This window comes from Pocillopora damicornis, chromosome 1, assembly GCF_964200805.1.
Source record: "Pocillopora damicornis chromosome 1, jaPocDami1.2, whole genome shotgun sequence".
In the NCBI taxonomy this organism is placed as follows: domain Eukaryota; kingdom Metazoa; phylum Cnidaria; class Anthozoa; order Scleractinia; family Pocilloporidae; genus Pocillopora; species Pocillopora damicornis.
The window spans coordinates 20,439,199-20,500,146 of record NC_142670.1 but is presented as its reverse complement, the minus strand read 5'-3'; the positions used below and the strand labels follow the sequence as shown (position 1 = coordinate 20,500,146).

Here is a 60,948-nt window from a genome sequence, read left to right as displayed (position 1 = left end):
CCAGGAAGGCTAACCTTAAAAATTAGTTGTAAACATTTCTTGAACCTGTCGTTGTATGTTTTGAATGTTTGACTCAATTTTACCTTACTAACCTACAGTGCATAAATAGAACCTAGTATCAGTTAATATTCATGTAACTAAAACATTTACATGAAATTTTGCAGATGTATGGCACATTTCTTCCTCTGATCCACCTAACATTTTAATATGTGAAAGGACTGGTATTGGCTATAAACGTTTAGTCAAATTAAAGTTTTGTACATAGCCAATGCATCAGATTTATGCAATAAAATATTGTATCCTTCTTAAAACTAGTTTATCAGAGTAAGAATGAGTTATCAGGCATCAGTGAATGAGATATCATCAGTTATGGCTTCACAATGATAGTTTCCAAGTTCGAAAAGAGTCATTGCCCACTAAAATCCTCAGTTCCTTTACCCTGACAGCCGAACCTCATCAAACCATTGCCAACAGGAGCGATTAGCAGATTAATGATACAGAAAAGAGAGCCTGTTCCCACATACACCCTCCTCAATCCGTGGCCAGTTAGCTAATAAATTGGACATGGCATTTCAAAAATGGCACAAACACGCCACAAGTTTTCTATTCCCCTGAATAATTATTTTGTAATAGTGTTTATAAGTTGTGGAAAATGGTTGGGTTGAAATGTAATACAAAGACTTGTCAGTAGATAGTCAAATGAAAACGTTTTACATATCAATAAAATTTATTGTTGCATTTCATGTTAATATGTTGCAACAACTCCACTTTCCAGTAAATTCAATTATTTTCAAACATGAGAAAAACCATCTAAAACTTTTCAACCTATTTAATGTAGCCAATAACACATCAACTGCAAAATGAAATCCAGTTATTATCTTGAGCCTTCTACAAATGGTCGAATCCTAGGTCTCTCTTCGTGATAGAGTTTTAATTACGATATTCTAGTTCTAGCTTATCTTCCTTTAAAATAAAACTTTCGCAATGTCAGACAAATTTCGTTTTCAGTAGCTAGAGTTGCAAAATCATGGACAGTTGACTTCCATAAGATATAGATTTTTCTACAAACAAAATAAGAGTTTGTGGGCAGCTAAGAGTGATCGACTAGCGATTTTTTTTTTAATTGGTTTCCAATTTTTATTCATTTCAAAGTGAACTGAATCCCCAGAAACGTCATGAGTGGCACGTGTCAAGGCTCGTTTTGTTCTCGTTTTTAGCTATTATCCATATGCTGATTGCAAGCTTCCCACACAGTTGTGCTCTAATTATCGAGGAAAGCTGCTGTGTTTTCAGTAATGTTTGTTATTAACTATGAAATTCTTTCTACCCGAACGGAAACGACGAATCACATATAGTTTTACCACTACAGCTATAATAACTAATACTACTATTAGTCCGACTTGAACCACTATTACAGGTAAAAGGACATCCATGACCTCAGTGTTAGAAGGTGTCTTAATATCAGTTAACGTTCAATTATGACAAACTACACTCGCATCTTCAGAGTGCCAGCAATGATGAGATGGACAGTGTGGGCAGTCCAGCAAAGATTCTTCGTTCCCCTCGCAATAGACATGGCTTCTTTGGATGGGACCGGAGCCTTGTCCGTATGCTGCGCCTCGAGGTGCAGAGGTCGCACCTTTGAAACCGAGCTGACGGCAGACGACCTTTGCATCATTGGTGTCCCAGGTGTGATCACAGATAGTGCCCCATTGGCCTCCAACTAAAACTTCAACGCGGCCATAATTGTGGGATCCACCCGCTAGCCGAATGATGGAAGAGCCATATGTACACTTCACGCTGGCGTCTCGTCCATGCGTGCAGTCATGCTTTCCCCATCCTCGATGCCTGCAGTCGTGGAGATTTTTCTCACTCCCTGAGCAAGCCAAATCGTCAAGCCAAATTGGTCCGCTTCCTTGGCCATGATAAGCGCTTCTGTAAGCTTGCAAGGCTTGTTTGAAGCCAAGCTGTCTGCATATCACGTGAGCATCGTTCAGGTCCCAAGCATCATCGCAGATGGTCCCCCATTTGCCATCGTAGAAAACCTCTACTCTTCCAGTTGATGGGCTGGTGCTATTTATACGTACGCTACCATCAGTAATTGCTGGCAAAAAAAATTCAATTTTTTTTTTGAGGTGAATACAGACTAAATAAACTTAAAATATTAACTGTCTCCCTTTCTGGCTGTCTTTTTATTATCATTACAATTATTGTATTATTTAATTTTTTACACCTTTTCCTCAAGGGGAAATCATTTGCAATAATGTGAGAACTTTCCCTATGGCCATTTTACGCGTAATTTATCTTTTTTTGACAAATTCAATGGCATTGCGCCAGTCGATAAAGTCCGGGTATTAAATTTGGATGTAAAAGAGTATAATAGAATGGGGTGATAACGCTATCAGTTCGATTGCACAAAAAAAGAAGTTCCTGAGTACACAAAACTTTGATTCATTACCGAGATCCGAAATGAAATTCCTCTAAATAGTATCCATAAATTTTTGCTATTATAACAATCTTGTCTTTCTGGCAACAAAATATTCCCTGATGAAGCTTGGTTTGTGAGTCAAAGAAAATTTGCGATTGACTTTCTGATTAAACAAGAAATTGTTGTGTGGAAACAACAACATAGTCTACATAATGAGGCGCTGAGGTCTTTCTGAAGGGTCTCCTTCTAAGTCAATCCCATGAAATTGCTTAGTTACTGCGAAGGAAATAGTATAATTGAGAGTAAAAAAAGAGTAAAAGAAATCACAACTTTTCCTTACCTCGATAACGAGCCCGAAATCCTGCAAATTCTTTCGAGATATCTGACGTAAACCTCACATAAAGGTTGTTGGACGTGCTTGTCAAAGATTGCTTGGGCAAAGTGTTTCCAAATAAAGTACCAATCAAAGGAGAAGAACGTGATACACCATCGTACACAGTGACGATATCGACCTTATCCTCAGTTTTTAAGCGAATAAAAACAAGTTCAATATGTCCATTTGAGGTTATATTCCATGTACAGTCCATGTCACTTTTGTAGGTTTCCACATGACCAGGTACAGGGGCATCATTGGACTCGATATAGCCAGTTGAATCTGACTGCCATACAGTTAAATTGGTACAAGAAGATATTACGGTGGCGTTCGGTGCTGTGGAGTTAATAAATGAAAACAAGTTTAGGATATAAGACTTCGCCGCTTACATTTCAATATATTCAATACAAAAATTAAGTTTATCAGTGTGAGAATAGTTCAATCTTTCTATCAGTAAAGAGTAACTGTAAAAGTTTTACTGTTTATGCCGATGACACGCAACTAATCTGCTGAGAAACAGAGACCAAACTCGTCGATAACAAAAGTGTGAAAGTTAAGTTTGAAAAAAACAACAACAACAGCAAACAAAAAATAAAAACAAAAGGTAGTAGGGGCGTTTAATTACTTTGCAGAAACTTACCACCACAGGTTTTACCGGTTCCTGCTAAGCCTGGAGCACATCGACATCTATAGGTACCAGGAATATTCTCGCAGCGAGCTTTGACATGGCATGTGTAGGTTCCCAAGCGGCATTCATCCATATCTGTTTCGTATTAAAAGAATAAGAAAACGGCTTTTCACTGAGATATACAGATATAGATATGAGTTTTCTGATTTATTCCAAAGATCAGTCACTTCGATTCTATCCCTTTATGTCAAACACTGAAGTTAACTTTCGAGGGGGTAAGAAAGGTAAATGAAATGAACGTACCCTTTTTAAAACATGAAATTCTAAGGCAGCATATTTTATAATTTATTATCATCGAATGTATCTATTTATTGTTAAAATTAACAAACCTTCGCAGTCCTTGTTGGCATCCAAACGGTATGAAAGGTGAATGAAACAAACGCACTCTCTTTTTAAATATGAAATTGTAAGACAGCATATTTTATAAGTACTTATTAATTATTATATCTATTTATTGTTAAAATTAACAAACCTTCACAGTCCTTGTTGGCATCCAAACGGAAACCCTTATTACACTTGCAGGTGTATGAGCCATCACTGTTAATGCAATGAGAATCTGCTGGACAGTGATAATTATAGTCGATACATTCATCATAATCTGAAAAAAAGATTGTTAAAAAGCATATAGGTGGTTATTTGGTAAGTTATTTTGCTGATCACATCTCGTCAAACAAAGGAAAATTTTATGTACTCGAAATTGTTTTTACAGCTATTCAAAACGAAACAAAGCATCTAGCGTAATTTTCTCCCGCTCTTTTGTTAACTACTACAATACACTATACCATCCAATCTTCATTTGAACGTTCAAATAAAAACCGCCAGATCTGCCATATGCACACTCATTTTACTAACCTTTCTTGCAGGTAAATCTGTGACAATCAGTGCAGTTCACGTCATTCCATTCGTAGTGATGGTTTTTGAGGAAGCCAAGAGTATGAACACAGTCTTCATTGCCATAGTTGTTTGGTTGGCCCTTCGCCCAGTTCTTAAATTTAAATGTGCTCCCATCGCTCCACACGAACTTCCCTTCTGAGTTGATATCAGTGAGCCCTAGCCAAGAGTGCTCTCCGCCATGCAGACTCTGGACATAAACGTTTTCTTCCTGACTGTGTATGCTTGGAAGGTTAGCTCCCTGCGTGGCGCATTTTCCTTGGCTGCTGCCCCACGAATCACATGCAGCCACTTGTCTATAGCAATACCCTCTGAAATAATTCCAGTCGTCGTCACAAATGCTGTCTGTGAAATAAACACAATGGGCTAGTTTTTTCGTTTATTCATTTACTTTTTTAACTTTGTAAAGTTTTATTGCTCGGAACACCCGAAACTTCAATCAGCACGGGGAGAGCAACTCACGAGAAGTTTAAAGCAGGTAATAAATCTCACCTCCCATCACAGCATATGAGACGTTCAAAGGGTCAAACCGTTGCACGTAGAGCTCTTTGACACAAATTCGAAATCCAGACGTTGTGATAGACTTAGAAGCAAAAAGGAAACAAACTGTTTGGTTAGCGAATCAATGTAATTATTCTAAAGATTCGTGATTCAAGATTAAGAACTATAAATAAAAAATATTCCCAGTAAATGCAAGATTAACGCCTCAAAACCTTAGCAAACGTTTAGGCAAAGTATCGTCTGGTTTTCTAAAAGAATATCAGATTATATCGGGACAAAGACTAGGAAAGTAAACCATGCCGACGCGTTAATATCTGCTTTCCTATTGTGGAAGATAATGATGATGGAAAAAGCCGCGGCTTAACAAACCGTTTTCCAGGAAATGTTGTTACCTCAATCCAGCTTACGATTCCATTGCATTCCGCAGCAGCATTTCCTCCACCAGTAGAATGCTTGGGAGTGACCAGCACCGTTGGTGGGTAGGTATAAGCCGATCGAGAGTAGGTCACATCCTTTATATGGATCAGTGTAAGTAAATATGATCAGTCAATAAGTTAATCAAGAGATTAACCAACTATTCACCAATGGAATATTTCAATTACCAAGGTAATCACTGAGATAGCTTTAATTGATGTAAATTTAATGAAATCAAAACAATTAGTCAAAGGCGAATTTGTGTGTCTTGGCTCTTTGCATATATCATGGCCCTCATGTGGATCATGTCTATACATCACAGGTGCATATCATAAAAGTGCTTCGCTGAATGTCGCAAAAACTGAACAGCTCCTTGTCCGGTAAAAAACCCTGAGGAGCTTATAAAATGTCCAAACAACATCCTGCGAAAAGTCAAGAGTACTGGGTAACTCATGATTGGCTCGAATTTTGTATCCAATTAGCTAATCAGAAAGGGGTAAATTTGTTAATAAATCACTTGTAAAAAAAAGAAAAAGAAAAGTGAGAGGAAGAAGAACAAAAACTGCAACTGGGGATTACTATAGTTGAAACTTGATACAATTTTTTTCTATCAGTGCTAAACTCATCCAAAAACAAACTACATTGTTACTCTTTTGAAGAGACGCAACACCTACCTTACAGAAAGCGTAGTTGTATTTTATTGATGGCAAACCAGAGTTGGGAAAGCTGACAACGCTGCTCTCTTTGAAAACTGGCCTTGGTGTTTTGCCAAATGCCAACCAATTCTAAGACAAATGTATAATTAATAAGTTGCGAGAAAAGAGAATGGTGTTCAGCAGCATGTCAAACTAAAGTTTTTAAATAGGCTGGTCTTAAACTAGTGTCCGACTTGCAGGGGAATGGCAGGTTGCGTTATTTCATAAATTGTTCTCTCTAAGTTTTGCATTGCCAAGTATAAACAAGAAATTCAAAATTCAAATTCATTCACCGATAAAAAATTTTTTTAGTCTAAATTTTTTTTACTTCCCATTGCAAAGTGCCATGATTGCATGGAAATGATATCCTTTCGTTATTATTATCTCTCCTTGTCATTACGTGTGCCATCGGATGTTAGTAAGAGTCATACTTAAGGGCGGTAGCTGGATGAGGGTTTCAATTTCAGTAAATTTTACAGAATTCACGGGAACTTGACAAAACCTACCACTGAAATATCATCATGAACTCCTGCAAAGTTTTGAAGCTCCCTGAGGCAGATCTTAAAAGAATTTGTAGAAACATCCTCAAGCCACACTGAGGTAGCATCGTGCATGAGACTTGATCTGTAATGGACAGCTGTTGCAAAGATCGACGGTGGCTCAGAATACTTCCCCTAAATTTATGGAAAAGAATACATTTTTGAATTAGAGGGAAAACCAATAATGCACAATATAAACTCGTTCACTCGACCTCCTTGAAGCCAATTTCTGTCATCGGAATACATGGCTTCTTGGATTAACGAAGTGAATGGAGACTATGAAAAGCTTATTCTTTAGGAAGTGCAGTAAACTAGTCGACATCACGCGCTTGAAATCTATAAAAATGTGCCCTCCACTGGTTTTTATTGAAAATATTGCTTCCAAGATGTGCTGAGTACCTATCAGATAATCCAATAGCTTGAGGTAGAATTCTTTTTTTTTTGTCAATATTGAACTGAAAAAAAAATGAGATAGTGAATTATCACAAGGAAAGACTGTTTTGAAACCGGACATTTTTGTCCATAACTAAGACATAAGGAGAGTCTTATGCGACTCCATATAATCTCATACAAAAATTACAGAGTAGTGCATACATTTGCAAAAGTGACTGTTCTGCAGCTAGTTCCAGTCCACCAAGTTAAGAACATCTCCTCTCCTGCTATTCCTCCAGGTGGCGCTCCCTGATAGGCCACCCAGTCTATTAAAGCGAAGCTGTCTGCGGGGTAGTCATTCCTTCCGGCTCGCGTAACGCAGGCCGTGAACTGAGTGGTGTTAATGCTCTCGACCCAAGGCGTGGTAGCTTCGTGTACCAACGTGTCATCAGAATAGTTGAAGTGGTTAACAGTGAGTTGTACGTATATTTTCATATGAGGATAGAATATGAACGGTTTAAACTTGATTACATCACACTGATCTTCGGCCCACGAAGGTGTATTTTGGAATTCGTGTCTTCCTTTCTGCATTGGGAAACCTAAAATGGAATTTTGATGGATCTGCTAAGTTTAAGAAGTGAAGCATGTAACAGCAGCATGTTTGTTTGCAGTTCTAAGTAACAGACTTTTTTGTTTGTTCATCATGATAGAAAAATTAGGCCATCAAACAAACAAAATATACAACGAAAGTACAAAACAAAACAACAACAAACTCGAAAACAACAACAGGGCAACCTTGCAAACGGAGATGGAATTTACTCTCTACGAATGGGGTAAATTTAAACTGTGATAGCAAAAAATTAACCCTATGACGTTCTTATAGTCTTGCCCTTAGTGCCATTTTAGCACAAAATTGCATTGCACACAGCAAATTCTATTTGGTTTTTAGGTCGTTATGAAAGAAACTTCGAATTCAAACAGAAATTAGTTGTTTAGTGTGAAGTGGTGGAAATTTCACATGGGAAGAAAACTGATATTAACACAAAAAGCATGTAAAGAAATATGTCGGGAAGAACATGGTATATTTCGGATGACTTCAACTAACAGACGAACAGGTAATCTTAGTAATGCTCATTACCTCTGCAGCTCCCAGGGTGATAGTTCGTGTAATTTCCACGTGTTTCGCAAATTTTTTTCTTGAGGAAACACATGTTCTTGAAAGTTCGACCATTTGAAGCACAGACCTGTTCCTCGTATGATGGGCAATCATCTTTGCAGATGCAAGCATACTTCCAGGGAGTATAAGCGTAACAGAAGCTTTCGTATGTGCAGTTAATATCTCTACATGGATCAAGATCTGAAAATAGAGAACAATGACAAATTAACTCATATATTTTCAAGCATAAAGGGATATAAATAGAAAGCAAGAAAAATTACAGGGTAACAATATGAGGCAGTCAAGAATTGTGGATAAAAGGATGTGTGGAATGCAGAGTTTGACTACACGATCGAAAAAAGGGAAGAACAATTGCAAGAGCAGATAAAAAGAAAGAAATTTTAAAAAGGTAAAACAAAACTAACAATACTTATGATTGACAAAATAATTTCAGGTACAAAAAAATTGAAAATAATATAAAATCAATGGTATTTCATGCAACAGAAATGCTCGTCCTCTCCGATAACGAGGCACATGATAATACTAAGATCCTGCACTCAGATGAATTTTTTGTTAGACATAAACTGACAACTGAGAACTACAGAGTAGGCCCTTGCATCTCACTATTCGCATCTTTAAAAAAATGAATAAATGAATATCGTTCGGAAAATAATTGGTTGCTCATCAAGAAACCGTTTTTCTTTATTACCTCCAATAACGAAGTAGTCTATTTCCACATCGCTTCTTTGGCGACCATATGCTGTGTGGTCTTTCATACAAATTCGGAAGTGAGTCTTAGTCACCTCCTAAGACAGAGGAAAATAAAATGAACGCAAAATGATGAAGCGCATTCGTTGAAAACTACAGAAGAGTTTTAAAATGTCAACAATTATTAGTTACAGTCGAAAGTTCGAGAGAGAGGAAAAGAATTTTGACAACTAAAAAAAAAAGAAAAAAAAGGAAGTTTGATGAAAGGAAAGAAGGGGAAGGAAAAGAAAGCAAAAAACAATGGAAACAATCAAACGAACAGACCAAACAATTAAAAATGAAACAAAAAAGGCAAGTGCGCAATTATGAAGATGCAAATTCCTCGTCAATTCGGTGTAGCTAACCATCTATTTACAAGCCGTATTGTAGAAATTGTTAACCGTAACTCTTGCATTCTGTCGGAATTTCATTTACATCTGTGATAATCAGTTGATAAATAAGTGATTCAAACCCTACCTCCATCCAGGTAAGTAGAGGTTCTTTGTCCTTATTGTCACATCCGTCATTCGATTTGTTACCTTTGGCAGCATTGTAGACAGTTGCAAGCACAACAGGTGGTTTAAAGAATGGCTCGTCATATTTAATCGTCTGTTAAATTTAGATCAAAGAATGAAATAATTATAACCTATCAAATGAGATTCTCGCAAGCGTTATTAAACTTGTAGATGTGACATTTTGATGTAGAGTCAATTGAAACAAAGCTGGTTTTATTTCAGTTGGAGTTTCAGGCCCGATAGTAAAAAAACTAATAACCTCGGCCTTGTTTAATTGTCATTCGAAACAATATTTCGAGGAAAAAAAAAACAACTTGCAACCGGTTCAGTTTAAATCCTCACGAATGACACTGACTTTTTTCTTCTTTACGCTGACATACATGTAGAACCTTTATCTGAACCTGATCTCCGTGAAGAACCTTCTCTTTGCTTCTTATCATATTTTTAAATATGAATAAACCCAGCCGTAAGCTCAAAATAAATCATAAACATAATAAATACAAACCTTGCATAGGGCATATTTGTTTTGGGCTGAGGGCAACTCCTTTGCGGAAAATAGGATGCTCTTTGATTCTTTACCTTTCCAAGTTGAAGGATATTTCTCGTATGCCATCCAGTTCTTAACATGACAAAAATGAAATGAGTAAAAAAAAAGTAAGGTGAGAGTCTGAACCTTTTAACATTTACAGTAATTTGTCAAGATGAAATAATATTTAATAATAATAATAATAATAATAATAATATAATATAAGCTTTGTAGGTGACTACACAAGAGAATACAAAGGATGGAGGACGTAATTTGAACTGAGCATTTTTTATCTGAGGACGAGACAGTTTAATTCGGCAAACGGAGAAAAAAAAAGGAAAAGCATAACAAGCCAAAACAAATCTGTTCAAAGGAGGGAAAAACCTGACGCTTCATAGAAAAGAATTATAAACACATCGTCACTTAAGTGCCGCTCTCGCTAAGAGCGGTCCTCTCGACTTCCCGTCGGAGAAAGCTTTTCTTTTATTTTTAATAACTGTTTTATTTTTTCCAAATCAGGGCTGAAAAACCCAAAGCCACTCCAATATTTGCTTACCATGAATTAAGTAAACATTTTAAAAGCTAGAATTCTCGTTAAAATGAAAAATTCTTCAGTCCATTGTAATCACTTTCGATTCTAATTCGTTACATTAACTAATTTTGGTTCCAACGCGAAACAGGTCGTATGACAAAACGAAAAGTTTGCACAATCACGTCGCGCAATCCATCAAGCCGGGTTTGTCCAATTGATTTTGATGGTCGCAGGGAAATGTCGAGTTTGTCGTTCAAAACCGTTGTGGTCCATAAGAGCGTGACATCATTAATGACGGAAACAAATTTTTAGAAAGGAGGGCGAGTTCATCGGGTTGCGTGTGCTAAATCTCGGGAGAAACTGCAGGAATTGTTTTAGAGTGTATGCGTTTTGTTTTGTAAATATAAACTCTGTGACCTATTTTAACTTGTTTTTGTGTCCTTTTAAGCAACGCGATATGTCTGTTATGACCAGAGTGCCAAAGTTTGTTCTTTAATTTTGATCTTCTCCACACTGTGCGTAGTTCATGACCTGATATTTCAACGTAAATTATCGGGAAGGCGCCTTTTGATCACTTTCGTTTACTTTGAAAGTCACGCAAACGCGCAAGCGTTACGACCGATGACGTTTACGCAACGTTTTAGGACAACTCGGCATCTATTCTCCATTCAGCTGCTATGAAAACCTAAAATCCTCAACGTAGAAGATAAACGAACGAAGTTTGAAAGGTCAAAAGGAGATATTGGTCAATTTTCAGAATCATGCAAATAATCTTTGACACGAATGCAATTGAGCAAACACATCGATTTGCGATGTTTTTCAGAAGTTGGTGGATGGAAGCTAGAGATATACCCGCAGGTTTGAGGCAATCCGTGACCTCATTGATGTATAAACTATGCAATGATATGTTTTTTTCAGCCCGATTAACGCCTGTGTTATGAGAATTCTTTCGTACAAAGTAGTGAATTTTTGATATGCAAATTAAGGTCGCAGAGAAGGGTCTCCTCTGATCCCGCTGGTAAGAAAAATATTTCAGATGAAGTTTCTATATTTTGTCTGTGAACTAACTGGATGCATCTTGTAACTTGTAGCGAGATAGAATTCTGTGAGCTACATTGTTACAGTCGCTGCGCGCTGGACAAAATCTTTGAAATTTACACTTTTGATCGTTGTCCACAGGAGTGGTCTTGCCAAAAATCATTTTTGGCTTGTACGATGCAAAAAAAGCATTGGAGAACAACTAAGCTATTTTGAAACATGTGTCCTAAACCCTTTTCATGGGCAAAAAATTAAAAAAAAAGTTTTCTACGACGGGAAATCGAGAGGACCGCTCTTAGCGAGAGCGGCACAAATTTATAAAATGCAGTTCGTTTCGAGAAATAAAATATCAAAAATAAAGTAAACTAAGAAAAAAGAGTAAATAACAGCGACATCACCGAGACACTGGAGCAAACAAACAAAATGGAGACACAAGGACTAGAGCATCTAACGAATTTGTGGCTAACCTCAAATATGAATATAAAATCAAAGTGTGACAATTATTAAAAATAGAAAAAATAAAAAAGGCTACACGACGAAACAAAGTCCAAAAAGTATTAAAGGCAAAACGACCACATAGAAAGAATAACGGCTCACCACTTTGAGTCCCTCATGAAGTCCATCGAATACCCTTGACTCTTGCAAACAAACTTCAAATTCGCTCGGCGAAACCTTTTCAATCCAAACCAGCATTGCGTCGTATTTCCGGCCTTTCTTGGTGTGGTGTGGAGTGACGTGAACTGTAGGAGTTGTTTTGAAGACCTGAATTCAACAAAAAAAAAATTAAATGTCACTCGTCGCAAAATAGCATTATCTAAGAAAAAATGGTTTCTGGAGAATCTTCCAGGCCAAAAGATGGATGCAAAACTAAATTGACTAGAGTAAGGTAAATCAAGGGTCACTCTATTGAATCATTTATACATGAGGCACTTCGATTAGGAAAACTGCACATAATCAAAAATCTAAAAAAAAATTAACAACAACAAAAGATGGCAAAGCAGACGGCTTTTTACACAAAGCCCATTTAGATTCCCAACAAACAAATTCAATTAGCTGCAGGCATCGAGATTTGAATAAAGGGGTCATATGAAACCCAGCATTTTTACCAATTGGTCACGCAGTCTCTGAAAACTCAAACAATCTTACATTCTTAAATGCCACCCGGTTGCACTGTGATCCTGTAGTAAATTTGCTGAACAACGTTGCACCATGTTCAGCTCCTGTCTGTGGACCTTGAAATGCAAACCAGTCGATGGTGAAGTTATCTCCTGCTCCTCGGCCCCCTTCAACAACACAGGCTTTGAAACGAACATTGCTCACTTCTTCTACCCATACAAATATAGAATCGTAGACACTGGACGATCCATTTCCACGGTTCACTGATGCGAATACGCTCACTGGTGTTCCCTTCTTAAAACTTTTGCTAAATGAAGCTTGCTGGCAAAGATAATCGTCATTTGCTTGAGTGAAGTGAATTTTTCCTCTCTCGATGACTAAAATAAATTATAGAATTCAGCTTAGTTAACCCCATGATGCCGTTTATGATAAATGTAAGGGTATTTGGGATACATCTTTAAGGCATACAGTCGCAATTAATAATCTGAACGTAAGAACTCAAATTATACAAGCAAATTGCCAAAGGAGCCTGAGAGACAAAGGGACATGAAGGAGCCGTGACAAGTAGAATTAGCCGTTTAACTTGCGATTTATCGGCTTATGCGGTGGCGCGAGTTTTAGGAACCAATCAACCAAAGCGATGAAGTAAGACAATAGAGTTCCTGTTTCCTTTCAACGTCATTAACTGACAATAAAAATCATAATTTTTGGGGTTCCAATGCGGGCATAACAAGGTAGAGGTCACTTTTGCAGATCAAAATCCAACTTTTTGGAGCTGTTTTTTCATTACTTCACTATTTCGGAAATGTTACTTCATTTTGGAGATATAATAAAACGTGCGCTCGGAGAGGAATGAGTGCCTCGCTCACAGAAATGAAGAGGAAAGCTAACGAAGAAGGAGGCGATGGTTTGCAAGATATATTCGAAATTCCTTAATATTTTATAATCTGTTTTTGCAATGAACTATTCGTTTGCTTCAACCTAATTTCACAAAGTTATTCATTCCAGGAGAGATGGTTTATTATTTTTGCGAGTATCGGTTATATATTTATTGTTCAAGATACTGGGAGTTGTGCAACCATTTAGAAAAAGATGAGTATTGATCCAAAATGTCATAAATATCAAATGAGTAAGTTTTTGTATCTGCATTACTTGTATTTGAAGCCACTGAGTGCCGTGTAAATTTGATAAAACTGAAATGTTGGGACTGTCGATTAGCCGGCAAACACCGTAAAAAAATTTATCTAATCTTCAGAAATAAAAGTTAATTTTTAAAGGAACGATTCAGCTTTATCTGCTTCGACACTAGCTTCGCAACTTCCGATCCTTAATACTACTGAAGTTTTACAAGGCATAAAACTGGGCGGTGAAAGATGAAAATAAAATCAACAACATTAAAAAAACTTACCATTTCCTTCGACACCGATGAGTATAAAGAAAGTTACTAGCACCAACAATAGCTGCCTCGCAAAAGGCACCATGGCTGCAATGTATAACGTCGCGTGAACGCCACTCCTTTGGAATGGAGACTTCTTCAAAAACAAATCAATTTACGATTTGGTAAAGTGATAGCATATCTCCCATAGCAAGTGCGCGCGCAATATGGGAAGTCTTAGGATTATCTGTTTCAGCGCAATGTGGGTAGATTGCGCTTTAACGAGGTCACCAGAACAATTGAAAATAGGAATATCTACTTATTTTTCTATTGGCGTCAAACGGGATTTCTCTCTTATTCGGAGTAAAGATGTTTTCCATTAAGGGTGGTTCTGAGATGTAGTACTAAAACCGGATCATTTTGAGTGACTCAAATTCGTGCAATTCTCCGAAAGAAAATAATCCCATTCTGCACAAAAATTCAACATCGTCGCACTGCAGGCAACTAATAGAAGGCCATTTCCTTCCACAAAAACGACTTTACTACGATACTTTCCATATTTGTAAAAAGTCTCTGCGTCATAAGTTACTCCCATTTTCATATCACAGTGTATTACGCAAGTGTCTTCAAGTGCGCCTAAAAAAAAGGTTTCTGAGTTTGACCCTAACGAGGAATTTTGAATGGTGCGGCACGTCTGTACAAACCAAACAAGAAATGATCGAAATGACTGTTCCTCTCTGATGTATGCAATTTTCGCTGTTGTAGGAAAGAAGGTAAAATCCCCAAACAGCACAGTGTAAAAACTGAGAGACAAATATTGTATTTATCTCTATGTATGTGCGTTTTTTTCTGGTTCGTGACATCTCGGAAGAATAGGTAGGATTCAAACATTTGATCTTCCGATCGATACTTCGAATCTTCTACTACTGAGCTGTTATAAAATCATAACTATTAGACTATTCTAGTCGGCTAGATATTTGCTGTCGACTTGGTGCTTTTGTGCGATGGCCCGACGTGGAATGGAAGATGGCATCTTTAGTGATTGTTATGTAACAAAGGATGATAAGTGATTGATAACAGGCCGATATATCAGCCCTTAATTGAGGTCACATTCTTGATTACAACCTCATTATTGTCGGTAATTCAGACAACAAAGAAATGTAGCGCTATAAAATAAACGTTCCCCATTTTAAATTCCAACGTATATGGAACCCTTCAAATCTATCAAAAGGACGCTGTTATTAACTTTGTAGTGTCTTATTCCGGCTCGAGGTTGACGTGTTTGCCGTGCTACTGCATTCAAAAATATTAATAATTCTGCAAGTTGATAGAAAGAAGGTTCAGGCTTGTACTTAAAGCCAAGCAAGTTTAGGAACAAAGATATTCCTCATGATATACATTTCATTCGTGACTTTAGGAACCCCGTTTAATTTTTGAAATTGAAATTAATACTTCGACAGCACGGCAATAAACGAGAAAATAAATGCAAAGATGCTTGCAATACTTTGACTAGCTCGGTCTCTTACACAGGATTAGACGAAGGAAAAGTCCCACTATTTTATATGCACGGGCCAAGAGCAAATCTCATGTTTGTTTAAGTATACAAATTCTCAAAGGAGTCGAAAGAATATAGGTGGAGTTGATCAGGAGTTTCATTATCGTCAATCGTTTAACGGATTTGAATCAACTGATGAAAAGCCAAAATTGAAGACTTTTTGCTGATACTACTAGAATATCAACATTTATCAGACGTGATATCAAAGTCATCTTGGATTGCTTTCAAAGATCCATTCATAAGTGTTTGATGACTTACGCTCAGACGAGGTCAAGAGTCAAGAAAACGGAAAAAAAAGAGTAAAATTAATTAGTTTTGACAAATGCTTTTTTTTTTTACTTCAGGGAATATCATAAGTGACGCTTGCTCCAGTGGGTGGCGTAATCGCAAATTGAATGGGGCACGTGAGTTCGATATCCTGAAATCATGTTATACCTTTAAACAAAATTTGTATATAAAGAAGAAGTAATGTATCGGGGGAGGGGATAGAAGTTCAAAGACGGAGGGAAAGGGGGAGTGGGCCCCTATGCGAAATAATAGAGGGGGAAGGGAGCTTGGGCACTGAGATGTTTATCAGTGCGTTCAACCAAACCGATTTATTTTGTTCACAAAAAAATGTTATTCCAGAATATCCTTTCATAAAATTGTCATTTCCAATTATTGTTTTGCATGCCGCGTGGTTTGCACAATATAATCTCACTGTGGTTAAACCATGTACGCAGAGTTGCATGAGGCAATTATTTATAACTTCAGACCGCTTTGTTCCTCTGGTCTGACAAATTTATTCACTATATATACGTTTCTCTTTTAATATATTGTAGAATTTTATTCAATGACAGGATACTAAAGTATGAATCTACACGTTTTTCTATGAATGTGACCGTTTCTCAGTAATTCACATTTAAACCCAAAATAAGAATAGTACCATAAGAAGTTTGTAATGAAAAATAATTGATTTCGACATTCGAAATGATAGCGTTCTACTAACACTTGTTTTGTTTTGAATCTTTAAAGTCCCATAGAACAGCGATTGCAAGTATAATTAACGATGGTATATGCTCTAGCCATTTACTACTCGGATTTTAAATCGTTGGTTTAACCAAAGCTTTTGCCTTCAAGAATTAAGCACAGAATTCTGTGTACAAATCGAAAGGAACTGAGATATCATTGCTTTAGTGTGTGTGTTTTATGGGAGCTGTCTTCTAATTATGGCAAACAGCACTTGCATCCTCATGATGACCGCAGTTGTGATACCAACGATACCTACGGCGATACCACCCCCAGTAGTAGTAATAGTAGTAGTAGCTCCTATTCTCATACGGACAGTCCAGCAATGATTCCTCTTTACCTTCGCAGGAAATATGGTATCGATGAATAGGACCCGCGCCTTGCCCGTAAGCCGCACCACGAGGTGCGGAGGTTGCACCCTTAAAGCCCAACTCACGGCAAACGACATTGGCATCATTCAAATTCCAGGTGTGGTCACACACGGTGCCCCATTTGCCTCCCTCGTAAATTTCAACACGGCCATAGTGATGGGATCCTCCCGCTAACCGAACAACAGATGAACCATGGGTGCACTTCACACCAGCGTCCCGTTTATGAGTGCAGTCGTGCTTCCCCCATCCTCGATGTCTGCATTCATGGAGATAGGACTCACTTCCTGAACAAGACAAGTCGTCGAGCCATATTGGTCCGCTTCCTTCGCCATGTTGAGCGCCCTTATAAACTTGTATGGCTCTTTTGTAGCCAAGCTGTTTACATATTACGTTAGCATCATTCAAGTCCCAGGCATCGTCGCAGATGGTCCCCCATTTGCCATCGTAGAAAACTTCCACTCTGCCAGTTGACCGGCTGGTGCTGTTTATGCGCACGCTTCCATCGGTAATAGCTGACAATAAAGCAAGTGATATTTTGTTCTCGGGTAACAAAGTAAAGAAAATTCAAGCATGAGTGCGTCAAAATTAAAATAAAATAATCCTTCGTAACTGTGCGTTTTATCGGTTTCTGTGTCTAACTGTTCTGGCATGGAAAATGCGAATTATTGACAACAACGTTAATAAAATTCCGCTAAAGAAATCATCACATTTACCGACTCAGTCAGCTTTAAAAACTCTCTACGGTGGCTGATTTAAATAATTAACTCGGTTTGTGAAACCAAATTATCTTGTTATACCCCACCAACGCAGCACCACAGTTTTCGTAAAAAAACCTGTTACCTTTACATAATATACTTTACGTGTGTTTCTTACTCAAAACCACCCTACCTCGATAACGTGCGCGAAATCCCCCAAATTCCTTAGAGCCATCAGAAGTAAATTTCACGAGAAGTTCGTTGGACGTGCTTGTCAAAGATTGCTTGGGGAGAGTATTTCCAAACAGAGTACCAATTACTGGAGCAGATCGTGACAGGCCATTATACACGGTAACGATGTCGACTTTATCCTCGGTATCCAAACGTATAAATACAAGTTCAATATGTCCATTGGTGGTTATGTTCCACGTGCAATCCATTTTGCTTTTATAGGTTACTGAAACTCCAGGCTCATTTGACTCAATATATCCCATTGAATCGGACTGGACAACAGTCACATTTGCACAGGAGGGTATTACCGTGGCGTTCGGTGCTGTGAAATTTAAAACAATAAGCTTCTCTCCCATAACTCCAGTCTAAACTGCATCAAAATTCACTTTTCTTTTTAATCTTGTTTGTCGTGATTATGCAAAAAAATAATTTTAAAGAATACCGTATACGAATTACAGTGAAAGAAAAACTGTGTAGCTGATACAACGTGTTAAACAATTTATCACTACTGAACATTGAAAATGGCCCAACATGAAGTGTAAAATGTCACTTAAAGGAAGAAGGGAAATAAACCTTGGTGCGCTCTATACTTACCGCCACAAGTCTTTCCGGTTCCAGCCAACCCTGGAAAACATCTACATTTGTAGGTGCCAGGAATATTCTCGCAGACAGCTTGGGCATCGCACGTAAACGTTCCCAATCGACACTCATTCATATCTGTTTCCAGATGAGAAAGATAATAGCAAATTAGCTACAATGACTGTATAGTCCAATAGCGAGAACTTGCTCTTGCCAGTATAAATGGTGCCTGGTATTTACTCAGTTTTGTGTGTTTCAACAGAAAATAAGGAATGGGGCATTTAATGTAACACCATCATTTGTCAGATCTCAGCGGTATCGAGTTCTGTTTATAGGTTGAAACATACGATTAACGAGTGTTCACCAAAGAGAAGCGTTCTGAGTTTGTTTACGAGGCTCTTAAGTGGTTAATTGTTGATTGAATTGCGAAAAAAGGAAGAAAGAAACGAATGAAACTCAGTGATATCTAAATGAATAACGTTAGAATACCCTTTTAACGAGAATTAAACCAACCTTCGCAGTTCTTGTTTGCATCCAAACGGAATCCTTTATTGCACTTACAGGTGTAAGAGCCTTCATTGTTGATGCAATGGGAATCATGCGGGCAGTGATAATTGAAGTCTCTACATTCATCATAATCTGCAGGGGAAGAAAAATTTTGATGGAATTTTCGAAAGACAATTAAAAATATAAAGCAGCCCAAACTAAAGCTAGCCAACTTAAGAGAAGATGCGTTAACCAACATCGTGCATGGAGATGATAGCTTCATGTGTAAATTATGCTTACTAAGCGATGAGCTAACTTTAACCAACAGAAAGAACACTTTACTCCTACACTGCACTTCTTAACGAGAAATAGACATTTACAAAGTATTGTAGAACATCCTGGAAGTTTAGAAACCAACTATTCTGGTAGAATTTCATCAAAATTACGTAATTTGATGAAGATTCTAGAAATTTCCATGCTGTGTCATCAGAAGTTCAATTATGCGTGTCAACATGACTAAGCATTCTACAAATTTCCAGAAACTGCTCTTTACATTCCCTATCCATAACACTAAGCCGACTGTGATATGTGTACCTTCAGAAAATTTTAGGTGTGCTCTCCCATTAGCCTGATATCCCATTAGCAATAGAAATGATTGTTATCTTCACCAACCTTTCTTGCAGGTAAATCTGTGACAATCAGTACAGTTCACGTCATTCCACTCGTAATGATGGTTTTTGAGGAAGCCAAGAGTATGAACACAATCTTCATTGCCATAGTTGTTTGGTTGGCCCTTCGCCCAGTTCTTAAATTTAAATGTGCTCCCATCGCTCCACACGAACTTCCCTTCTGAGTTGATATCAGTGAGCCCTAGCCAAGAGTGCTCTCCGCCATGCAGACTCTGGACATAAACGTTTTCTTCCTGGCTGTGTATGCTTGGAAGGTTAGCTCCCTGCGTGGCGCATTTTCCCTGGCTGCTGCCCCACGAATCACATGCAGCCACTTGTCTATAGCAATACCCTCTGAAATAATTCCAGTCGTCGTCGCAAATGCTTTCTATAAATTAAATGATAACACACTTTCGTTTATTGTATCCAGATTTTCAGCATCTATTATACTTGTTCCTTTATCTAAGCAATCATTTCGAACGCAAATTTGCATAAAATAATTTGTGAGGTAAACAATAAGTAATCTGTGAAACGGGAATGAAATTTTAAGTTATAGTCCATAGATAGGGCATAAACTTTTATAAATGTATCCCCTCTCATTTCAGAATAATTTATTTTTGTTGCTGTTGTTCTATCATCGATGCATGCCATCTCTTCACCTCTCCGTCTATCCTGGCTTATTTTTCTGAACATGCAGGAAACACAACTTTATATCTAAGGTCATCAGAGGCACAAAGACACTGAGCGAACATTGGACTATAAAATCATATTTTACTTACCTCCCATCACTGCGTATGACACATTTAGTGGGTCAAAGCGTTGTACATACAGTTCTTTGACACAGATTCGAAATCCAGAAGTAGTGATAGACTAGGAAGGGAAAAAGTTATTAAAGATACACTAAATACAAATTCTCATACTCAAACCCCAAATAGGAGTAACGGAAATAAACAGAGAACAACCAAACAAAAATGAAAAAGAACATAGATGCAACAAAGAAAAAGAACAAAGAAGCTTTATAAGGGTATTTGATACTTCACAACACCAAGTTAGCATCCGTGAAACATAAAATTTCATCGGTACGTAAGTTTCCTGTAATAGTCCATAGCTTTTGAGGACCGTTAGGTTTTAAACATCATCCTTATGCGCCTCAACCAATAAGCACGAAAAAAATTGTTTCTTTACGAATACCTCAGCTGTCTATTAATTAAATGAAAGATGACTAATGATTAAGACAAAATTTAGAAATAAAGTAACAAATATGAGATATAAACTATTACAAGAGTGTAGAAGCAGCGTCAACGAGGAGAAAAACAAAAACAAAGAAGGATTCCATTTTCACTTGCTTACCTCGATCCAGCTCACGATTCCATTACACTCTGCTGCAGCATTGCCTCCACTGGTAGAATGTCTGGCAGTTACCAATATTGTTGGTGGGTAGGTGTAAGCCGACTGAAGGTAACTCACATCCTTTTGATAGAAGTAATAATTGATTAATCGATTAGCCTCTTTTACTGCCTTAAGGATAGGCGATCCCAAGTGCAGATTGTCTCAGCTAGGCATATTCTTGGTTAAGAAAGTTCCCCAGCGAGGTTTGAGATAAATACACGATTAAAATTAATTGAAAATTGATTCTGTATCAACAAAAGGCTTCCAGAACGAAATATAACTTTATTTGAATTAGGGTATACATCACTCACCTTACAGAAAGCGTAGTTGTAATTTATTGATGGCAAACCAACATTCGGAAACATGACTTCGCTGCTCTCTTTAACCATCGGTCTAGGTGTTTTGCCAATTGCAAGCCAGTTCTGATCCAAAAGATAAAGAGACGAAGAATCAGTTATCGTTTTTACTTGGTATCTATCAAATTTTCTCTCTGATATCAAATTCACATTCATTAGGCATTCATTTTATTCATTTTTACTGATACTATGTAAAGTCGTGTATTTTATGAGTCAATGTTGAAAATTTAAGATTCTTAGAGATGAAAATAGAGCTGGTAATGAGCGTACCGGATTGCTGTGGAGGGTGAGAAATTTCATGAAACGACAGCGAATAAACGACACATCCAAAAATAAAGATGGCATCGAATTAGACCCAGATTGGCACGAATCGAGTGCTTTCGGTTTTCCATATGTTTTAGACAACTTTAAATTTGAATTTGACAATTCCTACCACTGATATATCATCATGAACTCCAGCGAAGTTTTGAAGCTCCCTAAGACAAATCTGAAAAGAACTCGTGGAGACATCCTCAAGCCACACGGTGCTAGCATCGTGCCTGAGGCTTGATCTGTAATGGACAGCTGTGGTGAAGATTTGTGGTGGCTCAGAATACTTCCCCTAAGGAAAAAAAAGAAAATCCTACGGTTTAGGTCAGATTGATATAAAGGAGAAGAAACGAACCAAAAAAGTTATTGATTTAGCTCCAGTCTTAGCGGTTTTTAGCGTAAAGATATCTAAAGGTTTTGGGGACGGGGCAATATAAAAACAAGAAAAAGAAACATTTTAGCTATCTGGTAATAGCCACCGCGATGACCCTTAAACTGATTAAAGAAGAGAGAAGAGGAAAGGAAGAAAAAAGAAGTGTTGTGAAATGGAAAGGGTCAACCCATGAACTATTAGCTTGATCTCAAATGTGAATACAGCAGAGAACGTACTTTTGGAAAAGAAACGGTTCGGCAAGTGGTCCCAGTCCACCAAGTTAAGAACATCTCCTCGCCTGCTACTCCTCCAGGTGGGGCTCCCTGGTAGGCCATCCAGTCAATTAAAGCAAAGCTGTCTGCAGGGTAGTCATTCCTTCCAGCTCGCGTAACGCAGGCTGTGAACTGAGTAGTGTTGATGCTCTCGACCCAAGGTGTGGTGGCCTCGTGTACCAAAGTATCATCAGAATAGTTGAAGTGATTGACAGTCAGTTGTACGTAAATTTTCATTTGAGGATAGAAAATGAAGGGTTTAAAATCAATCACTTCACACTGATCCTCTGCCCACGAGGGTGTGTTCTGGAACTCGTGTCTGCCTTTCTGCATCGGAAAACCTACAATCATGATAAAAACCATCTTTGATTAAGTCCAGGTAAAAGTGGCGTCTTTATTTGAAAGTTAATTTGTGGGAAGGGGAAAACTCGAGGGTCTCAAACAGGTAACCAACTGAAGTATCCAATATGTTCTCCATGATTGCTTGGAAAGATATGTTTTTGCCAATTAGTGGTTAGAACAAGGTTACTACATAACTTTAGCAATTAAAGCAGAGATAAGGGCAAGATGATGGCTAAAAAGTAAGTCAGTTGAACTCTGCAAACCACTCATTGCGTATTTTGCTTACCTCTGCAGCTTCCTGGATGGTAGTTGGTGTAGTTTCCACGTGTTTTACAAATCTCTTTTTTGAGGAAACACATGTTTTTGAACGTGCGACCGTTGGAAGCACAGACTTGTTCCTCGTATGATGGGCAGTTATCCTTGCAGATACAATCAAATCTCCAGGGGGTATAAGCAAAGCAAAAGCTTTCGTAGGTACAGTTAACATTTCTGCACGGATCAAGGTCTGAAAACGAAAGAAATATTATAAATGATTGCTAAATTACATTTAATAATAAGGAGTGGACGTCAAAGAAAACATGAAATAATTTTCATACTTACCCCCAATAACCAAATAGTCTATGGACACGTCACTCCTTTGACTATCGTATCCTGCCCAGTCTTTCATACAAATTTGAAAATGTTTCGCGGTCACTTCCTACAACATGATGGTGCAAGAGTTCCAGAAACCAAAAGACAACGAAAGGAAAACAGCAAAAAAAATGCAACAAAAAGGGAGGAAAGCACACAAAAGGAAAAGGAAATAAAGAAAAGATTTGGCAAAAAAGAAAATGAGCAAGGGAAGAATGGGAAGAAAAGAAACTCACACAAAATCGAGAGAAGAAAATTACCTTAAACACACCAGGAAAGCAGAAAAATAAGGAGAATGATGTGATTAAGAAGTGGGCGACATGAGCCAAGAAACAGAAGTCACTAACTCCAATCGAACATTTGCATTACGCATCTTTTCAACCATTATGGTAGGCGAATTTATGAGTGATGTGCAAAGGATATTACATTTCAAGTTAAAGTCACCTCCATCCAGGTGATTAAAGGTTCCTTATACTTTGGGCTACAGCCATCGTGCGACTTATTTCCTTTGGCAGCATTGAAAACAGTCGTGAGAACCACAGGCGGCGTAAAAAATGGCTCGTCAAATTTGATAGTCTGTCAATAAATAAAAGAATATACATAATTAGAGTAACTGATTTAAGTTTGAATCCTGTGAAAAAAGGCATAGTGTTGTGTTAAGCTAATTTAGATCAAGTGAACAGAAAAAAGATTATGGCCTCCGTCATTCCTGGCTCTCGCACTAAGGCAGGAGTTTCTTAGACAAGAACCTACTGCGCCTATGTCACTACAATATTAACTAATAATTTTGAAGAAAGTAGACTTACCCTACAGAGAGCATACTTTTTTTGTGCTGCAGGTAACTCCTTTGATGAAAATATGATGCTTTTCGACTCTTTACACCTCCAGGAAGAAGGATAATTCTCGAAAGCCATCCAGTCCTTGAACAAGAAAAAAGGAACAATTTTCATTAAGTTTTGGCGAGCTAAACACTAAATTTTGGGCACATCCATATTAAATTGATTTGAGTACGAGCACCACAACATCAACACAATTAAATGAGCGACAGACTGAAAAGATGATAATCATAATATTAATGCTTGAGAAAATATATGAAATTATACTGATTATAACGATGATAACAATAAGTAATTTGAAATAGAGAAAACAACGGAGGAGGAACTGCATATGGATGAGCAAGGAGACAAACCAATTTATACCTATTTGTATGCACAAATTTTGTACATCTCCGGAAAAAAATGAAAAAACAACACAGAAAAAGATAACGGTTGTACAAGCAATCACTTACCACCCTGAGTTTTTCATGAGATCCATCAAATACCCTGGATTCACGAAGGCAGACCTCAAATTCACTTGGAGAAATATTCTCGATCCAAACTAGCATAGCGTCATGCTTCTGGTCCTTTATTCTGTGCTCAACAGTGACGTGAACTTTTGGAATTGTTTTAAAGCCCTGAATTATAGGGAATTAAGTGTTGAAGAAACGTTACATATTATTTGTTTCTTACTTCATATGTCTAAGTCAACTCTCTACACCAATTACCCCTAAAGTCTTCGAAAAATTAGGTAAAAAATATCTTACCTTTGGAAAAGTCACCCGGTTGCATTGCGATCCTGTAGTAAATCTACTAAACATTGTTTCACCTTGTTGAACTCCTGTCTGTGGACCTTGAAATGCAAACCAGTCGATAGTGAAATTATCTCCATTTCCTCGACCTCCTTCAACAACACAGGCCTTGAAACGATCGAATCTTATATCCTCCACCCATACAAAAATGGAATCGTATACACTGGACGATCCATTTCCACGGTTGACTGAAGCAAATACCCGTACGGGTATACCCTTGGTGAAACTTTTGGTAAATGTGGCATATTGGCAAAGGTAATCGTCGTCGGCTTGACTAAAGTGAATCTTTCCTCTCTGCACTCCTAAGTAGAAATTATGGTCTTAGATTATCTAAAATAGTACTACATATCTGCGAATTAAGAATGCCTTTCCAATTTTTTTTTTCGGTTGAACAAGAACCGAATTAATCACATATGTCAAAAAGCCAAATGAACAACAAAATTACAAGAAGGATGAGAAATGCCATACACTTCATCACGCTTAGGGGGCCAAGCTTGCTAGTTATTGTTCAGAGGGTGGCTTTTTCTTTTAACCAAAAATAGCAAATATTCTAGATGTGTAAAAAAGGTCTACTGAGAATATTTCAGGATATTTTCTTGGAGTTTTTAGTATCCGCTACGCTGTCATTAGATTATGATTTCATCACTGTAAAAGGGGTTAGAGGCACTTGCACCTATTCACTGTAAATATTCAACAAAATTGAATTTTTTATACGTTTTTGTAATTGTCTTCCTTGGCAAGTCTCAGAAATTATGAACGATCGTTCACCTATTTTTCCTTCAATATTTTTTCCCAGACCCCTCAACCATTTCTTTCTATGCCAACCTAATTACAGAAGTTTCTTCGTTGTAGGCTAAATAATCAAAATATTGCGATTGCATTTTTCAAGCTCATCTAGATGCGAAACTTTATTTGGTGGTGCACGGTATTCCCTTTAACAAGATTTTATGTATCACGTTGCGCTTGGGTGTGTCATTATAAAAGAATTCACGAAGCTCTGAATTTAGATTAATGCTTTACTAAATAACGCTAATGAAAGGTATATAATAGCCTGACTTGAAAAAAGTGAGAGGTAAAACTTGAAAGATTCAGAGAAACCAACCTTTTCCTTGGACGCCACCAAAGATGAAGAAACAAACCAACAACAATGCTCCCTGCCTTGCAGACAGCATCATCTCTTCACTGTGTCATCGACGTGTACGCCCCTGTTGGAGTGGAGACGTCTCCAAGAGGCAAATGAATTTACGGTAGATGTAACACGACTGCGTAATCATCATTTACGTAAAGTATCTGAATCGCGTGTTTCAGCACATTATTGCATAAGATTCCTTTGACGAGGTCACTTGAACAATAGCAATTGCGACATGGTAAAATCTACTTATTCCCAATGCCATTGGCAAATAGAGCAAGAATTTTTGCCAAACAGTTAATTTCTCGAGAACACGCAAAAGCTGTGCAGCATTTGTATTGCCCGTCGGGAATTTTGGCAGCTATTACAGCATTTCTTTTACTTTGCTAGGGGCGAAGGAAAAAATATTCTATGTCCATTTTTTTAAAACATTGCCTTATCTTGAGGGGAAGAAACACCACTGATCAAAACGTGGATTCTCCTTTCACGGGAATCACATATTTCTGATTGTGATATTCTTAGCTCCTCTTAATTCAGGCAATTTTCCAAAATCAGAAATTCAGACATGCAAAAACAACTTTATGTTCTTCTATTATGAATAAAACCTTGAAAATAATCTACAAGAAACGAAATAATATACGTGATAGAGTTTGTTAAAATAATTTTAGCTCATTACCTACACGAAAGAAGGCGAAACTTTTAACGTCAAGAATGGCTTTGTGAGAATTTTCTTTGCTCGTTGTGTTCAGCTAAAAAGAGGTCAAACTTGTTGACCCCACCTCCAGTGTTCAAAACGCGTTATGCAACGGTGGTTAGCCCCTCTAAAACAATCGTTTATTTTATCGCATTCTTGACAACATTCCTTCCATTCACGTTTCTCTCTCCCCCAAAAATGTATATCTTCTAATCTCAAATGTTAATTATACCCATTTCAATTGCATTGAGAAATGACAAAAGAAAATTAGCTTTTTGTGGAGATATGATTATAAAACAAAAAAGGATCTTTCACTTCCGTTACTAAGGAATACTCAGACTAAGTAATTCCATCTGTTTGAAACAAGGTTCAAGTTACGACCTTGCGATTAGTACTTCGAATCCTCTACCAAAGAGGTACATCGTAAAAGGAACTCGGTCAAAATGAGTTAATGACTTCAGTATCCTTATGAGACAAAAATCGGTAAATGCGCGGTAAAACACGTATGAAGTAATCCTGTATAAAACAAGTGATATCGATAATGTCCCTGACGTGATGATTGGTAATTAATCGATCCATATAAAGCCAGTGTAATATTACTTAAGTAAGGTCAAATTCTTGATTCAAATCTTTTATTTAATTAAGCTCTTTGATAACGAATAAAACATTGATCTAGCTAATTGAATTCCACCTTAAGCAGCATTAAACGTAAGGTTTAACAAGATTTCGTCTTAAGCACTTTCAGCGGTGTGCAGCCTTTTGCACAGGAAGGAAATTAGGGCTAAAGTGAAAGCAAGATTTCGCAAAATATCAGTTTTGATTTTAAAAGTATGGAAATGAATGAAGGAATCACAGGAATATCTTCAGGCAACACTCTGGGTTCCATTTACGATTTGATCTTCCAACTAAAAATTTTTAGTTCATTTTGCGTGTTGTAAAAAACCTGTTAAACCAGTCGGCTGCGCGGGCTAAGCTTCCCAATCCACTTTGCTTTTCTCACCTTATGAGAAATGAGCAGAAACACTTGGCAGAAAAAAGCAGTAAAAATACGGCTCAACTCGTTAGAATACTCAACGATACTACACATTAAAACGTCTCATAAGGTGTATACGTCGAAAGGTTTTCGCTATGCTCATTAAGTAAAGATCCACTAGGTAAGACATCTAAGCTGACATTGCACGAAATTCAACTTCCATTGAGAAAAAGGCAGCCAGGGATTACTTGAGCTTAAACGAGGTTAGAAATCAAGACGACAGATTTAACTTAATCTGATCAGTAGGAAAAAATTGAAATCGATAAATAAAAGCAGTAGTAAGGTACACTTTGATTTAGTTTGGAAGAATCTCCTTTAGAAATCTACTTTTGTTAAAAGAAAGCTATCTATTTCTAAATTTTGTAATCTAGAGATAACTGCTCCACCGGATTCTGGCTGCGAAGGTCATTTCAGTGGCGTTACACAATCAAAACGGAATAACAAACCGTATGTTGATATCTAACTCCTGTCTCCAAGGGGATAGAAATTCAGCCCCATGCCTGAGTGGGTGGGGATGGGGCTAAGGGAGAGGTGGGTGGGGATGGGGCTAAGGGAGAGGTGGGTGGGGATGGGGCTAAGGGAGAGGTGGGTGGGGTGCTCAAAGATCAAAATATCTTCCCTAAGTCCAATTTTTAAGCATTGAATAGGAAACGTGTGTGTCTGTGTGTGAGTGTTTGGGGAAGAGCTCTCGTTAGTAAAACAGAACATTTAACCTGTTTCCATATTATTGGCTCTTTTTATTCGAGGGGGGTGGTAGCGGGAAAACCCCATTATTGCTATGTTAAGTCGTTAACCAGTGTCTCTTCTAATTCAATGGCTGATTATTATAACTCTGGAGCGTTACATGCATAATAACTTTGAGTCCGAAACAACACTTACAGCAACCTTTCTTAAATTAATCGAGATATACAGGTTGGTTATGGATAAATTCACACAGACCTACACGAACAATGAACAGATTGATATATGAAAGGGTGCACACTACAAAATCTGCAATATAGTGTCAAATCCTTTGACAGAATGATGATAAGTAAGCAATGGAAGCAATGATTTTACCCCTGACACCTAAAAAAAAATGTCAGGCATAGTAAATGTCATAGTAACGCGTACAGAAACAATTTGATTATTATCAAAGTTATACAAATTAGGTATGATTGAATACACGAACTGAAAAAAATTGAAACGACCAGCAACTGTGTTCTCACCTAGACGACAAGGCGAAGCCTACAGTTAACATTACTTTATTCCTACCCAACGACTTATTTCAAAGACTCTTCCTTACATGCGAAACCAAATGAAATACTTATATTTATGTAAATTAGCTTTTCTGGTTCCAAAAATATATGTAAAAACTATAAAATTTCAGTCACAACTGAAGTCAAGAAAACATGCACACTATTCTGAAAGAGGTCTGGCAACAACTCCCTCTTGATTGTCAAATTCGTCTGGCTGCACATATCAACTCGTTGTTGCCTGCACTAGACCTGTTTGGGGACTTAATATCAATTACTTTCATTTTAAGATCAACTACACTGTATTAGCTACACAATAAATATATGTTTCTAACATTTACATATTTCTTATAAATATTTCTATATTTTCATATATTCTTAGTGCATTATAGCATGGCAGGGGATCTGTTTCTTTCCGCAGTCACATCGCTGTTCTTATTTGAATTAATGTAGTACCATTTTTGTGTTAAGAGCCTGTCCACGAGAGCACCAGACAGTCGTGCTACATGCCATCTCACCGATTTCAATAAAACAATTATTGCTCTAGGCGGTCGCTTAACCAAATAAACCTACATTTTTTAGCTCTTTATACAAGATGACTAATGAAGAAAGGTAAAAAATATGAAAAACTTTCGATATTTTTTGTAAGAATGGAAAATTTCACGTTTAGAGAGATGCTTGTAGGCGAAAAATCGATGGGAAAATCGTAGCGTTTCTTTCTTCTGTCGTTTATTAATTTGGAGATTTGCTAAAATCAACAAATATGGCTTTGGTACGACACAAAACATTTATCAGTCTATAATTTGATTGTTTATCGTCATCAATGCTCATTTTAGGAGATTTTAAAGTCACACGCTGCACGTTAGTTGATATTATTACATGTTCCACTACGCTACAACTTCGGCTTTTACAGACGAGAAATTCAGCGCTCTCGCTTGAGAGCAAATATCAATAGTTCTATCAAACTAAAACTGTGCTTCTATCCCGAAAATAAAATTAAAACAGAGTTGTCATTGTCACTTACCGCCATAAAACATTTCCATCCAGAACTCCGCTAAGCTAACATCTGTTGCGTGACCCAAAGACTCCGTGGGAATTATTTAAGCGCGTTGTTCACGCTGTCTGCTAGATAACAATTTCAGAATAATCTGCAGATCTCTATGATTATTTGCTTGCTTCGATCTTAAAATATCTTCATTTTTTCTCAAGCATTCTATTACTACATATAAATCTACATCTCTCTAGATCAAGTGTTACCGGCGTTTAATTGCATGACTTATGAAATTTATTTATTATTATGAGCCAGCAGTAGCAGTACCTGTACCCTCTTCTGCAGTCTTCGTCTAAATTTTGCAAGGTGCCTCCTTATCTTCTGCCTTGTTCAGTCAGTTTCGACCTCTGAAACTAGATCATCCACATCGCCCTCTTTGTCCTCATTCATATTGACCCCGTCAATAAAAAAATTTTTGTTACGGCAGATAACCGGCTGAAGTATCGAGCGATTTGCTGCTCTATCAACCGGTCAGTCTTAGACAACATTTCTGGCCGATGCGTCTCTTAAACTCGATATTTGGAAAGTCACATTAGAGGCAGTTGCCTTATTTGTTTCCTCCCCTGTCCAGCACACGTCTAAGAGATAATTCTTTGCTTTCTCATGTACGAATAGTAAATACATGCGTGACATTTTTCGAACGTTACATGTACGAGTACGTGATCCGTTTGAGGATCACAGATTTAGTGTAAATATTTGACCCCTCAGCATCACGTAATTTCTCTAGTTTACAGAGGTCTTAAAACGCTTCTTTGCATGGATTTGCATTCTGCGGGTAGAAGACTAAAAGCGAATTTCTAGGGCGTAATTGCCTTTGATTTCTCAATTGAAGTTGTCGCAAACAGTTTTTGGGGATCAAGAAACAACAAAAAACTTATCAGGACCAAGTTTCATGTTCTAATGAGAATAAATAGCAAATAAAAACATGTTCTCTTGAGAAATACAGTTATAGATAACAGATGCTCTTTAAAACAAATAGTGATAGAAAAGGTTTCTGTTCTGCTCAATTTTGACTTTTCATAGCTTACTTCCAAATCTGAGGGAACGCGTTGAGGGAATAAAAAAAACATACACGTGTGATAATTCACGGAAGAGTACATTTCAAGGTTGCTGAATGTCTCTTTTGAATAAGCAGCACGCCAGTGAAAGCTAGTTTCGAGGCATTGACTGAACGACAAGTCAGAGACGCCAATAGGAAACAAAAAGATTGCTTGTTGAAGGAAAATAGTGGAACCGGAACTGGAACCGGAAAGAAATTTTAAAAGTTCCGATTAAACATCTGCACAGGCTTAGTTAGCAGAGGTAGCTTAGGTACCAAACCTTCTGCGTTTTAAGGAGCTATGTTAAGGAGATCTGCACTGTACCTTAACACTAATCCTCTCTCCTTCATTTCGGGCGTTCCGTGCGTTATTGCCAAGAAAATTGCCATGCAATTTCAAACATAGAATTAAGCAACAATGTTCTGTAGACTCATTCAATTGTTTTCATAGTAACGCGTACAGAAACTATTTGATTGTTATCAAAGTTATACAAATTAGGTATGATTGAATACACAAACTGAAAAAATTGAAACGATCAGTAACCCTGCACTAACCCAGACGACAAGGCGAAGCCTACAGTCAACATTAGTTTTATTCCTGCCCAACGACTTATTTCAAAGACTCTTCCTTGCCACTTGCAGGCTCTGCCTAGAAACGTTAAGCGGCAATTTGTCAATGTGAGCACGCTACAACAAAGTGGTGCATTGCAGTACTACGAAATGAATTACTTATCACTTTTTTGTTTGCAACAAATCTATGAGTAACAAACCACACTAGCATCCTCACTTCATGTACATTCATGTTTTCCCCAGCCAAGGAACGAACAACAAGGCAACATTGGCTCTCCCCCTTGGCAGTAAACACCATCCATCCTGACTGGGTCAGAACCCTGAACGTCTTCAGTGCAACAACTAGTCCGAGATGCACCAGAAAAGCCACGCTAACGACACACCACACTGGCTTCGTTAATTGTCCAGTGATCATCACACACTGTGCCCCGCTCCCCGTTGTGATAAACTTCTGCGCGTCCTTAGTTTGCTCTACCGCCCATTAAACGGATAGTGACTGTATAATGAACGTAAATAAAATGATTCCTGAGTGAGAGATATAATTAATTGGCCATAGGATACCTCTGAGACAAGAAACTTTGAGACCTTCATATTTAATTCTGCTTGCAAAAAAAAATTAGAATTGGGACCTTTTGCTGTTCCTGTTTGCTATAAAGGACTTCAGTAATTTACCTGTGCAGGACTGGTGACCATTACTGAAATATCCGGGCGAATATCTACATTCATATGAACCAATTCTATTGACACACTGAGCGTTCGAATTGCAGGAGATAGATCCCGTCTGACACTTATCCACATCTGTTAAAGCAGTATGGGAACCCGTCAGATTTAAAGCTATATTTTCAAAATCGATTAAATTTTGAAAATATTAAGTAATATGACCGTGTGGAGTACAATTCGGTTTGTAATCATACGGGCAATAGACAAAACCGGACGACCGCGAAGCGGGAGTCCGATTTGTCAATCACGAGTATTATTACAGACAGAATAGACGACACGAAGTCCTGTTTCCAATTAATCATAACCATAACAATTTCCGAAAAAACAATGCATCTAGAACAAATATCTGTAGTGGAGACAATGTTAGAAATTCCTTCATTTGGAAATTCCCCAGTTTTTCTTTCAATAAGTGGTTGTTGCTATGGTTACTGTGATAAATTCTGTGATTGGTGGATTTAGGTGATTTAAAAGAGAGGAGGAGGAAGAGTAGGAATACAAAGGAAGAAGAACCCATCAAGTGGATACTAAAAAAGTCAAAGCAACAGCAAAAAGGTGTGCCATAATAGTATTATAAGCCCTCTTAGATGGGTTGTCAGTCTATCAAAAATAACCTCGCAGCAATTCATCTAATTCCCTTAAAAGCTTCCTACTTCTTATTACTTATTTCTTCACCTTAGCTAGAGAGTGCCACCATAACACTATACATAGACTGAGCTAAGGTCCAAACGATTGCATCATCTACCTGGCCACCAAGTGTGCCTAAAATAACCTTACCGGTGCAAGATTTGCCGTCACCAGATTATCCAGTCACACGCTGACAACGAAATGAGCCTTCGGTATTCTGACAATCTGCATTCGGATCACAGACAGGAAAACTGCATTCGTCAACATCTGCAAAGAATTGACATATAAATAAGCCCCTATCGAAAGACCTAAAAATTACAAACCTGCAAACTACGACACGAGATCACCCTTTTTTCTTTTTTTTTTTTTTCTCTTTCGTGGCTTAGATCCAAAGAAGGAACATTCTACTCGTTGCAATACTATGTGCTCTATGAACACTTAGTAAACAGGTAGTGTCAAATAGAGCTTTCGGAACCAAACATTTTTACTTTTTTTAAGTTTTCAATGCCGACGAAAATTACATGCCTAAATGACATTACTTCGGCTATACCTAATAATCGACAGCATGCTAAAACACAATACATATTTTCCTAAAACTGCAAGGGTTCTGATAATAACTTATTCTCTGTTCGTGACATTCGGTAAGTTCCTTAAAAAATCATCAACTGCTTTCACTATAACCACAGTTCACTTAAGGCCAATCAACTTTTTCACTAGCAACACCCTGGAGATCCGTGAAGTCTGCCTCCGTTCGAGAAACTATAACGTTAAATATCTTGTTTGAATTTATTTTTCTCGGCAGAGAAAGGTACCAAAGAGTAAATATCGAGCCCACAAGCTTAAAACACTAAGAAGACTAACGACCAAACCAAATAGTCAACAGTGGATCACTGATTGATACTTTTCACCGCCTATAATTCTCAGATAAAAAAGACAGCAACAACAACGCAAGTAAATTACTCTTTGAAGCTGAAGTTAAGAGGAATAAGATTGATTTTCTGAAAATGTTCTACCACTTCTTTTGCCTGTTTCTATCAGAAAGGTAACGAAAAGTAAGAGTCTATTTCAAAAACATAACACACTTACATGACTAGGGCCCAAACCTCTGGATTTCCCATGTAACTACCAAGTCTACGTTAAAAAAAAAAACCTTATCAGTGCGAAAATTGCCGTCACCGGAAAATCCAGTCACACACTGACAACGAAATGAGCCTTCAGTATTCTGACAATTGACATTTGGATCACAGACGGGGATGGAAAAGCTGCATTCGTCAACATCTGCAAAGAAATCAAATAGTCAGTAGTGGAGCTCCGATTGGTGGTGTTATTTTTTAACACTTGGGTGTCCTTTGTTACATCGGACCACGTTTCGGGGAAAGATGTTCAAATTCGTTGTAACAACGCAATTCAAAACTTAACAACTAAGATAAGTTTTCAATGCCAAAGTAAAATGCATGTCTGAAATACTTCGGCTATACCTAATAACCGACAGCATACTAAAAACAATACATAATTTCTTAAAATTGCAAGTTTTCTGATAATAAATTAATTTCTGTTAGTGACTTTCGGCAAGTTCTCAAGAAAATTATCAACTGCTTTTCACTTTTATACCTCAAAATTTTTTCACTTTAATTTGAATTGGTATAACCACAGTCCACTTAAGGCTGACTAACTTTTTCACTGGCAACACCCTGAGGTCCCTGAAGTTTGCCTCCGTTCGAGAAATTAAACATGTTAAATATCTTGTTTAAAATTCTATTTCCTGACAGAGAAAGGAAGCGAGAGTAAATTTCCAGCCTGAAAAACATAACACATTATTACGACTGAGGCCCAAAGCAAATAGTCAACAGTGGAACAACGATTGATACCTTTCACTGCAAATAACTCTAAAAGGAAAGATAGCAAAAACTACGCAAACAAATTTCACTTTGAAGTTAAGGCTAAGAGGGATAAGTGACAGATGACCTGGTTATGCTAGTTGGTGTTATATTTCAACCCGTTACGGGTCTTTTTGTACCAGGGGCGTTTCGCACCCAGTCGCTTTGTACCCGGCTTGGTCGATTCGCACTAAGTTAGTAGAGTCGCTTTGTACCCAAACTAATAAAGTAGATCGTTCATTTTAACATGTTAAATGATTATAATAAACAGAAATATACGAATTTACTACCGTTTATAACAGAGGGAGAAAAATCTCACTTTTGCTAACTGTTATTTTGTTTCATTTCCACCCTCCTTAAATCTCTTGTTTATTCTATTTCCCTAACAGTGTGCTGGTAGCTATTTGTGTCCCCATATTTCAAAAGTAAGAGTAAGGTGTATAGCCCCAAAATCTAACACCTGATAAGACTAAGACCAAAACCTCTGCGTTTGTTTAAGTTATCCCGCTATTTCTCAAGAATATCTTTAACGGTACAAGATTTCCCGTCGCTAGGCGAATAATAAAAAAATTTGTCATTTAAAAGCCTGCGCATTTAATACCCTGCATTATATATTTTCAAATGCTTCGATAGTATAATGTTTTATATAAGTATCGTCTTAGATTCAAAGGGCGGTAATTCAAAAGTCTGATAAACAGTTGCACAAGTTGAGAAAACATAAAAAGCTCCATCAGGGTAACTTGTCATTAATTTTATGCAATCTTTTCCCTATCTGATAAACAGAATACTCCATCAGTAGCTGATTTTCAGCTAATCTTTTTCATTTTAGGCTTCTCGTGCATCACTGCATCAAGGTGTCTGCCAATATGGAATTACGCAAAAGATGGTTCAAATTCACATTTAATTGTTTTCATAGTAACACTAACACGTACAGCAAGTATATTCTATTATTATTAAAGGTACACAAATTGGTCGTGATTAAATACGCGATCTGAAAAAAGTACCCTAACGGCAAGACGAGGCCTTAGTTTTATTGCTACGAAATACATTTGACTTCCTTACATGGCAAAACTAACTTTCATTCACTTACATTAATGTGAATTACCCTTTCTGGTCCCAGTTACATGTATACAAATTTATGAACCTTCACTCAGAGATAGGATTAACAACGCTAATTTTCATGAAAACAAAATCCTGATAATCATGCTTACCATTCGGAGGTCTATGGCAACCCCTTCATGCTGCTGATTAAATTCGTCTAGCTACATGTATTATCTCTCTGTTTCCCGCACAGAGTCTCCTTGGACACTTACCGATCATTGCGTACACTGAATAATAGCGTTACCTATACGCTGTTCTACTGGACTGGCAACACAATGAACATAAAAAATTTTAAAGCTAAAATTATCACTTCAATTCCCTTGTTGCCTGGTGTTTCTTCTTAAGTTAAAAACATCCAGTCCCTCTAACGTTTTACTCAAAAAAAAACTTCGACAGCTGTTTACTAAATACAGAGCATTTAAACAATATCTACCTTGACATAAAATGCTGACCTACACCGGCATATTAGAATCAGTCTTTTGCAAATGTTCTTAACATCTAACATGATTTCAGTACGATTCTCTACAGTATTTATTAGACTCAATGAAAGGAATTCTTAGCAGCCATATCACGCCGGTTGATCTTGCAAATTTCGTCATCTCGTGTTGCACATATTTGAACCAAGATCAAAAGCTAACAAAGTGCTGCCTAATCAAATCAAAAGTTGCGTTACGGCTGTTATCAGTATCGTGTTGCATGGACTTCGATTTTTCATACAACAGTGTTGCGCGAGAAATTGTTTTCGCAATTTTCCCGAGTAACACCACCTTTAGAAAAGAGTGGGGTGATGACAAATCAAATATTCATAACTTTCTCATCCTTACATTTACATTACAAAAAAAAAAATGAAGAAGCTGATGAGATATGTATAGAAGCAGTTTTTACATACAGAATCTCTATGATTATGTTTTCATGTGCTTTCCAATTACTTCGGCCTCTTAAAGATTATTTCTGATTCCCCACTGTAGTGTGGTCTCAGGCACTGGAAAGCTCAACCCAGAAACAAAATGCACTTTTTTTCAATGTGCGCAGGCCGCAGTAAGGTTGTACATTACAATACCACAAAATAATGAAAACTTTGGTTCTTGCGAATTAATTTTTTGTTAGCGACCAACCTAATTGTTACAAACCACACTAGCATCCTCACTATGGATACAGTTTTCTATTTGCCAGCCTGGAAACATACAATGAGACAACATTGCCTCTCCGCCTTGGCAGTCGACATCATCCATCCAGATTGAACCAGACCCCTCACCGTATTTAGCTCTATGAGGAGCCTGTTTTGCACCAGGAAAGCCAAGCTGACGACATACCACATTGGCGTCATTGGTGTCGCATAGATCATCACACACTGTGCCCCACTTCCCGTTGTGATAAATTTCAACGCGTCCGTAGCTTGCTCCACCGCCCATTAAACGGATAGGAGCACCCTCCTTACTAGCTGTGTAATCAACATACATTTGACTGAGTGTTGGAGGTCTCAGAGATCACACTGGCCTCAAATATACTTGAATAATTTAAATTAAATACTTAAGCTTTATAAGAGAAAGGGAGCCCCGACAATAAATTATCTTCGTATTTACCTGCAAGTGAAGGCGCCCAACGGGGTCCTGTATATGACACGTATTTTCCTTTTTTTCTTTCCCTTCTAAAAGTTTTCAATGCCAACTTAACATGCATTTCTGAATTTCTTAGGATGTACCTGATAATCGATAGAAAACTAAAATCTATATACGCTTTCGAAAAACTGCAAGCTTTTTGATAATTACTTAATTCTCCATACGGGAAACATGTCATTCGGCAAGTTCTCAAGAAAATCATCAACTACCTTTCGCTTTCACCTCTCAAAAACTCTTAACTTTAATAGAATAGAAATGACCACCGTCAACTGAAGGCCGACTTAATTTTTCACAGCAGCACCCCGAAGTCTGCCACCGTTCAAGTAGTTAAACACACAAAATCTTTTGCTAATTCTATTTCCCGATAGTTCTGGTAGACCCTTTGTCTAGAGAAAGGTACCGAAGAGTAAAGTCTCGCCCAAAAACATAACACCGGTAAGACTAAGGCTCAAAACTCTTCATACCAGTGCAAGATTTCCCGTCACCGAAGAATCCAATTACACACTGACAAAGGAAAGAGCCTTCGATGTTCTGACAATTGGCATTTGAGTCACAGACGGAAATAGAAGAACTGCATTCGTCAACATCTACAAACAAACCAAATAGTCAGTAGTGGAACTGCGATCGATAATTTTTACTGCTTGTAACTTATAACTACTATTTTTCAACACCAGGAATAACACAATGTAAAATTCTCCCTCTCCACTCTCCCTCCCACACATTCTCAAATCTTTTGTTAATTCGATTTTCTGAAAATTTACTACTATCTATTTATTGCCCCTTTCTTGCAGAAAGGTAACGGAAAGTAAAGAACCTTCTTCAAAAGCATAACACACTAACACAACTACGGCCCAAACCTCTGCGTTTACCCTGCAACCACTAAGTCTGCCTTAAAAAATAACCTTACCGGTGCAAGATTTCCCATTACCAGAGAATCCAATCACACACTGACAATGAAATGAGCCCTCCGTATTCTGACAATTGGCCTTTGTATCACAGACGGGGATGGAAGAGCTGCATTCGTCAACATCTGCAAGGAAATTAAATAGTGAGTAGTTAAGCTCCGATTGATGATTTTAACTGCTTGTAACTCTAAAAGGAAACATTGGGAGAAGTGACAAGAGATCTGTTCAATATCGGTGGTGTTATTTTTCAACACCTGGAATAACACAATTTAAATTCCCTTCCTCCACTCCCCCTCCTACACATCCTCAAATCTTTTGTTAATTCGATTTTCTAAAACTGCACTACTACCTATTTACTGCCCCTTTCTTGCAGAAAGGTAACAGAAAATAAAGAACCTTCTTCAAGAACATAACACGCCTAAACGACTTGGGCCCAAACCTCCGTGTTTACTATGCAACCACCACGTCTGCCTTCAAAAATAACCTTACCGGTGCAAGATTTCCCATCACCCGAGAATCCTGTCACACACTGACAACGAAATGAGCCTTCAGTATTCTGACAATTGGCATTCGGATCACAGGCGGGAATGGAAGAACTACATTCGTCAACATCTGCAAAGAAATCAAATTGTCAGTAGTGGAGTTTCGATTGATGATTTTTACTGCTTGTAACTGTACAAGGAAATATATGGAGAAGTGACAGGAGACCTATTCAATCTCGCTGGTGTTATTTTTTATCACTTGGGCGCACTTTGTTATATCGAAACACTCTTCGTGAAGGATGGTCAAATCAAAACTAGACAACTAAGATAAGTTTTCAATGCCAACGTAAAATACATGCCTGAATTACTTCGCCTTTACCTAATAACCGACAGCATACTAAAAACAATACATGCTTTCTTAAAACTGCAAGTTTTCTAATAATAACTTCCTGACATTCGGCAAGTTCGTAAGAAAATTATCAACTGTCTTTCACTTTTATACCTCAAAATTGTCTCACTTTAATTCGAATTGATATAACCACAATCCACATACAGTACTATGCAAAAGTAATGCAAACGATTATCGTTGTTTATCGCAATAATCGCGAGATATCGGCGATATGTAAGCGATATTTCCGTTGGAATGATATATCGGCAATATACCGCCGGGCTATTGTTCAAACCGTGAGATATCGCCGATATATCGTTGAGCTCCTCACGAATTATCGTTTTCCCTGAGCGATATATCGTTTTTCCTGAACGATACATCGTTTTTCCTGAACGATATATCGTTTGAACTCAGCGATATATCGTTTGAGCTCAGCGATATATCTTTTGAGCTCAGCGATATATCGCCGCCGCCTAACAATATCTCGTTTAAACTAAGCGACATATCGTCGTGTCGGTAAGATATCGCCATTATTAAGTGTTAGATCGGTGAGGCAACATTGCGCCACTCGGCGAATTTTTCATCAACCTGATACTGTCTGAGCGAGTAGGAAAGTAAACCTAGTGTATCATTCTATTCGAAGTCTGTTTCATCAGCGTGAAAAGGGCAGTATTAGGAATTTATGCCAGTTTCGCTACATACAGAGTCGGCTATGGTCGAAGTTTGCCACACGTTCGCTGCACATCAGTTAAGCAAGTTCGCTACTACACAAAATAACACAAAATAACATTTAACAACATTTAACACTTATATAGCGCTTATTCGCATGCGTTCTAAGCGCTTTACATCCATTGTATTACAGTATGACTTAGAAATATAAAAACAAAAGATTAAGTTATCTAATTTAGATTAAAAGCGCATTTAAAAAGGTGTGTTTTCAGTTTAGATTTAAAAATATTCAAACTGGGCGAAGACTTGACTTCTAAAGGTAAGGAGTTCCATAAAAAGGGAGCAGCTACTGTAAAAGTTCTAAAACCATAAGAATATATTATTTTTGACAAGAAATGACTCAAGTTTATTTACTGAGCAGCATACATAAAACTTGATTTACCAATCAAACTGAGAGCCTATAAAACACCAAACAACTCAAATTAAAACAAATGAGAAGCCTCCAATGTAATTTCACAAAGCACATAGTCATCCGATCTCCTCTCCATTTGGTAGAATACTGTAATATAGAAATTATCATTAAAAAAGTGGTTTACTTTAAGTTGCTTCAAACACAACAATGAACAAAACAACAGACAATTCACAGGAAAAGCAGTCAGTTTCAGTAGACAGTGAAATCCATTTACATCTGAGTGCTGGGCTTGGCTGAGTACCTTGCTCGTGTTAATGTATATCTAGTGCCTTGGATATCAACTCTACGGCATCTTCTACAGTGAAAACCTTTTCAGCCTCTTCATCAGAAATTTCAATACCAAATTCATCTTCCAGTGCCATGACAATCTCCACTACATCCAAACTGTCCAAACCAAGATCGTTGACAAAGTGACTCTCGCTCGAAACCTTTTCAGGATTCACTTTGTAAAAAAGTTTTAAAACATCCATCGCCCGTGTCTGAATTTCGTCTCTTGTCAATGCCGTTCCTGCGTCAGCGAACATGCGAACACCCACAAGAGCAGGTCGCATTTTTTCAAAGGAGTTACTCCCAGGAAATGTACTTTGCAGGTGTTTGTTAGAAGCAAAGATTACTCGTGGCAAAGTCTAACTGTCGTTTACGTTGAAGATGTTCAATAGATGAATAGACGATGCGTTTGATGTTTATTATTTTAATAGCAAGGAAATAGCACGTAAAAACTGTAACAAGAACGACAAAAAATACACTTAATGGACCTAACATTACGAACGGATCGTTCGATGAAACTAAAACGAGATTCACACAATAGATCGGAACTCTGCGTGAGCTAAATATTCGTACAAACATTACAATCTCAAATCGACAATACCTCAGACGAAATCACTATTTCACACAAACGATCAACGAAGAAGAGGCTAAACAAAACATATAATCAATGTAAAATCATACCCCTTTTCCCTTTTGTACAAGAACAGAAACTTTTTCGTTACGTTGTTTTGGAAGGCACACGTAGACTACGTTACGCAACGTACTAGAGAGCTAAAATAGTGAACGCCGCTAAATCTACTGCGCATTCCTGTTTCCGTCACGCAACAAATTGATATAAGAAGCGTTACATAAAGAGCAAACAAGGCTTGTTTAAATTATAAGAAAGGCTATATTTATTTTGATACTATCGAAAAATCGAGAGTAGCGAGAGCGAGAAAAAGACAGCTTGTGAAAACGGTACTGAGGGAGGGTGCAAAGCTTACTTTTTTCAACGCGTTGCGATGTGTTATTGCATCCCCATGGAAACCAACCTGTATTTGCATATAATGTACCCGCGGGACTTCACATACCAGAGAAAGAATTGCTTGTCTCCATAAGGAAGTATTTTATCCCGTACAAATATTGAAAGCCTTGAGACGCGAAAATCTACAAGGAAGCCTTGCAAGTGTCACCAGGATCATCAACAAAATACAGGAAACTGGATCCACTGAAAACCGCCCTCGATCAGAATAAAGGGGTAAGTTTCTTTCTGGGAGCTGGTCAATGAATTGGGTCCAAATAAACATCCAAGTGAATGAAGATTTTAGATATATGAAAATTCACATATTTGCACTGCGGTGGAAGGATGAAATTAGGAGATCCTCGCAGCTAAGAACACTACTGAAACGAGTAGTTGTAAATAGGACCTGAAAAAAAAAAATTTCAGGCCCGTACGGGATTTGAACCCATGACCTCTGCGATACCGGTGCAGCGGGCCTGCATACCGTACGGGCCTGAAATTGTTTTCAGGTCCTATTTACAACTACTCGTTTCAGTAGTGTTCTTAGCTGCGAGGATCTCCTAATTTCATCAGGAATAAATTAGTTGAATGAAAAGCGCTTGTTGATTCCGTGGGGATTAAGGGTGCCGATTTGGAATATAAATTTTTGTTCTAGTGTTTTACGGCTTACGTCGACGAGCAATTGAAAAGAAAACAGAAGCCTAAACATTCACTTAAAGTACACGCATGGGCAGGAATCAGCCGGAAGGCAGCTACAAAAGTGTGCATATTCGTTGGTATAATGGATGCAGAACTGTACTGCCGTATTCTGGAGACAACCCTTCTACAATTCAACAATTAGACGCTACCAGACCACATATTTATGCAGGATGATGGTCTCAAACTTACGTCAAGACCAGGAACTTATGGCACGAACTGAAATTTTACTTAGAATCGAAAGTGAAGCCGCAAAACAAAAAAGAACTGGTTGACAGAATAAAGGCGTTTTGGGCTGAGAGGGTGACGGAAGAGAAATGCGCTAAGTACATCGACCACGTGTTTAAGAAACTCGTCCCGGCGGTAGTGGAGGCAAAAGGAGCAGCAACGCAATTTTAAAGATCGATTTCACAACTCAAAACCAAACGGCTCCTTTAGGAGCCACAAATTTCACAAAAGTCATTGACCAATAAAAATTAACAGTGGTTATTAAAATGACTAAAGTGTAACTACATGCCTTTTTTACACTAAAAAGAAACAATAATCTTGATATCTTATGAATGAAACAATCTTTGCACGACATACACAGTAAGATTTGCCTTTTATGTACCCTATTATTTTACGCTTACAAAACCTTAGGATTGTTGATAAATTTAACAAACAGACAAACAATAATATTGGCACTTTTATGACCCGCTCTCTTAAACAATAAACAATAGACTACTCATGCATAGCCTTCATACCATCAACACGTTTACTTTTTTGCGTGCGTGAGACCAAAACTGAGACAAAAACTTTGTTCTAGTTAAACCTCACACTTCCACAGAAAGCAGTATGGTTAACTAACGGCTAACAGAATCAGGCATTGATATTCCTTGTTTCCTTGCTTATTCTTAGCAAGTGCCACAAAAAATAAAGCGCGTGTGCATACTTCATCAAACTCAAAAACAAGAATTTTAGCACTTTCAAATTACCCGACTACTCACATAACAATCAAAGGACTGAAATAAGCCCGCGGTTCCATAAACTCCATCAAAGTCGCTTTATCACGCCTTTTGTTCAAATCTTTTAGCGTGTAGTTAATTTAAACATAAAAAGCCCTCATGAAGCCTACGCCTCTATTGTTATGGAGAACAAAACACCAATTAGGAACCAATCATCTGATAAAAATCTCGATTCATCTGTGGGCTTCGATTGTTATATAAGAGAAGAAAGCTTAATTCATTTAACATAAACAGTTTTCATCATCGCACATAGAACCAAAATGGAAAAAATCATTGAAAGAAAAATTCGTTCAAGTAAAGTGAAGCCGAAGTCAGTATTCTGAAGTGTCTCGATCGGACATAGCTATAAAAAGGTATACTCATGAAAGTTTGTTATCTTACTTCGATGAAATGTATAATGTTCTCCGACCAAATTGATTTCATGTTGTTTTGTTTTGTTTTGCTTTTATGATTTGTATGTTGTACTAGTAAGAAACACCCTCCCCCCCTTACGCTACGACAATTAATGCTTTGTTTTTTCTTTTCTTTTTTTTCAGCTGAGGGGATCAAGGCCTACTCTTACCAGTGCCGCAGCACTAATGAAATGAGCCGCATGTGGGATACGTGCAAAGTTAGCATCGGAAAACGCTGCCAGCATTTGCGAAAAAATGAAAAAGAAAAGCGCCCAAACTAAACTGATCTTGATTTACAAAATTCATCCAAAGGCGTAGTGAACAATACCTTAATAAAATCATTTGTTTTATAAAATAACTTGACGATTCTTTTTTCGAATATTAAATCTAAATATTTCCCTCATGGCCTGCCCCCTTTCACAATGCTGCAACGAGCTTCAAATAAAGCCCCATTTTAAACTGGCTGCATTCAGTATAATTACATGTAACTATTGACTACGCTATCATTGAATGTTAGCTTTGCTGACGCACTAAAATAACATTAAAAACTTACATGTACCAAAAAAAAATGGTGGAGGAATCTGAAATAACTTATAATTATTTCTCTTGAACGAGATATGGTAGACAAGCATTTCTCGCCATGAGAAAACTCGCTAAGGCGATATATCGCTAGAACGATATATCGCAATGAGTCATTCCTGATTAAGCGATAAATCGCTGGTACGATATTTCACTGAAGCGATATATCGTGATGATGTTCTGCACGCTCTACGATACATCGTTTTAGCGATATATCGCCGGAACGATGTATCGTTGGAACGATTTATCGTCGGAACGAGATATTGTGGGAAAGCTCCGATATCTCGTCGATTTATCGTTCTTAAGGTGTCAAGAAAATGAACGATATATCGCCGATATATCGGCGGTACATCGGAAGAACAAAGCGCGATAAACGACGATAACCGTTTGCATTACTTTTGCACAGCACTGTAAAGCCAACTAACTTTTTCACCAGCAACACCCTAAAGGTCCCTGAAGTCTCCCTCCGTTCAAGAAATTAGACATGTTTTATATCTTGTTTAAAATTCTATTTCCTGAGTCGTCTTGTACCCATACTAATAAAGTTGATTATTCATGTTAATATGTTTAATAAGAAGAAGGCAACCAATTTACATTATCAACTCTATTGATTTTATCAAATTATCTTTTATTTTTTAGACTTACCTGTTTCACAATCGTGGCCGATGTATCCTTTAGGACATAAACATCGATACCGTTGTTTTGTAAAACCCGACTGACAGGTTCCGTAGTTCTTGCATGGTGATTGCGCACAAAAATTCTTGAAGAAAAACGGAAAAAATAGCCTGTTACTGTAATCGAAATGAGGGCCCGTATTAGAGATAAACTTCGAGGACTAATTTTATGAGGTTTCTTTAGCATGAATCAAACAAAATGAATTAGCATGGGATTTCTATTTTCTCTTGGGTGACAACATATGCAAAAGATCGTGGAAAATGAAGTGCTCTTCTGAATGACCTCGAGCGTCCTTCAGGAACCACAACAAACTTCACTATATAAGTAGATGGTGTTTAAGGTGCACTCGGATTGGTTATTCAAACTCCAAATATCCTTTGCTATTCACCTCTTAGCAATTTGCGTGGGATTTGCGCCCGAAAGTAGTAATCATGCAGGAATAAATAAGCTGAAACCATATTTCTGTCTATTATCCCGCTGTTTTAGCATGCACTAAAACAGCTATTCACCTCCGTGTCGGTGGCTAGAGTTGGATATTTACTTTGCCACTCCGCCACCACCAGCCGTTTCCATTCAGGTGAGTAGTTATTAAGTATTGTTTCGGATTAAGTCTATAAGAGATACTTAAATGGCACCGTCCTTTATAGCACTTGATAGAAATAATACATGGTTTGGACATAATCCAATTATAAAAAATATGCCTTCAGCTCTAATCCAATGCTAAACGCCAAAGAATTGACATTGACAATAGCTCGTACATTCGTCCCGTGGTATACGTAGCTCGCTGCTTTCACCAGATCCCTCTCGTGTTCTTTACTCGTTGAGTTATTTAGTTCACAGTTGTGTGCTTCTCCTCCATTTTGTCCAAAATAAAAGTTAACACTAACACAGTTATGGAGCAGGTAGCAATGATATTCACACAGTTCCCTGTCAATCACACTGATGTTTGCTATGGTGTGGTTAATTAGACGTTCTCCTACGAAGAACAGAGTGGATGGAAATGCTAAGATACGGCATTGATCTAAAAAGAAAAACCAATAAAACATAAAATTGCTTTAGTTCTATCCCTTTGAGAGTTTTAGACGTTGCTAAGTATGAGAATACGCATATGGATGATTCTGATATTTGTCTGGATTATCTATGGCAATAACTACATACCGAGGTGTAACAGGTATTGGAAAAAGTGTCTGCATCATGTGATATCAATCGCTTTTTCGATTTAGTAAGCTCGTTGGAATATTTGACCTCCAAAAACCGTTTTAAAACAGCAGAAATCGCCAGAAACTACGACGGATACACGGGGCATGAGTAAATTTTATTGATTTTACATGTAAAATATTCATATTTCGAAATATTTATCGTTGTAAATCGACCATATTTCGTTCCCCATACTATTCCTTATAACGTGTTCAAATTTTCAACGGTTCCTCCCGTAACTTAACACCGAGTCACACAACGCGTGACGCGTTCATGAATTCATCGTTGGCTTTTTCTCGAGACGTGAGGTTGGGCTGCCTGTGGTCAAAGGCAAACATTGTTGCAACTGTTTATGGTGGTTACAATAGTACCGACAGTTCCGACTCTTCACGAGTCTCTTTGAGCTTGACCTTTTCTACCGCATGGTTCGCTTGAAAAGTAACTAAAACGCATAATTAAAATTTGTTACGGTTTTACCGTAGTGTTTGTTTTCATCCTCATCAAAAAGGAATAGCTTAAAATGCCATTTTTAGGCTAGATTTTGTGTTTTGTGCATTTGTATATAAACTGACCGTGCACGCTAGCGCGGTTGCAAATAAAGCAAGGGGTCTGTCTGGAAAATATCAACATGAGATAAAGGTAAAGACAGACCGACACAGACTCTCCATGTGGCTTCTGTGGTCGCGTCGCATTGTCGCCTTCAAATTATATTTATGCTCAATTTTCAATTATAATTTGTTTGTTAGGAACATAGAGTTTCAATAACAATTTTACAGAAAGTGCCAGAAAACTCTCTGAAAGTTTAAGACCTTTCTTAAAAATTGAAAAGTGAAATTGAATTTAAACTCAATGATCAGTAATCTTACAATAATAATCGCGAAACATCCTACCTACTTTTCGACTACGAAGATTTCCTGTCCTGTCCTGCTTATTCAATATTATATTTATTTCATACTTGAAGTTTTTTCTTTATTTATACTGTAAAAATATTTTGGGGTTTATTTCTTTAATCTGAAAAATTGACTCGTTAGCTCCATTTTGTGCATACCTCAGAACAAAGCGAAGTCCTACAAATACGGAAGAAATTATTCAAATGCCGAGTTTTAATCAAGACGACTGATGACGCGAAAAAAATTATTGCGATGGAAGTTCGGTTTAATAACTAATGCAATTAAGTTATTTCAGCTGGTTATGTAAGATTTTGTTATTCCTTGATTATGTTTAGCCTACTTTTTATACTGCGAAACTCATGTCTTTTGAAAGACATTGCAAGAACTCTGTTGGACATTTTCTTGTAACGAAAATTTGGTAAACTGAGTTACCGCAGTGACGAGTGTAATACTCTCATCGCCAGAAATTTCTTAGAAGGACAAATTAAATGATCAAAAGCAGAATTTTCCCTTAAAAACAACAAAAAAGGTGAAAAAATGACAAAGCATGTAAATTTTGCGAGTAGTTTGAAGCTTCTTCATTAATTTAGCCTTTAATTTTTAGCCTTTGAAATGTTACATTTTGGTTTTAGTGAACTGTTGAGGATGATTTGCTAATAGAGACAGAAACAAGATAGATCTACTTTCTTAAAGCAAGAAAGTAATCTTACCATCCATGCAGGATAAATTTTGTTCAAGGTTAAAAACCAGAGGGATGAAAAACATATAGAGCCAAAGGTCCATGTCTTCAAAACCCGGCCAAATGCTAGAGTAATATTTGATAACAATCCGCTGCGTAGGTAAAAGAGGGATATGTTTACTTTCCGTCTCAGGGAAACTCATAGTATATTGTTTTGCTGAAAACTTACAGTAGGTTATGGTGTTTTTTTCCTGTCTTTTTCCATCTGCTATCTCTTTCTATTGCCTCCGCTTTCCCACATACATTATTTCCTACATTCTCAGTTATATTTTTGTTTTGAACAAACGTTATCACTTTTGTTCTCGTACTCTTTTCATTTACCATAATTCAAATTCTATTAGATTTTTTCCGCAGAATTGTTTTTTCTTGTTTTAAAAAGCTTCAATGTAATTTTTCTTTTCGGTTTTTTTTACCATCTGTTATTCTTTATCTTTTGCTTCCAATTTCCCACATTCGTTATTTCCTACATTCACAGTAATATTTTCTGTTTTGAATAAATATTATCACCTTTGTTCTCGCATTCTTTCATTCAACATGATTCAAATTTTGTTAAAGTATCTTGGCAAATATATGTTTTTAGTTTTGTTTTCAAAAGCCTCATTGTAAATTTGACCCTCCATGGGATTTCAGGGAATAAGGTGAACGCACGCAGACGGTACACTAGCACGTTAAAACAAAAGAACGAGCTTTTAACACGTTAGCTGCGTGTAAGTTACTTGCCTCATTAACTTCGCAGCCATTGTTTTGCGTCGCACGGTAGAAACAAAGGAACGTGTTAGGATCTTGCTCGCAACTTTGCACTATAATTAGAACATAGTGACCGTGCCAATTTTACAACACGCTCTTAAAGTTAAATTCGCTTTCGATTTGTACAAGAAGAACGTCCTAAGATTAAAGGCTTTTTAGCTCACCGATACGCCCGGCCGATATACGATACTTAGTATTCAGTGCAACTAATTCACCAAACGTAAAGGAATATCTCGACTTGTTGTCCATCATTTAAAACTATAGTTACTTGAATTTTTTGCTTCATTTTTAAATTCCTCATTTTCGTAAAACAGCTTGCAAGACACGAGCCGAACGAGCAAAGTCCTCTGCTCTTGAAATCGGGCATTAATTTTTGAAGGTAGCAAGCACAACCTTTTAAAATAGTAAGAGCGAACCTGTACGTTGCAAAGCAAATGGCTACTTCATTGAGGGTAAACTGTGTTCTCACCGTGTTTGTCTGTTCTGCTAGTCTTCGAGGCATTATTTATTTATATTGTTAAATTTGTAAACCGACAAGCACGACAATCCGTGTGGTGCAGTGGTAATGTCGCCTTTTTTTTTTTTTAATACGGACGGAGTTTACAAAATATGCCAGCAGACTCACACAAGGCGTCATCAAGTGAAGGAGAGTTTGAGTTAAATAGCTAGTGTTTGTATTTTCCATCGATATGTAAGGCCAAAAGGTCGCTAAAAATTGCTGAAGTGACCTGTTTTGAAAAGGCTCTGAAAACTCGACTGACCTATCACCATTCATTAGAAGCGAATTGCCAATCAATTTTATTCTTGAAAGCTAAGGAAGTGACAGATGACCTGGTCATGCTGGTTGGTGTTTTATGTTAACCAATCACAAACAAATTAGGAAGCATATGGTTATATCGAAGAATTCTTTCTAAAATGAATGTTAATATTTCTTAAATAACGAAATTCAAAATCCCCCTTCCCTTCCATTCCACAAATTCGCCTTGAATCTTTTGTTAATTCGATTTTCTAAAGAAGTACCTCTAGCTAATTATTGCCCTTTTCCTGCAGAAAGCTAACGGAAAGTAAAAAAATCTACTTCAAAAACATATCATACTTACATGAACAAGGCTCGAACCTGTGCGTTCACTAGGTAACCACCAAGTCTGCCTTAAAAAAAAATCTGACTCGCCCAAGGTTTCCCATTGGCATTTGGATCACAGACGTGGACGGAAGAACTGCATTCGTCAACGTCTGAAAATAAATCAAATAGTCAGTAATGGAACTCCGATTGATAATTTTTGCTGCCTGTAACTCTAAAAGGAAACATACCAAAATCTTTATCACCAAATACTCTTTACAGAAGAGGTTAAAAGGGAGAAGTGACAAGAGACCTGTCCAATATCTGTGGTGTTATTTTTCAACACTTGGGCGCACTTGGTTATATCGAAACAATTTCGTGGAAGGATGTTCAAATTTGTTGGAACAGCACAATTCAAAACTACACACTTCAGTGCATAAAGGCCTTGGCGACAATACGGGAAAAGTACTTAAGGACAAATAATGCAAATGCTATTTTTCAAGCAGTTGTTTATGTAAATGTTTTTCACTCAATCACGTTTTACATTCAAAAGTGAAATTATTTCAGTAAGCGAAGACAACCTTTCAGGTATAATGGAGTAAACCCAGAATCTGGCACTGTCGGCTTACCCTCCTTCACTTGTCTTAATCTCTTTACACGTTTCAGCCGGAGGTTCTGAAACGGACCCGAGAGGCACTGAAATACAACGGATTGTTTCTTGTTCAATTATATCACTTATCATTCCATTATATAATTATTCTTAATTCTTCATTTTCTCTTTTCTTCTTTTAGCATTAAGATATTACCTCTCTTCGTGTCTTTTTTAGTACAAAATCCTCTTCTCTGGCTTCCTTAGAACGGTTGCTCAACTCGCAAATGTCTTCGGTGAAGACGTAGTTGCAACTTTGGCATATGATATCTTGGAAACATTCCCGTAAACACACATCACCGAGATCATTTAAGATGTGTCCTCGCAGCATCATACCCAGGATCGACACCTCTCCTTTGGCGTTGCTGTGTTGAGAATTTGCATCTAAGAATGTTGGACTTACAACCAGTAGCAGTAGCAGAGTGAGGGCCATCTTGCTTCACTCAGCAGCTTGATGACCCCTGATGGCGATAAAAGTATCAGTAGATTCGGCTAATGGAAAAATTTGCCAGGTCGCTAAGACTTAGTGAGAGAAGACGACATTATTTATTGTTTGCGAAAAATTTAGGGGGCGTCAATAGTTGTCTACAGCCATATGAAACAATCCTCTCCCATGTTGAGATGAATAAACGACCCTCAGGAAACCGCAACGATGACGTGGCCAAACAAAAGATCTACTTCACAGAACAATATCTCTGCACGTGTGTTTTTAGCTTTGTACATTTCTTAGCCCTCTGAAAAACAACTATGTGAAATCACGACATTTGCGTGGTCTGAGAAACAAAACACCGAGGGTGAATTAATGTAATTTCCACTATTATTTTGATAGTGAACAATATTTCCATGCATTATGCTGAAGTTGAGATTTGCCATCTTGATAGACGGTTGACGCATCTGGCCATTCGCTAAAAGTATAAAATTAATTCTAAGATTAAACCACATCTTTCTCGGCGTTACGGTACTCACACCGTAAGGTCCCTCTAAACGAATTTAACCCTCCCCGAAGGGTACTTAAAGAAGGAAACAAAAAATAACAAAAAAAAACCAAAACAATTATCGTTTCCAATGTCGACGTAAGTGGAACAATATGCATATAACATCCTTATTCTAGCTTACTCCCGTCGATGCCAAAAAAAAAGTTCACCCAGAGCTCAGTAACCCTCTTTCAAAACATTGATTTTAAATAAGATAAATTAAATCGAGTGTGAGTAAAATTTGACAAACATCTAAAGCGATTTCTTTAAATAGCATGAATTTACATTCCGTTTAAGCCGAAAGGTTTTACTAACGAACTACTGCAAAAACAGGCTCACCAGAGACAAATGTCTTCTCACCAGAAGAACTGCTTCTTTCTTTTGCTACGCGCTCTTGCCAGATATGAATTATGTCTTGAGCACCGACAAGCTAGTCTAAAAGTTGTATTTCAAACGGGTTTGGGTAAACAAGCGTTGCTTAAGCTATTTACGCAGTTTTTGACGATGTTGCGCAGCCAAACAGTAAATATAATAGTATGAATCCGAAGAGGAATGCTCTGGTTCCTTCTCCATGTGGATATATGAACCACAAATACTATAATAAAAGTAAATACGTGAAGACCAGTATATCGATAAATAGGAAAACTTTTGAGCTGTGGTCCATCTTTCGGGAGAATATTACCTTTAGTGTTTTGCTGAGCTTAGCATACATTTAAACTTCTCATATTGCATTTGTTTTGTGTAAGTTAAGGAAATAAGAGATGTTTAAAAGTTGGACACGAGGAACTATCACTTTAACATTGATAATAACTTTTCTTTCTGCTCTCTCGCGAGGAAAATACTTCTTCAAAATTTGAAGCCTGAGGTTATGAGGCAAAGTCCACTTCTTAAATAACGTTATTTACAACACCTTTTTATAAGATGAAACAAAAGCAAACTTGACTTATTTTTGTCGTTAAGATAGTCTGGTTTTATTTATTGGTTTTTTAATATAAATTGGTCTCCATAAAGAGTTTTAAAGCTGACGTTTCGAGCGTTACCTCTTCTTCCTTATCATTCCTTCTACAATTTGTTTTTTAATCATTTCTTCCACCTAACCGCAAATTAAAATAAATATGCTGCTCAGATGGTGACTGTAATAAAACTTAAAACATCAATCTCCAACTTAAGAACCACCCTTACGTTTTAACAGCAATAAACCGAAAATACGATAACAAAAAGAGATATATGTAGATCCTTATAGGGATAAATAGCAATAATTTCTTGGCCGTGTTCCATCATCAATGTAAATACATCTTTTACTCTTTCCTTGAGCTCAGCGCGATACAAAGGTGAGCGGAGTTCTTGTTATTGAAACGAAACAGAGAGCGTTTATTCCACCCATAGCCAGAAACTCCGAACCAAAGTGGGTGGTGCTTATTTCTGTTATGCGCCAGCGCATATGACAGCCTCTCCAGAAAGCTAGCGTGTGATTAGTCCATAGCGTCGCGCGAGAAACCTTCGAAAGAGTACCTCTCTATGCTAAATGGCATCTCATTCGCGGATGCCGACTTTGACCAGCCAAAGAAAGTAATCAAGTACGGAAGTCGAAAGGTTTGTCGAAAGGCTCGTCGAAAGACGTGAAAGAAATGAAACGATAAGTGTTTAGTCGTAGTTCCTGTCTTCGCACGTGATCGCTTGTGATATATATTTTTTGATGAATTCAGTCGAAATCAGCACAGGCTTTTTTTGCCATATTTTGATTTCGGGAATGCCACACTACCATGTTCTTGCTGTGGATTGGGAGGATTTGTAGTTGAGAAGTCTATAGAAAAGCTATCAGTACTGTTAGGGTCTTTAAGTTTTAAACATCTGGTTTTCTTCCTACTTGCAGGGGCGAACTCAAACAACTAAAATGGGTCCTCATATTTCTGAAAGGTTAGATTCTACCTGTGGAGTGCCTCAGGGTTCTGTTCTAGGCCCACTGCTTTTTTTTTTAATATATCAATGACATACAGGAATCATCAGATAAGCTTAGTTTTACCTTTTTGCGGATGACACAAATATCCTTTGCTGATAAAAATCTGAAATCGTTGGAACTCTGCGTAAATCAAGAGCTTAACAAAGCATATGATTGGTGAACTGCAAACAAATTGACCTTGAATATTAAAAAAAGTAACTTCGTCATGTTTTGCCCTGCCCAAAGGAAACTTTCCTATCAACCTAAAATCGTGATATTTGATAACAAACAAAACAAGAAGGTGGCTCTAAAGCATAGAGGTTATGTCATATATCTCGGGATTTTAATTGATAAAAATTTGTCTTGGAAACACCATATTGACCATATAATCATTAAAGTAAGCAGAACCGTACGATCAATCGCAAAATTACGACACTTTCCGCCAACGCATACCCTCTTAAATATATACCAAGCTCTTATAGCTCCTTACTTAACATACGGTCTGACAGCATGGGGTCAGGCTTGTAAATCTTACCTTGAAAAGCTCCTAAAGTTGCAGAAATGAGCTCTTCGCTTTATCTACTTTTCTGATCATAATGAGCATGCAATTCCTTTATTTGTTGACGTTCATATCTTACCGCTAAAATTAGTTTATTATGAATCTATTGCTAACTTGATGTTTGACGTTCGAAACAGAACAGCTTCATCCAATATTCAAGATCTATTTCAAGATATATCTAATGTTCATTCTTACAGTACACGTTCTTCTGCCTCTAATAACTTCTATACCAAACCTTCTAGGCTATCCGTTCAAGCGAATTCCTACTCTCGAATAGGAGTAAAAGTGTGGAATGCAATACCTCAAGCATTAAGAAATCTTTCTAAAAATGCGTTTAAAAGAAAACTCAAACGAATTTTATTCAACATATTAGGTTCACAAGACTCTAATATAGATTTATCTGAGATTATACAAAATGTAAATTCCTGGTAATAATTCTCCTGATCTATCCTGACTATTTTTATAAACAGTAGCTGTACCTTTTATATTTTAAATTAGGTCAATGTAACGGTTTTTCTTGTTGTTATTCAATACTGTCTCTTTCCCTTCTCTTTTATCAGTTACTTTCTGGGGTCTTTTTTTGCAATTCGGCTATTGAGGCATGGCCCGCCTAGATTAGTCTTTGCTAGTTGCGGGCATGCCCTTTTCTGTAAAATTTAATTGGAAATCAATAAAGTGTGTATGTGTGTTCAGTTTCAAAAGCTATAAATCCAGTCCAAATATTTCAACAAGATTAAGTGCCTTCTGTGCTCGAGTCTTTAGTTCTTTTAATTTTCTGTGTGTGATTGTTTGGTTTTGAGGTCTCGAATTTCAGTTCCTCTGTGAATCCCCAGGCTTTTAATTCTGTTACCTGTCAATGTACTTAGTAAGTTGTTGATTTTCACTGTTCAGTTTTCTTAAACTTTCCTTTTCTCTGACATATTCTATTCTAATCTCTGAAATCTTTAACCAGTTTCTCCTTTTCATTCCTCAAGATTTTGATATTTTGCTCTCCAGATACATATTTCTTTCTCTGCTTTTTCAAGTTTTGACTGAATGGCATGCAGATCTGCTCCCTACTTCTCTACCGAGGTCACATCATTTTTCAAAATAACCAGCTTACGCAATTTTTCCTTATGCCCCTTTCTGCTTTACAATTTCCTTTTCTGTTCAGAGTCTGATTTGTGATTGAAGCGGTTTGAAAGTCGGCCTTCAATTCGATCACTCTCTCAACTGATCTTAAACGCATGGCCAGGGATGATTCCATTTAGCATGTCAATGTATGCAAGGCCTGGGGTGTCTTTTTTCAATTTGTGCTATTGCATTAGTGCGGCATTCTTGACCGCCAGCCAGAATAGTACTTCATTACCACCTTCACTTTGTTTTGTCACATATTTTAACTGAGCTTCTGGTGGACCGCAAATATATATGAGGGGGTCACGGACCGGGTGACGATCAGACATTTTTCATTATTGTTTTGATTTTTTTTCCCGCGCGAAACCAAAACAAAAAATTCTTAAATTTCTCCAAAAGGGCATCTTATACCGAGCCCCCAGCCTCGTGATCACCCCCTGTAGTTACCAGTCTTTTATCTGTCATTGAGTCGTAGGTATTAAAATAGCGATCGTTTTTGCACAGCATTTAGTGCGAAGAAGAGAGACGTTCAATACTGTTATTTCAGCGAGATCGAAGGAAGATTACTGTTCGTAGATGCGTTCATTTTTGCTGAAAGTAGGCAAAAAAAAAGCGGCAATATTTTTAGGGTTTGCAAAGTTCTTTTTGCCGTAAACGTGGAATGACATCTTTGAACTTAAACAATTTGATTGGGATGGATCGATACCAGTAAGGGATTTCGGCTGAGTTAAGATTCGGGAAATGATATTTACGAAGGTAGACGCCATTTTCCGTATTGTAATGGGAATAAAACGTTGTAAGTTATAACGGAAAAAACCGCAACGACTGTTTCATTTACCAAAACACTGTAATTCTGTAATTAAAGTACTGATGAGTATCATTCAAACTGACATTGGGATGGCGGGGTTACGTCCATGATACGAATTTTATTAACTGGTTTTAAATGAATCCCATACTAAGCTTTGTATTCTTCAGCGAGTTTTTAGACTCTTCTAAGACTCTAAGTCTTGCGGTCTATTGCGCATGCGCGATTCGGAATTTCTGGCCATGATTGGCTCATTACGTAGAAAACCCCGTTATTACGTATGCTACGCCGCAACGTATCATATCCTTAGACAAGTCTGTGATTTAATTCTTCTCGTTGGTCAGCTAATTACTATAATTCCAGAGGTCTGTGAAGACGGTATTTTTATTATAGTGTCAAAAATAACTCTTGCCTAATAGCAATGCCTTATTACTACCAGTGATATGCAATTTGAGTATGATTGAATAGGCCCACCTAGACGAAAAATAAAAAAATTTTTCATTTCAAAACCTACACATTTAATAACTTGTACTATATATTTTCAAATGCTTCGATAGTATTACGTTTTACAGTAGTATCGCCTTATAGGCACAAGGCTTGTTAAGTTTCTCGTGCATCACCCCGCATAAACGTGTCTGCCAAGAAAAAGCTATGTATTTCAAATATGGAATTACGCAAAAAATGGTCCAAAGTCATATTTAATTTTTTTTCATTGTAACACCAACATGTACAGCAATTATATTCTATTACTATCAAAGGTATACAAATTGGTCATGATTGAATACACGCTCTGAAAAAAGTACCTTAACGGCACAAGGCCTTAGACTTGCTGCTATCAAATACATTTGACTTCCATAGATGGCAAAACTAACTGTCATTCACTTACATTAATGTGAATTAACCATTCTAGCTCCAGTTACATGTGTACAAATTATTAAGTTTTCATTCAAAGGCAAGAATAATAAGGCTAATTTTCATGAACACAAAAGATTGCTGATCATGTTACCATTAGGAGGTCTATGGCAACCCCTCCTTGTTGCTTATTAAATTCGTCTATCTAAATGTATCATCTCGCTATTTCCAGCGCTGAGTCCTCTTGGAGACTTACTTATCATTACGTAAATCAAATAATAGCGTTGCCTGTACCGAACCTTCTACCAATACTGCTCTTACACAATACACCTTTTATCGCAAATTTGCTGCGAAAACTACTACTAACGCTACGTTACACGAGATTATTTTTAGAGACAGTCTTGCCAAATTTAAGCCTCCTAAAGCTCTCATGTTTAACAAGCTCTTGTTTGTTAAACACTATGATAATTATTATCATCATCATTTCTATCCTTCATATCATCTTTTTTTTTTTTGCTTTCGATCCTTAGGTCTTATACGAAATATGCTCCGCAGAATAACTAGAATGGCTTTGTTTTTCCATTTTTTTTTTCGGGTGCACGTGCCAAAAAAATTCCATAAAAGGCGGGAAAAAAAGATGTACGTCTACAGCGGTGTCGCTAATGTGTTTAAACACCTATAGAAAAATGAGATAATTGTTCAAAATACGCCACGGATAATGATTACCGAAATTATTGGTAAACCTTAACTGCCCTAAAATATTTTAATATGTTGTATTCGGTAATTATCTCATTGTGGCGAGTGTACCAAAAACGTAAACAGTGCCTCTCGCACGTGCTAATTGGCTTGTTCGGAAGTAATTGACAAGTACTGTTTGCCTCCAAGCATGATTGTTGATCTTGCAAATATTCGTCATCTTGCGTTGCTAATTTTTGAACCGAGATCAAAAACTAGCAACGTGTCAATATGACAATGCTACAATAAGGTCGTGAGATCAATGCCACGAAATAACTTGTTACAAAAAAAATTGTTTTGTGGAAATTTTTTTTTCTTTGCGACCAGTCTAGTTATTGCACGCCACACTGGCATCCTCACCATGTGCACAGTTATGTTTTTCCCAGCCAGGGAACCTACATCGAGATAACATTGCCTCTCCCCCTTGGCAGTAGACATCATCCATCCAGACTGGGTCAGAACCCTGACCATATTTAGCGCAACAACTAGCCTGAGATGCACTAGAGAAGCCGAGCTGACGACAAACCACATTGGCTTCGTTAATTGTCCAGTGATCATCACACACTGTGCCCCACTTCCCGTTGTGATAAACCTCTACACGGCCGTAGTTTGCTCCACCGCCCATTAAACGGATAGGAGCGTCCTTATTAGTGGCTGTGTGATCAACATAGTACTGACTAAGTATTGGAGGTACCTGAGATCAAACTGGCCTCAGCTGTGCTTGAATCATTTAAATTAGGCTTTAAATCATCCGAGGAACGGTCTCGGGAGTGCTGTGGAAATCATGCTTAACCCTTTAACTCCCAAGATCTTATTGTCAATTCTCCCCTGGTGGTAGATGAGAAAAAACCTGCCTGCTACGTTCGAGGAGAGCAATAACAAATAACATTGGCAAAAAGTAAAATATATCACCGAGAAGCAATGAAAGAAGTAACCATGGAGAAGACTTGGTTGAAAATATATTAAAATATCAAAATTCCAAAATACATACAGTGTGAGAGAAATAAGGACATTTCGCCAAAACGAGCCCCTTTAGCAGTTTAGAAGTTTTCTTGCTGTTGTTTTTGTAGTTGCTGCTGTTTTTAACTGCACTTACGTCGTTTTCAATAATTTTATAACACGAGCTGAGGTCGCTTACAGTGTTCAGAGATTGTACCGATTAAAATAAACTGAGAAGCAGAATGTCGCGGCAATAGGTCTTCCCTACCCAAAAATAATGTAGAAGACAAGAGGAGGAAGCGTAAGGATATAAAGGAAGAAGGATCCTTCAACTGGATACTAAAAAATCAAAGCAATAACGAACAGGTGTGCTATAATAGGATTATAAGCCCTCTTAGATGGGTTTTTAGTCAATCAGAAATAACCTCCTAGCAATTCATCTAATTTCCTTAGAAGTTTTCTTCAACTATACCTATTTCTTCTTCTTAGCTAAAGATAACTATAACACAATATATTAACTGGCCTAGGATTGAGACCATTGCATCATCTACCTGGCAACCAAATGTGCCTTAAATAGCCTTACCTGTGCAAGATTTCCCATCACCAGAGAATCCACTCACACACTGACAGTGAAATGAGCCTTCAGTATTCTGACAATTGGCATTTGGATCACAGACGGGTATGGAAGAGCTGCATTCGTCAACATCTACAAAAATCAAATGGACAGTAGTGGAACTCCGATTAATGACTTTTACTGCTTGTAACTCTAAAAGGAAGCATAGGAAGAAGTGACAAGAGACCTGTTAAATATCGGTGGTACTATTTTTCAACACCTGGAATAACACAATTTAAAATTTTCCCCCCTCAACTCTCCCTCCTATACACCCTTAAATCTCTTGTTAATTCGATTTTCTGAAATTGATTCTTTCCGCCCCTAACTCTAAAAGGAAACAGAGCGAGAACTCCGCAAGAAAATTACTCTTTGAAGCTAAGCTTAAGGGATTTGAGTAACAGACTACCTGTTCATGCTGGTTGGTGTTATATGTTAACCAACTACAAAGAAATACGGACGCATATGGTTATATGCAACCACTCTTTCTTGGATGGATGTTAATATTCCTTGAATAACAAAGTTCGAAATCCCCATCCTACACATCCTCCTTAAGTCTCTTAATGATTCGATTTTCTAAAACTGCACTTCTACCTATTTATTGGTTCCCTTAGAGAGGAATCGGAGAGTAAGGAATCTACTTCAAAAACATAACACACTTACATGACTAAGGCCCAAACATCTGCGCGTACCATGCAACCACCAAAACTGCCTTAAAAAATAGCCTTACCGATGCAAGATTTCCCATCACCAGAGAATCCAGCCACACACTGACAGTGAAATGTGCCTTTCGCATTCTGACAATTGGCCTTTGGATCACAGACGGGGGCGGAAGAGCTGCATTCGTCAACATCTGCAAAGAAATTAAACAGTCAGTAGTGGAGCTCCGATTGATGACTTTTACTGCTTGTAACTCTAAAAGGAAACACAGGTAGAAGTGACAAGAGACCTGTTCAATATCGGCGATGTTCTTTTTCAACATATGGGCGCACTTTGTTACATCGCAACACATTTCGTGAAAGGGTGTTTAAATTTGTTGGAACAACACCATTCAAAACTTTCAATGCCAAAGTAAACTGCATGTCTGAAATACTTCGTCTATACCTAATAACCGACAGCATACTAAAAACAATATATACTTTCATTAAACTGCAAGTTTTCTGATAACAAATAAGTCACTTCTTGAAGGTAGGGCTGAAAGGGATATGTGACAAGTGACCTGGTTATGCTGGTTGGGGCGTTTCGTACCCAGTCACTTTGTACCTGGCTTTGTCGATTCGCACTCAGTTGGTTGAGTCACTTTGTACCCAAACTAATCAAGTAGATTGTTCATGCTTATATGTTAAACGATAAGAATAAACAGAAATAAACGAATTTACAACCGTCTATAACAAAGAGATAAAAGTCTCACTTTCGCTGGCTCTTTTTTTGTTTTATATTTTATTACTTATAAAGTATTACTTTTATTTTATTGTTTTTATATATTTTTTTAAATAAACGAATTTACAACCGTTTATAACGAAGGGATAAAAGTGTCACTTTCGCTGGCTCTTATTTTGTTTTATTTCCACCTTCCTTCAGTCTCTTTTTTATTCTATTTTCTAAGAGTGCGCTGGTAACTATTTGTGTTCTCATTATCTCAAGAGAGGGACCAAAGAGTAAAGTGTCTAGCCCCAAAATAGAGCACACTCACAAGACTAAGGCCAAAACCTCGGCGTTCATCAAGTTACCACCCTATCTCTCAAGAATATCCTTACCGGAGCAAGATTTCCCGTCAGCAGAAAATCCAGTCTCATCTAATTTCCTTACAAGTTTTTTTCAACTCTACTTATTTCTTCATCTTGGCTAGAGTGCCACCATAACACAATAGATTAACTGGGCTAGGATCGAAACCATTGCATCATATACTTGACAACCAAATGTTCCTTAAATAACCTTACCTGTGCAAGATTTCCCATCACCAGAGAATCCACTCACACACTGACAGTGAAATGAGCCTTCAGTATTCTGACAATTGGCATTTGGATCACAGACGGGTATGGAAGAGCTGCATTCGTCAACATCTACAAAGAAGACAAGTAGTCAGTGGTGGAACTCCGGTTGATGATTTTTACTGCTTGTAACA

General features: G+C 37.5%; 4 protein-coding genes and 1 long non-coding RNA gene across 5 annotated transcripts in view; 1 reads left to right on the top strand and 4 right to left on the bottom strand.

Annotated features, from left to right (window-relative positions):
- Positions 1-708: 708 nt before the first annotated feature.
- LOC113666906 (uncharacterized) lies at positions 709-14,055 on the bottom strand. The gene is made up of 17 exons (XM_027182709.2): positions 13,940-14,055; positions 12,562-12,908; positions 12,013-12,177; positions 9,825-9,938; positions 9,282-9,413; positions 8,767-8,863; positions 8,040-8,258; positions 7,124-7,500; positions 6,497-6,664; positions 5,970-6,080; positions 5,274-5,393; positions 4,873-4,963; positions 4,342-4,725; positions 3,962-4,087; positions 3,442-3,564; positions 2,769-3,137; positions 709-2,104 (listed from the first exon to the last, which is right to left on the bottom strand). The coding sequence occupies exons 1-17, from the start codon at positions 14,010-14,012 to the stop codon at positions 1,473-1,475; spliced, it is 3,648 nt and encodes a 1,215-aa protein (XP_027038510.2). The 5' UTR covers positions 14,013-14,055; the 3' UTR covers positions 709-1,472.
- A 457-nt stretch (positions 14,056-14,512) lies between these two features.
- LOC149052682 (uncharacterized) lies at positions 14,513-17,449 on the top strand. Its single transcript, XR_016186325.1, has 3 exons — positions 14,513-14,679; positions 15,806-15,865; positions 16,818-17,449. It is a non-coding gene; the product is annotated as an uncharacterized LOC149052682 (long non-coding RNA).
- LOC113666905 (uncharacterized) lies at positions 16,220-26,664 on the bottom strand. Its single transcript, XM_027182708.2, has 17 exons — positions 25,900-26,664; positions 24,753-25,099; positions 24,459-24,623; positions 23,977-24,090; positions 23,615-23,746; positions 23,141-23,237; positions 22,827-23,045; positions 22,163-22,539; positions 21,678-21,845; positions 21,200-21,310; positions 20,850-20,969; positions 20,279-20,369; positions 19,504-19,887; positions 18,859-18,984; positions 18,361-18,483; positions 17,729-18,088; positions 16,220-17,352 (listed from the first exon to the last, which is right to left on the bottom strand). The coding sequence occupies exons 1-17, from the start codon at positions 25,970-25,972 to the stop codon at positions 16,664-16,666; spliced, it is 3,696 nt and encodes a 1,231-aa protein (XP_027038509.2). The 5' UTR covers positions 25,973-26,664; the 3' UTR covers positions 16,220-16,663.
- A 13,659-nt stretch (positions 26,665-40,323) lies between these two features.
- On the bottom strand, positions 40,324-41,021 carry LOC149052681 (uncharacterized). The gene is made up of 2 exons (XM_089205000.1): positions 40,644-41,021; positions 40,324-40,489 (listed from the first exon to the last, which is right to left on the bottom strand). Exon 1 carries the CDS (start codon positions 40,951-40,953, stop codon positions 40,654-40,656), a length of 300 nt encoding a protein of 99 aa, XP_089061126.1. The 5' UTR covers positions 40,954-41,021; the 3' UTR covers positions 40,324-40,489; positions 40,644-40,653.
- Positions 41,022-56,369: 15,348 nt separating this feature from the next.
- The window catches only part of LOC113666907 (uncharacterized), an 8,709-nt gene continuing 4,130 nt past the window's right edge, over positions 56,370-60,948 (bottom strand). The window contains exons 7-10 of the mRNA XM_089203854.1: positions 60,764-60,886; positions 59,554-59,676; positions 58,797-58,919; positions 56,370-57,928 (exon numbers count right to left, since the gene is read on the bottom strand). Of these exons, the coding sequence (XP_089059980.1) occupies positions 57,603-57,928; positions 58,797-58,919; positions 59,554-59,676; positions 60,764-60,886 (695 nt within the window). The 3' untranslated portion in view covers positions 56,370-57,602. The remainder of the gene's footprint in view (positions 57,929-58,796; positions 58,920-59,553; positions 59,677-60,763; positions 60,887-60,948) is intronic.

Coding starts and splice junctions, on each gene's coding strand:
- LOC149052681 (XM_089205000.1), bottom strand. CDS start 40,953: ATGCGACCTGCTCTTGTGGGTGTTCGCATGTTCGCTGACGCAGGAACG.
- LOC113666906 (XM_027182709.2), bottom strand. CDS start 14,012: ATGGTGCCTTTTGCGAGGCAGCTATTGTTGGTGCTAGTAACTTTCTTT. Junction 7,501..8,039: donor TCACCCTGGGAGCTGCAGAG/GTAATGAGCATT, acceptor ATTCCATTTTAG/GTTTCCCAATGCAGAAAGGA. Junction 6,665..7,123: donor GAACAGTCACTTTTGCAAAT/GTATGCACTACT, acceptor CCATAAATTTAG/GGGAAGTATTCTGAGCCACC.
- LOC113666905 (XM_027182708.2), bottom strand. CDS start 25,972: ATGATGCTGTCTGCAAGGCAGGGAGCATTGTTGTTGGTTTGTTTCTTC. Junction 25,100..25,899: donor TGGTGGCGTCCAAGGAAAAG/GTTGGTTTCTCT, acceptor ATTTCTACTTAG/GAGTGCAGAGAGGAAAGATT. Junction 17,353..17,728: donor ATTTCGCGCACGTTATCGAG/GTAGGGTGGTTT, acceptor CTTTATTGTCAG/CTATTACCGATGGAAGCGTG.